Genomic DNA, 60,948 nt, shown 5'->3' on the forward strand with positions numbered 1-60,948 from the left:
GCGCCAGGTTGGGAAGGATCTGTTCGTTCTCTTGGTTGAATTGCTTGCGTGTATTCATTGCATCTCCTTAAGCTTTTCTTTTTTCACAGATTTAACTGCACCTCTGCAAGCTTTTTTTACTCTCTTTCTCTCTGCCACAGCTGATTGTTCAGGTACTCAGATCAACTCAATTCAAACCTGTTTGAAATTATTGTCAGAGTACAACATGTGTACAATGAGATTGGCTGAGCCTCCCTTCTCAACTGATGGATTTCTCTTTCTCCCAAGATTTTGGTGGCCTTCTTTCTAGATTTAAAGAAGGGAAGAAGAGGCGCTTAGAGTAAGATGCAGAAGAGACGTTTTGTGTTGAATTTGCAGGCCTTGAAGCCGAGGAGGTGGGTGGGGGAAGGGTCAGACGGTCCAATGGGATCCCTTGGAGATTTCATCTTTGGGATCGGAAGACTGGCGATCTCTGCCTAGGTGGATAGTTACTCCTAAATAACTACCTGTGGGAATCTGTCATCATTTTGCTAGCAGGAAAATAAGCATTTACCAAAATAATTTTTTTTAAATAGACCTCTTACAGAATCAAAGAGCTTTTTGACATGAATCAAAGGGTATCATTCCAGCTCCTTTTTAGAATTTCCATTAAATTTTGAAGTACAGTGAAGCAGCATTATTTGTCACTTGTCCTTCATTCAAACATCACAGAATGTATCTAAGAGATCTTGCCTCTCATAATTCTTACATTTGGAGTACAGTCTTCAAAGCAGTTGTGGAAGAATTTTTTTTTTTCTGTTGAAAGACGCGTATAATAATTTACTATCTAAATGCATCTGAGACCAGCAGGGGTTAAACAACAGCCAGGCGTGATTCAGGGCATATAGACAGTGGTGGGATTCAAATAATTTAACAACCGGTTCTCTGCCCTAATGATTTCTTCCAACAACCAGTTCACCAAACTGCTCAGAATATTAACAACCGGTTCTCCCGAAGTGGTGCGAACTGGCTGAATCCCACCACTGCATATAGATAATCCTCACCACAATGCAAACCAGAACTTAACACTGCTTAGTGATGCAGTCATTAAGTGAGTCATGCCCAATTTTATGACTGTTTTTCCACCTGAAGCAAACTGAGTTTTTCCCATTGAGTTTGATCGTCAGCAACCCCCTGGGAAAATCGCAAATGGCAACCACGTAACCCCAAGGCACTATTGTAAATACAAGCCGGTTACCAAATTCTGATGATGTGGCCCCAGAGATGCTGTGATAGTCATAAGTGCGTGGTCGTAAGTCACTTTTTTTAGCACCATTGTAACTTCAAACAGTCTTTAAACGAATGGTCATAACTTGGAGATTACCTGTATCTTTTTCTCTTTTCCCTGCTCTGACCAATGCAAGTTATCTCCTAAGAAGGGATATCAAACATACGGTACTCTTTTCAGAATCTAAAGTAAAATGCATTAAAAATCTGAATGAACAGAACCGTTTTCAACAGATAGCAACTTTGAACTTGATAATGAACTTGAAAGTAGCCAGGGGTAATTTTTTTACTTCATTTAATCTAAGAAAGACAGACTCAAAAGTTGAGTCATTATTACGTTTGGCAGCTAGAAATTAAATAGAACTTCCAAGGACCTTTGCTAATCTTGAAAAAGCTAAACAGAGATTACTTGGTTAGGAAAGCTCCAGAAAATCCCAGGGCAGTAGGTTAGACTAATAAATCAATAGTATTGAACATCATTATCATCTTGGAAGAAGGCTGGGGGAAATCAAGTGATATTGTTGCCAAGAAAACTATGCGGTCTTATTTATGTAATCATCGGGAGCCTTTTAGGATTTGGAGAAGATTTGAACTTTTATTTTAAAATCATTTTGGTTTATTCTTCTGAACCAAGAAGATGATCATAAAATTTAGTAGAGTGAAATCTGACAGGTAAAATGCATTCTGTCCTACACATACGCTACATCTGATCTATGCAGATCAGGTCATTTGCTTCAGTTTGGTGAAATCCAATTCTTTTTTACTACCGGTTCTGTGGGCATGGCATGGGGTGTGGTGTGGCTTGGTGGGTGTGGTAGGGGAAGGAGACTGCAAAATCCCCATTCCCTCCCCACTCCTGGGGGAAGGATATTGCAAAATCTCCATTCCCACCTCACTCTGGGGCCAGCCAGAGGTGATATTTGCCAGTTCTCCAAACTACTCAAAATTTCCGCTACCAGTTCTCCAAACTGCTCAAAATTTCTGCTACCGGTTCTCCAGAACCTGCTGGATTTCACCTCTGGTTTGCTTGGATATTCTTTGAAATCCAAAGAAATCTTTACATGCTCTCCATCCAATTGTGGGATTCAGCCAGTTCGCACCATTTCGGGAGAACCAGTTGTTAACTTTCTGAGCAGTTTGGTAAACTGGTTCTTGGAAGAAATCATTAGGGCAGAGAACTGGTTGTTAAATTACTTGAAGTCCACCACTGTCTCCATTCTTACCTTCTACTAAATGTTGTACAGTAGGCTAAAGTAAGAACCTTCATTACAGTAAAGAGAGAGAAAAAAATGAGAAAAGATGGATGGGAAAAAAACCCTAAAAAATAGCAACTGACTAATATGTTCTACCATATTAGAAGAGTATATGATTATTCTCTGTTTTCTAAGTTGGCAAATTTGTGAGAGTGGTGACATTTCAATTGATTGGTGAAACGAAACAACCACTTCACAAGCACATGGCACAGTTTAGGAGATCAAATCCATCAGAACAAGATTTAGCAGCCCATCTGCATTTGAAAGACAAAGGTCACTTTTTTGAAGACAACAAATTTTGGATAGAGAGGACCATTGGTTTGAAAGAGGGTTAAAAGAGTCTGTCTATGTTAGAATTGAACAACTTCCTCAACAAAAGGAGAGGAGTAAAGCACCACCTATTTCCAATTTACAACTCGGCTTTTGCAGCAGTTCCAAGATTTCACAACCAGTTGCACCCTAATTCAGATGACCCTGAAGGCACAGATAAACCCCAGTGTGGCCTCAATAGCTTTCAGAGTGCTAACAACCAGATGACTGCAAAGCTGGGGTGAAATTCAGCAGGTTCTGACAGGTTCCGGAGAACCGGTAGCGGAAATTTTGAGTAGTTTGGAGAACCAGCAAATACTACCTCTGGCTGGCCCCAGAATGGAGAGGGAATGGAGATTTTGCAGTATCCTTCCCCTGCCATGCCCACCAAGCCACACCACACCTACCAAGCCACGCCCACAGAACCAGTAGTAAAAAAAATTGAATTCCACCATTGCAGCAAAGAAATAAAATCCTTCCATACCCCCTCCACCATCCTATCAAAACCTGTCCTTCCACCCCTCCACTATTAGAACTGATGAAGCTTCTTGGGTGAGAAGCAAAACAATTTCTTCTTCCTCCTCAAGGAAAAAAAACAGCCCAATTGCCTTTTGAAGCAGAAAAAGTACCTTTTGAGATTTGAGTTGATTCTTACCTCTTGACTTTTTGAAAGGCAGCTGCCAATTCAGCTGGAACAGCAGAACATGCAAACTTACAAAGTTTAGTTACTTCAAACATATGTGACACACACACACCCCAAAAAAGTCTGTGATCTAACCAATATGCAAAAGATGGAATTTTTTTTTTTCTAGAGGTGCAACGATGTGCAACACAGCAAATCATGTCGCTGTGCTTCAGTGAGGAGAAAGTATGTCAAATTGAGCACATGAATATTACGCATATATCGCAATTTATTGTATAACCTCTTACCAGACGGAAAATAATGATAAAATGACATAGCAACTGCGTGGCATGCAAATTGACACACTTGTTCTAACAACTGTTCTTGAGAAAAAGACAAAGGCAGCATTAATAGCATTTTTTTAAAAAGCATAAAGTACTATGAAATATCAAACCGGTCAGTCCTAGAGGAGATCAACCCTGACTGCTCTTTAGAAGGCCAGATCCTGAAGAGGAAACTCAAATACTTTGGCCACCTAATGAGAAGGAAGGACTCCCTGGAGAAGAGCCGAATGCTGGGAAAGATTGAGGGCAAAAGTAGAAAGGGACGACAGAGAACGAAGTGGCTGGATGGAGTCACTGAAGCAGTAGGCATGAGCTTAAATGGACTCCAGAGGATGGTAGAGGACAGGAAGGCCTGGGGGAACCTTATCCATGGGGTCGCGATGGGTCGGACATGACTTCACAACTGACAACAACAACTATGAAATGGCAAAATAAATACAGCAATGGAGAGAGATAAGAAGAAGGAGAGAGATGGAAAGGGAAAATGAGGGAGAGAAAGAAGAAAGGGAAGAGGAGAGGAGGAACAGTATGGGAAATAAGAGTAGGAGAGAAGGTTAGATTGGGATGAAGTAGGGTGAAAGGGGGAGAAAGGAAGGGGAAGTAGAGAAGGAGTAGGAGAAGAGACAAGAAAGGAGGGAGGGAGGAAGGAGGGAGGGAAAGGAGGGAGAGGAGAAGAAAGGATTGCTGTGAAAAGGAAAAGATGAAATGGAAGAAAGGCAACCCCGAATATATTTGAATATATTAGAATAAAAATTGAAATAGTTAAAAAAAAGAATGAAAGAGAATGAACACGAATAAAAATGGAGAAATTAGAACTTGAGGGTGAAAAAAAGATGTGACTTAATAAAATGAGCAAGGAAATATTAGGAAATGAATAAAAACTATGAAAAAAGAGCATTTTGGCAAAAAGTAACTAAGTAAAACATATTTGAATATATTGAATTGTACAAGATATGATATGGCCAATACTCTGTTCATAAATCATGTATGTGTGTAGGGGGGAGGAAATTAAAAAAATCAACAAAAACTCGTTCTAAAAAAAAAAAGAAATGGCAAGAGGAGGTTTGGGAAGCTCTTGGCAGAAATCTGATGGCTGGCAAAGTGGAGTAGACTGTGCAAGAAAGAAAAACGGGAGCACCAAAAATGGAAATAATTGACTGGATATTTATCTGATTTCGGAAGAAAGAGAATAGAAGGAAACTCACAATTTGAATGAATCCGCTTGCATTTTTTAAATGCATACCACAGATTTTGCTCCAACTGGGAGAAAACTGTCTGAAGTGTAATATCATACATTGGTTCAAAAACAGTTTATGGCATTCCGTGGTATTTGGGTTTCCTGTGCTGGGATTTCCTTCCTTCCCCACCCTCCCTGCTACCCTTTGGGCCCCAGGAACACAAACTGAGAAAACTAAGCAGTTTAGTACTTGTTCTAGTAAGGATAGAAGAATTTCAAGATGGAAATGGAAGATTCAGCTGCTTGCAAGACTGTTATTAAGGACTCTGCAGCCAAAATCATGTGGATGTAAAACTACAACATCGCAAAGGGAAAAGCTTAAAACATTCTTTCTCCTTAGATCCTGACCACACATGAAAAATAACAAGCAAGAGGATTGCGTTCGTGCAATATTGGAAACTCAGTAGCATACCACCAGAGTGTCTGATTATCCGAAAAGTATATGATTGCGCAGAAATGGATATGCTTACCATAGAATTACAAGAAAAAGAAGATTCAGAATACTATATACAGAATACTTTGAAGAGTGCAAAGATGTTGAGACTCTAGAAAGAGTGCAGAGAAGAGCAACAAAAATGATTAGGGGACTGGAGGCTAAAACATATGAAGAACTATGCGGTCTGGAAAAATTGGTACACATGGCCAATCAATAGAAATAGAAAACAAAATATATATAAGGCTATTATTTATTTATTTATTTTATTTGCATTTATATCCCGCCCTTCTCCGAAGACTCAGGGCGGCTTACACTATGTCAAGCAATAGTCTTCATCCATTTGTATATTATATACAAAGTCAACTTATTGCCCCCAACAATCTGGGTCCTCATTTTACCTACCTTATAAAGGATGGAAGGCTGAGTCAACCTTGGGCCTGGTGGGACTTGAACCTGCAGTAATTGCAAGCAGCTGCTGTTAATAACAGACTGCATTAGTCTGTTGAGCCACCAGAGGCCCTATTAAGTATCAGTACTGAATCGTGGTAGCTTTCAGACTGCAAAGATCTAAATGTCAAGATAATAAAATACTTCCCATTTCCAAGAGTTTTGTAAATTTCAAAAGCGATCACATTCTGTAACCAATGTAATAAAAATATTTTTTTTTTAAAAAAGAAAGAAAAATAACAAGCCAGAATGCTATTTCCACCAGAATCAAAGGAAACTATTTAGCCAGTCGGAAAAAGGATACTGGCTGGGCCCCACTTATATTTTCTTTGTGGGGTGGGGTGTTTAATTGTGTCCTCTTCTTTCAATAGAAAAGTGAAGTACACAGATTGTTGCTATACCTTTTCAAACACAGAACTCCTGTTTTAAATGCTATGTGTTTCTGCCCTGTGACTGAATGCATATCCATCATTGGATGGCTATCTACATCAAGCTATATTCATTTATCAAGGTGGACAGCAGCCTCAGTGTCACATGTAAGCCCTATAGTACCACCGTGACACTAAAAATATTAAGGGAAGGCAGCATTTTTGGTGGTTTCATCCGTTTTAATCTTTTTCACACATCCAGGTCTAGACAGCAAAAGATCCATAAAAGAGAAAGAGGGAAAAAACCAGTAATCTGAAGTCAACAATGAAACATATATTCCAATGTGTTTGGGGTTCTTAATTCCACCATCCATCTTCGGAAAAATATAGCTATTCTTCTTTTATCAATATGTGAATTTCATAAGTGCTGTAGGACTGTGCAGGCTTAGTAAGGATCTGGTAGACAGTGATTTATGGAAGAAGATTAAAATAACTTAATATTTATCACTTGGCCAAACAACAGCTAGCTAAAGAGGGATGTGGCTTTCATGCAAAAGAGTCTAAGACCTGCATTCATCAAAGAGAGAAGGATATAAAAACAATGCAATGGCAAAAAGCAATAGAATGATTTGATATGAGATAGGAGCATTTGTGAGTCCTTGTTACAAAAATGCAAGTGAAGGGAAAGAGCTAGAGAAAAATGGCAAGGATTGCACACTGCATCACAATCTTATTTGATTTATATCCTGCTTTTGGTTTAGGAGCAAGAGGCAGTATACGCAATGCTCCCTACTCCTATTTTCCTAGTCCTTGTTCATAAGTATGACACAATACTGTCTTTGTGTAGGAACCACCCTTGTGGTTGGCAAACCCTGGTGATGGTTTTAGCATGTTGGTTGTGTTCGGGGACTTTTTGATAAACAGCATAAGCAAAGGATTGTTTAATGCTTTGTTCAAACTAGCCCCATAAATCAAATGGAGCCTTGCAGAATTTGAAATATGGTTGCTTATAGCTCATTCAGCTTAGAGAGACCTGCATTCATTGTGCCTCCCACCTGGCTGCTGAAAGTACGGCGGGTCATGGAATAGAGTGGCCAATATCCAACAAACAATAAGCAAAATATAACACATTTTAGAGTTTATTCTGTGCATAAAAATTAGATCAGACTGTCTAATAAGAGGGAAAAACAGAGCATAAAATGTATTACTGGTAGAAACAGCAGAGGTAAATAAACTAACCACATACAATCCTCATTTGGTGACTGCCTCGTTTAGCAACTGTTCAGTTACAACAATGATGAAAAAAGAACTTTGTGACCAGTCCTTAGACTTATGATCTTCACAGGTCTGCAAAGCAAAGCTGAAGTGAGACCATAAGCATAATCTCAGTTTCACTTAGTGACCACTTTGCTTAATGACTGAATTGCCGGTCCCAATTGTGGTTGCTAAATAAGTACCACCTGTATTATGCTACATGTACTTATTCTATTTCTATCCTATCTTTTCAGAGAAAAATAGTATTTATTCTCACTAATTTTATTCCTGCAATTACTTTGAGGAAGATATGGAAAGATGGGTTTAATGTCACATGAAGTTACAATTTGTTTTAATTGATTCACTGAATTACTTGGTTGGATTTATAAAGTACCTGGTGAGATACAACATGCCAGCAGCACCTCTGTTCCCAGACAAGTAAATCTTTCAGCTTGGTAGACGCATCTCTGCACTAGCAGAGTTGGCTGTGTTGTAAAAGCCATTGTTCCAGCTGTTCCAGTTGTTGCAATGGATACTTCATTCTTCCTAGAATGAAGAAAAAAGAAACAAATATATAATGGCAGAACAGAACTTGTGGTGCTTTTTTTAACCTCCTGTTGTGACCTAGGCCCAAGTAGGTAGTAGAAAACTCAGTCAGTGTAAAAACAAACAAACTTTATTATAATAGCTGAGAATTAACTCATTCGCAGCATAGTCCAACTAAATTAAAGCAAAGTCCTCCCAAGACAATTCCTCAGTCCTATCACCAACTTTGGTCCAATTAGGCAAACTGCCAAAGGCCTTTCTTGGCAAATGTTCAGAAGACACCAATACAAAAATAAATGCAAGAAGACAAAGCTATCAACGTTTTCTGGCAAAGAGTCCAAATGCCATTGCTGGTCTTTTAAGCTTTATGGAATAGGCCAGTCATCTCTTGGCCCTATTCCTGAGTCGTCCACTTTGCTTTAGCTGCTCTTGCCTTCTGGCAGCTCTTCTCATGTGTTCATTAGGAACAGGCTCCTCCTGTTCCTCTGCCTCACTACTGTCAGCCTCTGGAGGCTCTGGAGTTTGCACATCACGCTCCGATGGCCCTGGCCCCACCTCTGTCTCTGACGCACAGCCCTCATCCAGGCCTTCCCTAGCCTCCAGGACTGGCCCATGCTCTTCCTCAGCCTCATCGCTGTCTGATTCCGTTGCCAGCTCTGCAGGCTGCTGGGGGATCACAACACCTCCATCCCCTCTTGTAGGAATGAAACCAAAAGAGCCACATTATATGGATTGTGCTGTGAGGCCCTGATACTGGTGCAACCATTTTAAGACTTTAATCTCAGCCTCAGAATTCTTATTTGTTCACGATCCAAATAGTTGACAGAGGACTCCAGCCAAAATAGATTGATTTAGAACGTACAATGCATTCCCGAAGACATGAGCTACTTGTTAACAGTTTCCTCATTCTGAGGTCTGGATTGGCCTCTTAAGTAAACGGTGAGCAACACTTCTGTCTTTTCTCTGGGACTGACTAACATAAGGCTCTTTAACAGATGAAACATTTTCTCTTTTTTTTCAAATGCCACTTCCACATGTTGTGTTTTACTCTGACCAGAAGGAGGCAGTCTAGCTTAAAAGATTTATCCTGGTCAGGGCTGCCCACTGTTTTCCAGACAGAGAGGAGCTAATGAGCCTCATGCTATGGGCTAGCACTAGAGACTGGAACTAAAGCTAAGTTTCATTAAATAAAATTAAACACCGTTAACCTGATTCTATTTCAGAAATGTCTTTTAGAATTTCTCCTTTGAGAACACTTTATGGTTTCTGGGAGCCTCACTCAAGTCTTTTTCTACCCCTTGAAGATCCACGCACATCACTAGAAATACCAAACAAAAGAATATGAATTCAAAAATGACAGTGGCCACAGGAGCAGCATTAACGTTACATCGACTACAGCATGCGCAGGCTACAAAAATCTGTTCTGCCTTAGCTCTTTCTTCTTGCAGAACTTCCAACACAGTTCTGGGCTGCATAAATAGAGGGATAGAATCAAGATCACGTGAAGTGTTAATACCACTTTATAATGCCTTGGTAAGGCCACACTTGGAATGCTGCATTCAGTTTTGGTCGCCATGATGTAAAAAAGATGTTGAGACTCTAGAAAGAGTGCAGAGAAGAGCAACAAAGATGATTAGGGGACTGGAGGCTAAAACCTATGAAGAACGGTTGCAGGAACTTGGTATATCTAGTTTAATGAAAATAAGGATAATATAAATAAATATAATATAAAAAATATAATATATAATATAAATATAATATATTTATAATAATATAAATATAAATAATATAATATTAATATAATATAATATAAATATAATATAATAAATATAATATAAATATAATATAATATAAAGAAAATAAGGAAACTGATCAAGGAAAGAAGCAACTTAGAACTAAGGAGAAATTTCCTGACAGTTAGAACAATTAACCAGTGGAACAACTCGCCTGCAGAAGTTGTTAATGCTCCAACATTGGAAATTGTTAAGAAAATGTTGGATAACCATTTGTCTGAAGTGGTGTAGGGTTTCCTGCCTGGGCAGGGGATTGGACTAGAAGATCTCCAAGGTCTCTTCCAACTCTGTTATTATTATTATAACTTGAAAGCTCAAAAACATTCCCAGAAATCCTCACAAATCCAAACTAGCTTCTGCCACTGGTTGATCTCCATGGATCTCAACAGACAGCAACAAAGCAAAAAATTGTTACACTGTTAGGATACACACACCCTTTTCGTTGGATGGTGTGCAAAAATATTTGCATTCTTTTCCCTAGCCATTTTTGTACAGTTTCACAAAAGAGAATTTGTTTCAGAGGAGAAATTAATTTCTGTAAAATTCTCCTAGGTGAGGGTATGAACCTGCACCTCTTTATTTAGCCACGAAGCAGCTGTAATTTAATGAATGTCTTGTCTTTCATGGTACAATAATCTTTCCAGCAGTTTGGAGGCTCTGTGGCGTACCATACTTCCAAAAGAAAGGATCTTCAAAAAGTTCTCCATGACTTTTTTTTTTTTAAGTTATGGACTGGAAAGTGCCAAGTAGATTGGGAGACTTCAAAATGATAAAACATTCAGAACAGAAAGCAGGAACAGCTGCACTAGAACATAAAACTGTCAGAGAAACCGCGAGTTCCTGTAGTTTTCCTTCAATAAAATAATTTTTAAAAACATCGGTACTGTCTTAGCGCAGAGATGAGTTCTGGTGGCATCAAAACACAAATAAAAGGATATTTTGTAGCTGAACACATCTTCCACTCATCCCGTTTCCATTCCATGCTGGAATCTGTAAAGCTAATGCCACCATTATACTGACCAACATAAACATGGAGTTTTCATTGGCTACAACCCTCAGAGGCTTTAAGAAGGCCCTGAAGAAATGGCTCTGCTGCCATGCCTGGGGCTCTGCAAAGGCGGATGGGGAGGCAGTGGTGAGTTGCTGCTGGTTTGGTCAGTTTCTTGTGAACTGGTAGTAAAAGCGGCGGGAGGCTCAGCCCACCTGCCCAAACATCATTATGAACAATCTGTGCATGCACAGAAACTTCTATGCATGCGCAGAAGCGCATGTGCCAGTGGTGGGTTGCTCCTCGTTCAGTCCGGTTCTATAGAACCGGTAGTAAAACCGGTGGGAGGCTCCGCCCACCCGCCACGATGTCATCATGGGTGATCTGCGCATGCACAGAAGCGTGCAAGCGAAGCGAGCATGCGCGCACACTCCCATTGCAAACCGGTAGTACAGGTAAAAAGAACCTGGTGCGCAGACGCTTGCTTCGCTCACACGCATATGCGCTCCCATTGCAAACCAGTAGTAAAGGTAAGTAGAACCCACCCCTGTGAGGAGCACAATACACAATGGCTTTATTGAGCTGATACATAGGTAGATTCTGATGCTGATCATGATTGTTTGATTTAAATTGATCATGGATGGTTTTTATCTGTTTGTATATTGTGTTAGATTTTTTCTTTTTCTTTTTTTGAAAATTTTTATTTTATTTTATACACAAACAAACACATAATACATCAGTCTTTCCCATGTAACATCTCGGTGTTTTCTCTGTATCTTTGTCTTTTTGTTGTTTCTTCTGTCTTTATTCATGCTTAATCTATTACAACATTTCTCCAAAAATACACTATTCTAATTATACCATTCTCTTACATAACTATTGATTTGTTTTTCTATATCTCTTTTCCAGCCAATGGTAAAATTGATCCCATATCTTAAAATATTATGAATCCTCTCTTTCTTAATTATCAAAGTTAATCTATTCATTTCTGCACATTCTAAAAATTACTTCTTCTCCTAAAGGTATTTTTTCTGCTTTCCAATGTTGTGCAAAAAGAACCCTTGCCGCTGTTATTACATGTATAATCAAATACATATTTTCTTTACTAATTTTTTTCTGGGAGGATACCCAATAGGAACAGCTCCGGTTTTAAATCAATACTTTGTTGTATCATTTCTTCTAATGTTTGGTTTTTTCCTGTAGTGAGCCACCCAGTTGCTTGGATAAGATGGGCAGCCATACAAACAGTGCAAATAATAATAAATACTACTGCCTCCGGAAATCATGGCCGCTCCATCACTGGATGTTTTAAGAAGAGTCTAGACCAGTGGTCCCCAACGTGGGGCCCACGCCTCACAGGGGGGGCAGTTTAAGTTTTAATGGGGGCAATTTGGAACCTTGTTTAAACCAAGTTAATGGCCTTTTAAGATTCCTCCCCGTGAGGAGTTCACTTTTTGAATAGTAAAAATTATATGTCACAGGGCGGATGGGGGCATCAGGATTTTAGAGATGCTTAGGTGGGGCATGGCCAAAAAAGGTTGAGAACCACTGGTCTAGACAGTCACTTATCTGAAATAATATAGGTCCTCCTGCTTGAGCAGAGGGCTGGATTAGAAGACATACAAGGTTCCTTCCAGCTCATTCATTCTATTCTACTATGGTAGCTATAATAGTGAGTAGCTGAAAGCTTTAGTATAAGGATTATACCCATCTCTTACCATCTTTTGTAGCAGTTGTGCGTTAATGACCATGGAGCATAAGGTAAGAAATAACTGCATAGATATAGATGATATAGATGGTTAAAAAACTAATTATTACAGGTACCGTCCCCGTTCTAATGTTTTCTTTTATTCATACTTTATATTTACATGTGTATCTGTCATAAAATACATGCTTGACAAAAATAAATAAATTAATAAAAAATAAAATAGATTAGATAATGAGTAATGAATAGAAGACTGAAATGTCCTAAACTGTGAGTTAGGATGATGAGAGCCTTTGAGATTTTTTCCTTTGCTGTTTGGTTCTTTATTTATTTTTTATTTATTTATTTTTGTCACAACATCATATAAGAAGGATTATATAGTATATAAACATATATATGAGTAAATATTAGGAGGTATAAGCATCAATATATATATAGGAAGAAGAAAAGAAAAAAAAATAGGACAGGAACGGTAGGCACGTTTGTGCGCTTATGCACGCCCCTTTAGATTCTGTTTTTGGTCATTTTGAATAAAAAGAATTGAATTCTTTATTGGCCAAGTGTGAAAGGAAACCCAAGGAATTTGTCTTTGGTGCATACGCTCTCAGTGTACATAAAAGTAATATGCTGGTCTAATTTTAACTCTACTGGTGCAACGCCATTTGGTTAACTTAATAGGTGATCCGTTTGTGGATTAATCTGAGGGCCAGATTCAGGTGTTGTGTGACTAATGTAACAACGATTCACTTAACAACCGTGGCAAGAAAGGTCGTAAAACGGGGCAACGGCAGCTTAATAAATGTTTCCACTTAACAACAGAAATCTTGGGCTCAGCTGTGGCCAAGGATTACCTGGAGCTAGGAAAAGGGCCGAGCGGGGGGGGGGGCAGCGAGCCAGGAGACCCTGGGCAACTCCGAGGCGGCCTAGCGGGCCCCGAGGGGCGGTTGGTGGGAAGACGCGGAGAGGAGGAGGCAGGAAGAAAGACCACGCAGGCCGCCTGGACCAGCGCGGGAAAGGCGGGAGGGGGCAGCTGGAAGCTCCGCCGCCACGCCGCGCCGCGCCGCGCCGCCCGAGGCCGAAGCGGAGCCGCCGGTCGACTGAGGAGCCCCCGAGACGCCGCCGCCGCTTTAGCGGTCCGCGAAAGAAGCGGGAGGCCGCCGCCGCCATTCTGCATCCCGAGCGAGGCGGGGCCGAGAGCCGGCGTTTCCCCGGCCCGGCCAGCGGCGGCCATGGCCCGCGGCGGTGAAGAGGAAGGCCGCCCGCCCGAACAGGCCCCCTCGCCTCCGGAGGCCTCCCAGAGCGGCGGTTTTGGGCGCCCGGCGCCACGGCCGCCTCCTCCCGCTCGGGTGCCGCGGCTGGGCCTCGCCCTGGCCTTTCTGGCGGCGCTGCTGGCGGCCAAATACTACCGGGACGCGGAGGCCGCCCGGCGGCAGGTAATGAGGAGCGGGGTCGGGGCTTCGGGAGGGATGGGTGTGGGGTAATGGGTTGTGGGGGCAGCTGTGGGGTCTCTGGACGTTGAAGGGGACTGAGACTGATAATAATAATCACAGTCACATAACCGTGATTAAGTATGTTAGGTATGTTTCATGTTGCATTTCATCCTATGTTATATTTCACAGTATCTTATATTGAATATACGATATTGTGTGTGTGTGCCTTGTGTGTGTGCCTCTCTCTCTCCCTCTCGCTTTCTGTGTGTGTATGTGTGTGTGTGTGTGTGTGTGTGTGTATATATATATGTATATGTATATATATATATATATATCAGTTCAAACCCCCACTAGCAGTTAAATAAATAAATATATATATATATTTATATATATATATATAGTGTGTGTGTGTGTGTATATAGGGAAAGGGGAGGGGGGAGAGAGAGAGAGAGAACTCATATTGAATATAATCATAATTAAGTATTAAGTCATGATAAAAGCACTGTAACCCCAAGGAGTGCAAGGAACCTGTAGTCTACCAGGGTTTCTGCACAAGATAATCATAAGGCCTTTTGAGGTCATATCCTATGTCCTGTTGCATTGGAGAACATCTGTTTTATTTATGTATTTACATACATAGAGAATAGAACAGAACAGAATTTTTTATTGGCCAAGTGTGATTGGACACACAAGGAATTTGTCTTGGTGCACATGCTCTCAGTGTACATAAAAGAAAAGATACCTTCATTAAGGTACAACACTTACAACACTTAATGATAGTCATGGGGTACTAATTTAACAATGATACAATACTTAATGATAATCATAGGGTACAAATAAGCAATCAGGAAACAGTATCAATATAAATCGTAAAAAAGTTACAGTCATACAGTCATAAGTGGAAGGAGATGGACGATGGGAACGATGAGAAGATTACATACATACAATATACATTCTTTCTCTGTCTCTGTCTGTCTGCCTCTCTCTCTCTCTCTCTCTCTCTCTCTCTGTTTTTATTAGAAACAATTGTACATGTGATGTGATGTTGATGTTTGGAAGTGTGTTCTTGGAGTGCTATAAATTTTTGAAGGCTCTTTCATCTTTTTATTACTAGGGTAATAAAAGCTGAGCTGCCCAGGGTTATGTACATAAGACAGGCAGTCATACGCAGCGGCATTAATAAAATAGTTTTCATTGGGCATCTGGTGCCATAAAACTGAAGGGGAGGGCATTTGAGGACAGACAAAAGAATGCACTTCTAAATACATACAACTGATTGGATTCTTTGCAGCCCTCAATTATTTTAAAAAAGGTTCCAGAAGGGAGGGGTAGAGGATAACTTTTCAGCACCCTCCACTAAACTAATTCCTAAATACAGGTATTCCTCGATTTACGACCACTTTTGGAACTTCCAGTGCTAAGCGAGGCAGTGGTTAAGTGAGTCAGGCACAATTTTATGACTATTTTTGCCATCATTAAAAGAATCCTTGAATTTAAGAGAATCATGTGGTCTTTCAGCAAATCTAGCTTCCCCTCTTTGACTTGCTTGTCTGAAACCAGCTGGGAAGGTCACAAATCAGAATCTTGTGTCCCCAGGATCCTGCAACCATTGTAAATGCATGCCGGTTGTTGCCAAGTGCCTGGATTTTGATCATATGGCCGCAAGAATGCTGCAACAGCCCTAAGCGCCAGGACCAGTTGCGTGTCACTTTTTTCAGTGCCGTTTTAACTTTGAAAAATTGCTAAAACAAACAATCGTAAGCCGAGGATTACCTTTAGATACAGATCGTTAAGACTGGTTAGAAATAATCTTTTTGTTTTGTTTTGGTTTTGTTTCCTACTTATTGTGCCTGCAGATTCCAGGTTTTGACGCTTGCCATTTTGCAGGTAGTGCAAATTACCCTGGAGGAAAGAAACATATTCGGGGAAATCAACATCCCGACTTGCAAGAACATTATTATACTTGTAGGCATTTTAATGGCATTGCTCAGTCAAATGGATAACTGGTTGTACCTCACTGCATTTCAAACAGCCTTGGGCTAGTGCCAGTAAAATAATGTCCTGGTCTTAAGTGCTTAGTGATGTCAGAGTTTTCGTAGCTCCTGAGCTTTCATCTCTTCCAGAGTCCTAGCTTGGGATCCATTCCCAACCCATTTCTACTTTTGATTCAGCCCTGCAAGGCACTTAAGTGCTTTCCAGACCATAACTGACAACAGCAGCAGCTTTCAGGCAGCATTAGCATCCTTTTAGGCTGGCAGATAGCAGATGGAAAATAAATGCTCTTCAGAGCTGTGGGAACTTTAATGGGGTGGCAAGCAGCATGGAAGCCTGCAGAGGGAAGAAACCATATTGCTCCAGGGAGATGTGGGTTGGGGTGGTGGTGTGCCTGCACTCCGTAACAGATGACAGAGAAAATTTTAAACTCGCCCCCTCCAGCCTCACTTGAGATTGTTCATAGACCACTGTTTGTTTGTTGTTGTTGTTGTTTTTTTTGGCATTTATATCCCGCCCTTCTCCGAAGACTCAGGGCGGCTTACACTATGTCAAGCAATAGTCTTCATCCATTTGTATATTATATACAAAGTCAACTTATTGCCCCCCCAACAATCTGGGTCCTCATTTTACCTACCTTATAAAGGATGGAAGGCTGAGTCAACCTTGGGCCTGGTGGGGCTTGAACCTGCAGTAATTGCAAGCAGCTGTTGTTAATAACAGACTGTCTTACCAGTCTGAGCCACAGAGGCATTGTTGCTCAGCTTTAAGACTTATGGGCTTCAACTCCCAGATTTCCACAGGAGGATTCTGGGAATTGAAGTCCACCTGTTTTAAAGCGACATGTCTTGGAGGGTTGAGGAACACGTGCCCTTTTAGATACTGCTGGATTCCAACATCCATTGCTGTTGTGGTAATTGTTAGTTGCAAAATCGTGTCTGACCCATCGCGACCCCATGGACAACATTCCTCCAGGCCTTCCTGTCCTCTACCATCCTCTGGAGTCCATTTAAGCTCAACATCCATTGCCCTCTCCTAAAAATCCAAAAAACTGTAGAGTTTCCATACTTCTAATCTTAACGACTTACTCATGTTTCCCATATTCTCTTACATCTCCAAAACAGTGCCTGAATTAAGCTTTTTCTTTTGCTAACCTGGCAGTAATGAGCTGAGTTAGAAGGAATGTGAGCTGTGGACTCAATCCATTGGGAGCATTTGACTCATAGAAATTAATGGGAACTAGTGGGATACTATAGCTATGGTTTTTTTTTTAATAACAGCTGCTACATCTCAACCATGAGATAGAATATGTGTGGGGGCCAAACATTTGCTTCATACTATGTAGCTTCCGATATATAGGTTTTGCAATCATTTCAGGAGACTAATTATGGGTCAGTGATTAAAGTACAGGTAGCCCTCGACTTACAACCACCGCTGAGTCCAAGACTTCTGTTGTTAAATGAGACATTTGTTAAGTGAATTTTGCCCCATTTTACGACCTTTCTTGCCACAGTTGTTAAGTGAATCAGTGCACACGATAAGTTGGCAACATGGTCATTAAGTGAACCTGGCTTCCCCGTTGATTTTGCTTATCAAAAGATGGCAGAAAGTGATCACATGATCTTGGGGTAACCGCAATGGTCGTAAGTTCGAACCTATTGCCAAGCATCAACGGGGAGGCTGCAAAGGTCGTAAGTGTGAAAAATGGTCGAAAGTCACTTTTTTCAGTGCCGTTGCGACTTTGAACAGTTGCTAAACCAATTGTTGTAAATCGAGGACTACCTGTACACGGTTTGCATATAGACAGTTGTAGGTTTGGTTTCAGCCATACCAAGACAGGCTGGGAAAATCCAGAGGAAAGTAATATTTTTCATTCTAGGTCTCCATTTCCTCAAAAGAAATCTATTGGAAGGTATCGTATGGAGATTATCTATAGGTAATCCTCGACTCACAATCATTCATTTAGTGACCATCCAAAGTTATAACAGCACTGGAAAAAATGTGCCTTGTGACTAGTCCTCACACTAATGAACATCACAGCATCCTCACAGATGGGTGTGTATTTGGCAGCTGGAGTGTATTTACGACAGTTGCAGCATCCCAGGGTCATGTGATCACCATATGTGGCCCAAAGGTGCTTTTTTTCAGGAGACAACTGGACTTCCTTGTTTTTTTCTTTCGAAGACGTTTCGCTTGTCATCCAAGAAGCTTCTTCAGTTCTGACAGGATAGTGGGGAATGGAAAGATATATATTCCTTGCAGACAGCTGGTCATTTGCATCCTTGTAGAGAGTCATTGAGGCACTTGGAAGTTCATCTGTGTATAAATCCTTCCATTCCCCACCATCCAGTCAGAGCCGAAGAAGCTTCTTAGATGAGAAGTGAAACGTCTTCAAAAGAAAAAAACAAGAAAATCTAATTGCCTCCTGAAAAAAGAACCTTTGGGACAGCCATGACCTGGATGACCGACAATCTCTACAAACTTTCACCGTTTGTGGCTTTCCTAGCCAGCTTCTGACAGAGTCAATGGGGGAAGCCAATAATTTGCTTAAGAGCCGCTTGATTCACTTAACTGCTGGGATTCACTTAACCAAAAGGTTGTAAAATTGAATGCAACTCATTTAACAACACCTTGCTTAGGATCAGAAATAATGGTTCGGATTGTGGTCATAAATCAAGGACTACTCATATTCTTTTCTTTCTTTCTCTCGCTCTCTCTCATCTGAGATCTTTTTTTTTTCTAAGCAGCAATTGCAGGAAAAGAACAGCCAGAGACCTCCCAGACATCTGTCCGATTATTGATTGAAAGGTTGTGAAGTTAGGCCAAGCGCTTTATGAAATTACCGTACTTTTTGGAGTATAAGATGCACTTTTTCCCCTCCCTAAAAGAGGGTGGAAATGTTGGTGAGTCTTATACACCAAATACAGCCATTTTTGGCCTCCCAAAACCCTGCCCCGCGCATCCCATTTTTGCGAAAAACAGAGCCCTTTTTGGCCTCCCAAAACCCCCCATGCATCACGTTTTTGCCCTCCCCAGCCCCCAGGAGCATTCTGCAGGCCTCCCAAACCCTCTGCGCATCATGTTTTTGCAAAAAATGGGATGTACAGAGGGTTTGGGAGGCCTGGGGACTGCTCCTGGGGGCCGGGGAGGGCAAAAACTGGATGCGCGGAGGCCAAAAACTATTTTTTTTCTTGTTTTCCTCTTCAAAATCTTGGTGCATCTTATACTCCGGTGCATCTTATAGTCCGAAAAATACGGTATACTGCAGAAAAAACTGTGAGCTGGGAGTTGCAACTTGTTATAATACAGATTCCTCCTCTCTTGTGTGGTAACCAGTTTATTCTTACTTTGTGTCAGAACAATTCATCAGAACTAAAGTGACAGTGGGATAAATACCGGGAAAGTGCCTTGTATCATATCACACAGAATAATAATAGATGTTTGTATAACTTCAGCAGTCTATTTGCAGCTAATTGCAGAGATTAAAAAAATTCAAATTGTCCATATTTATTTGTAAAACAAATAACTTTTAGAATAGAAAATCTTCTCAAAACAGATTATGAAAGAAAATGTGATATTCCCCACTCTTCTGTCAGAGCGGAAGAAGCTTTTTGGATGAGAAGGGAAACGTCTTCAAAAGAAAAAACAAGAAGGTTCAGTTGCCTCCTGAAAAAGCACCTTTGGAACAACCACGACCTGGATGACTGACAATCTCTACCAACTTTTAACTGCAATTTGGAATGAACACCCTTTGAATGGTGTGGGAGTAGGAATGGATTTCCAGAGGGAAAAAAATTGCAGACTACAGGAACCAGGAGCACTAACTCAGGTGATTCTCAGGACACAGACAAACCTCCAGGTAGCCTCAGTGACCCTATGAAAGGATGAAAATGACCAGCTGTCTGCAAGGAATTCCACTCCCCACCATCTAGTCAGAGCTGAAGAAGATTGTTGGATGAGAAGCGAAACGTCTTCAAAAGAAAAAACAAGAAAGTCCAGTCGCCTCTTGAAAAAAGCACCTTTGGGAAAATGTGATATGTTCTCCTCTCCATCCTCTCTCTCTCTCTCTCTCTCTCTCTCCCTATCTATAAAATATGTATAAAGTATAATATATATGTAGGTCTTGGTGTATTTGGGTCTTCTCCCGTGTAAGGTTGAAAGTATCTTGGCGACGTTTCGACGAGGTCTCACTCATCATCTTTTTGCCTGCCAAAACTGATGCTGCCAAAATCAGTGTTTTACTGCTAAATTTTGGCAGCCTGATCTTGCCTAGTTCACAGAGATGCAGAAATGTTTGAGGTGGGATTTTTGTGACTCATGGACTGTATTGTTGACTACTACTGGTAGTAAAACTTTATCAAAGGGACATGTCGTGTCCCACCCCCCACTCAGACGAATGAGTCAAGGAAGTCCGTAACAAACTTGGCAACAAAGCCTCTGCAGCTTGCCAAGATCCTTCAAGGTTTATCAGGGCAGGCAGGAGTCCAAGTTGTGACTTCAGCGATAGGGTCCGATATCAGCAAACTAGCTAAGACTTTGCTTGACTCAAGGTTGGAATGCCAAAAGCAGGTCCTTTATATAGGTTGTGGGGTATGGCTCCATGACTCAGCATTTATCCAGGCCTGCCCCACCCCTCCTTCTGCTGGCGTCACCTCTCAGATCTCCGAAAGCGAGGGTCCTCCCACTTTGAAGTGTCTTCAGCTGGATCTGCTGTCAGGGAAAGGGAGGGGGTCAGAGGGAGTAGGGGCGAGTAATTCCAGCACCTGGCTGGTTCCTGCTCTGACGGCTGAGCCAAAGGAACACACGCTGTATGAGTGAGGTTTATCGGGCTTGTCCTTTCACTCCTGGAATTCTCTCCGGGCATGGGGCCAGGGCCGGGGGCTGGAGGCATGACAGGCCGTTCATCTTCATTATCAGACTCGGAGTCTGATAAAAGGCCCGGTTGGAGATGGGAGGGGCCCAGCTGAGGAGAGGAGGGAGGACGAGTCACAACAGGACAATACAGGTAGTCCTCAACTTATGACCACAATTGAGCCCAAAATGTATGTTGTTAAGTGAAAACGTTAAGTGGATTTGTCCCATTTCAAGACTTTTCTTGTCACATTTGTTAAGTGAATCACCGCAGCTGTTAGATTAGTAACATGGTTGTTAAGTGAATCTGGCTTCCCCATTGACTTTGCTTGTCGGAAGGTCGCAAAATGACTCCTGAACACTGCAACCGTCATAAATATGAGTCAGCTGTCAAGCATCTGGATGTAAATGGCCATAGGTCACTATTTTCAGTGCCGTTGTAACTTCGAATGGTCACGAAATGAACTGTGGTAAGTCGAGGACTACCTGTATTGGGATGAGTTAACTGAGTTTTGTTACTTTTTGCAGTGCATTTTTAAATGGTTTACTGCTCTTCTATTCTTATATCTGTGGCTTCAATTATATTCCATTGCTGGACAGTGATCATCACTTTCCAAGCAGGTTTTATTAAAATTAGGCAGCTCCAGAGCCATTGCTGCTACTGCGCTTGCAAGAAGAGCATTGCTGTAATTTAGAAATGTTGTTGTTGTTAGTTGCGAAGTCATGTCCGACCCATCGCAACCCCACGGATAATGTTCCCCCAGGCCTTCCTGTCCTCTACCATCCTCTGGAGTCCATTTAACGCCTACTGCTTCAGTGACTCCGTCCAGCCACCTTGTTCTCTGCCATCCCTTTCTTCTTTTGCCCTCAATCTTTCCCGCATTCGGCTCTTCTCCAGGGAGTCCTTCCCTCTCATTAGGTGGCCAAAGTATTTGAGTTTCATCTTCAGGATCTGGCTTTCTAAAGAGCAGTCAGGGTTGATCTCCTCTAGGACTGACCGGTTTGATTGCCTTGCAGTCTAAGGGACTCGCAGAAGTCTTTTTCAGCACCAGAGTTCAAAGGCCTCAATTCTTTGGCGCTCAGGCTTCCTTATGGTCCAATTTTCACCGCCATACATTGCAACTGGTAAAACCATAGCCTCGACTACGCACTTTCATTGGCAGGGTGATGTCTCTGCTTTTTAGTAAACTGTCTAGATTTGCCATAGCTTTCCTCCCCAGGAGCAAGCATCTTTTAATTTCTTGACTGCAGTCCCCTTCTGCAGTGATCTTGGATCCCAGGAAAATAAAATCTGTCCCTACCTACATTTCTTCCCCATCTATTTGCCAGAAATAGAGAGGGCTGGATGCCATGATCTTATTTAGAAATACCTTCTGCCATATTTGAGAACCCTGTAGATACAATTTTTCTGACCATGTACTTGGTTGATTAGATAATCTCTGTTACCGGAGCATAATAAATATCTCCAGTTCACTAACCATAATCTCAGGTCTTGGCGCTACAAAACTGTTCATGCAGTTTTGCATGTAAAGCAAACTTTTTGACAAAACAGTGGCTAGGGAAGTTAGCGTCTTGTTTGCTTTTCAGTTCAGTTCTAAACGCAGTTATGACGCAAAGTTCTCTTCAGTTAAATGCATTTGTGAGGCAACTTCGATAACAACCCGATCTTTTTTATGCCTCCTATTCTGGCAAATCTTTTGATTTCATCGTGTAAAGTTGGCTTGCCTCCTATAACATATCAGACTATTTCTGATTTTTTCTTTGCCCAAGACTAAAACAGGTGCCATGCAATCACGAACCTCCACTTTGAAGAATTATGTTCTGAAAAGTTACTATCAGAAGGCATTGCCTCAGAAGAGTGAAAATGAAAGAGGAAATTGGTTCTTTCTTCTCTTCACCTTTTCCCAACATAATTCACTCCTGTGATGTTAGTCTTGCTGGGTGAAGGTTTTGCTTTCTGTGCCAGAAAGGAGGGGAAAAAAATCCCACTCTGAGGGAGATGACTGGATTCTAAATTTGATAAACAAAAAATAAAAGCTGGTGCATGCATTTTTCACAAGCATAGCTAATACCTTTCTCATGAATGGTGCGGTGGCCTAGAGGAGGAGTTCTCGCCTCACAATCAGGAGGCTTTGAGTTCGATCCTAGGTAGAGGCAGATATTCCTCTCTTTCTGGGCACAATGAGAATACATCTGCTGAATATAACTCCGCATTGGTGACAGGAAGGGCATCCGGCTAGTAAACACTCAGCTCCATTCAGTTGCCCAGACTCCATCCCGCAAAGGATTATTGGGTCATTAAAAGGAGATGATGATGATGACGATGATGATAGCTAATACCTTCCTCAAACGGGTGTATCAGACCAACAAAGCTAATATTCAGAGATGAAGTCTAACACAACTGGAGGGTTCTTGGTACTGTAGAGGAAGGCTGGCTTACAAATAAGGGTATTTAAAAATTAATTAAAAGAACAGATGTCAAATTTAGCTGTGCTGCATCAATGCCATTTTCCTGACGATATTATAAAAGTGGTTTGGAATTTCTTTTTTGGTCTAGTTTACAGCTGCAGTTATGAAGAAGCATGTAGGTAATCCTCGATTTATGACTGGTCCCTTAGTGACGATTTGAAGTTCTGACAGACTTACCTGAGCACAGTTTTTAGGACCCAGTTCTGAAAAGTTACTATCAGAAGGCATTGCCTCAGAAGAGTGAAAATGAAAGAGGAAATTGGTTCTTTCTTCTCTTCACCTTTTCCCAACATAATTCACTCCTGTGATGTTAGTCTTGCTGGGTGAAGTTTTGCTTTCTGTGCCAGAAAGGAGGGGAAAAAAATCCCACTCTGAGGGAGATGACTGGATTCTAAATTTGATAAACAAAAAATAAAAGCTGGTGCATGCATTTTTCACAAGCATAGCTAATACCTTTCTCATGAATGGTGCGGTGGCCTAGAGGAGGAGTTCTCGCCTCACAATCAGGAGGCTTTGAGTTCGATCCTAGGTAGAGGCAGATATTCCTCTCTTTCTGGGCACAATGAGAATACATCTGCTGAATATAACTCCGCATTGGTGACAGGAAGGGCATCCGGCTAGTAAACACTCAGCTCCATTCAGTTGCCCAGACTCCATCCCGCAAAGGATTATTGGGTCATTAAAAGGAGATGATGATGATGACGATGATGATAGCTAATACCTTCCTCAAACGGGTGTATCAGACCAACAAAGCTAATATTCAGAGATGAAGTCTAACACAACTGGAGGGTTCTTGGTACTGTAGAGGAAGGCTGGCTTACAAATAAGGGTATTTAAAAATTAATTAAAAGAACAGATGTCAAATTTAGCTGTGCTGCATCAATGCCATTTTCCTGACGATATTATAAAAGTGGTTTGGAATTTCTTTTTTGGTCTAGTTTACAGCTGCAGTTATGAAGAAGCATGTAGGTAATCCTCGATTTATGACTGGTCCCTTAGTGACGATTTGAAGTTCTGACAGACTTACCTGAGCACAGTTTTTAGGACCCAGTTCTGAAAGTTTGACAGTCACCCACCTTGCAGTCATGTGATTGGACTTTGGTGCTCAGCATCCAGGCTGCTTACTGTGTCCCATTATGTGACCATGATAAATGATGGTTTTTGCCAGAAACCAGCATTTACTTTTGGGTTTCGGCAAAATCCACACCAAACCATGGATTCACTTAATGACCACAGCATTCACTTACCAAATAAAATCGTGAGCTTTTATCGGCCACCACGCAATGCCTGACACCATATCGCAAGATCTAAAATGGACAGCTAACATCAAAAACGTCATCAAAAAAGCACAACAAAGGATGTTCTTTCTGTGCCAACTCAGAAAGCTCAAACTGCCCAAGGAGCTGCTGATCCAGTTCTACAGAGGAATTATTGAGTCTGTCATCTGCACCTCCATAACTGTCTGGTTTGGCTCTGCAACCCAACAAGACAGATACAGACTTCAGAGGATAATTAGAACTGCAGAAAAAACAATGGCTACCAACCTGCCTTCCATTGAGGACCTATATACTGCACGAGTCAAAAAAAAGGGTTGTGAAAATATTTACAGACCCCTCACATCCAGGACATAAACTGTTTCAATTCCTACCCTCAAAACGACGCTACAGAGCACTGCACACCAGAACAACTAGACACATGGGCAGTTTTTTCCCAAATGCCATCACTCTGCTAAACAAATAATTCCCTCAACACTGTCAAACTATTTATTAAATCTGCACTACTATTAATCTTCTCATTGTTCCCACCACCCATCTCCTCCAATTTATGACTGTAACTTTGTTGCTTGTATCCTTACAATTTATATTGATATTGATTGTTTTCTGATTGCTTATTTGTACCCTATGACTATCATTAAGTGTTGTACCTTAGCATTCTTGATGAAGATATCTTTTCTTTTATGTACACTGAGAGCATCTGCACCAAGACAAATTCCTTGGGTGTCCAATCAAACTTGGCCAATAAAAAATTCTATTCTATTCTATTCTATTCTATTCTATTCTATTCTATTCTATTCTATTCTATTCTATTCTATTCTATTCTATTCTATTCTATTCTAATCAAGCTACAATTGCTACAATAGTCATGACTTATCACCATGATGGGCAGGCTCCATTATGATCATAGATTGAGGACTACCTATAATTACTTTCTTTCAGCAAGTCTGACTGCTTCCGTCAAAATTAAATCCTTTGCCTCCTGGAGTTTCTTCAACATTACCATACCAAATTGGAAAAATCATTTTCCAGCTGTTCTGCATTATACCTGTTTTGTTGAAATGATCTGTCTGCTCATTTCATTTGTCTGAAAGAGGAGCTTCTTAAGCGGCTTACCTGCCCAGGTGCATATCATTGTAACTAGCTTGGGTGACAAGACAGTTGATTAATTTGAATTTCTTTATTACATTAATGTATGACTTAAAAAATCTCCTTTCCTTCCACTTAGGAAACAGCCCTGAAGTCTCTGGGAAATGAAGGTCTTTTCCTCTTCTCTTCCCTGGATACTAACCATGATTTGTTCATCAGTCCTGAGGAATTCAAGCCAATTGCAGAGAAATTGACTGGTAAGTGTTCTAAGAATTTGAGAGCACAAATAACTGCTAAATATCATTGATGTGCAAAAACATGTCTACCATTTTTTCCCCTCATGTCTTAAATGTGTGTCTTGTACTCCTTTAGTTATGAAGTGGCTAAGCAGTGTGTGTCTATGTAGAAATGACTTGCTTTTAATTGTAAAATAATCTTATGTTCTATATAACTTCCCTGATTTCCCGTACAGCACTTCCTTTTATTCACAAGGAGTGACATCAGAATGGAGTTTCTCCAACTGATTTTGTTTTGTTTGGCAGCAGTAGTGTTATTGTCACTAGTAAGGAACGATCCTGCCCTTTAAAAAAAACCAGATTTGTGGGAACCTGGGGTGGGTGCTTTCCTCAAAATGGCTTCCAGGAGGGGACTGTTGCAATAATGTAAACAAACCCCACATTGGTCCAGTATGTTTTTTGCTATCTCTTTTTTTCTTCTGTTCCTTTCATTTCTTGGCAAATAGCCACACCAAAATGGTAAGATTTTGTTTTATTCTGCCATGATTAGAATAGAATAGAATAGAATAGAATAGAATTAGAATTAGAATTAGAATTAGAATTAGAATTAGAATTAGAATTAGAATTAGAATTAGAACAGAACAGAACAGAACAGAACAGATGGTGTATGCACAAAAATTAGTCCCAAAATTAAACAGAACAGAACAGAACAGAATAGAATTTTTTATTGGCTAAGTGTGATTGGACACACAAGGAATTTGTCTTAGTGCATATGCTCTCAGTGTACATAAAAGAAAAGAAAAGATGCATTCATCAAGAATTCTAAGGTACAACACTTAATTATATCATAGGGTACAAATAAGCAATCAGGAAACAATATCAATATAAATCATAAGGATGATTACAAGCTTTGGAGTGAAGTTCTCAGGTATGTGGATGCTGTTTATAGGTATTTGGGTGGTGGAAGCAGCCTAATGCAAGAGATTGGTGGCTTGAAACCAGCTTTAATAGCTATATGATAACAGTTCTCTTTTCTTCTGCAATAGGCCTACTATAAAGTAGCTACTACAATTGGATTAGATATCAGGAACTGTGTGGTGGCCCATAAAAAGTTCATGTTTTTTTCAGGGACTGTAAATTCTGATTTGAATTTCAGTTGTATGAATTGCCTGCCCTTCAGTGGGGAAGATATCCCTTGTAAATCCATCATGCATAGATGTCAGCCCTACAATATATGTATGTACATCGTGTTTGTGTGTCAGAGAGAGAGAAGCGCCCACAGCTTCTTCCTCAGCTCAGTTTGATTTTTGAAGGGCAAGGGCGATGAGTTCTCTGGGGTTTTTGGTTTTTTTTTGGTTTTTTTGGAAAGGCTTATGTGTCAGATTCTGTTCTCATCAAGTACAATTTTTGTGTGTGTTAAGCTTCTGTTCCCATTGTTGTACGTGCTGGTTTTGGCTAGGGCTTAAAAGGGATTCAGCACAGCTGAAGGCAAGAGGGCTCTGCTGTCAGGTGACCGAAGAGCTGTCCATGGTAAGGTGTCAATGGACTATTTTGAACTCAGACATCTCTTTGCATGCAGTATCACAAAGTCAAGATTTCTATCTACTGGTTACTTAAGATTGTCTTGACAATATGTTTGCTTGGGAAATGGATCAGGTTGCTTTTACAGGTAGTGCTCAACTTCCATCCCCAATTGAGACCAGGATTTCAGTTGCTAAACAAGCAGTTGTTAAGTGAGTCACATCTACCGTATTTTTCAGAGTATAAGACGCACCGGAGTTTAAGGCGCACCTTAGTTTTTGGGGAGGAAAATAGAAAAAAAGCTGATTGACAGGTGGATTGGCCTCCCGGAATATCCCCAATCAGCTGTTCCCAGAGGTGAATTTTAGCAACAGGTTTCTTGGTTGTGAGCTCTGTGCCTTGGTTTTTTTGGCTTTTTTTTCCTGCCTCTGAAACTCTGTTTCAGAAAAAAAAAATTGCCTCTGAAAGCCTCCAAAACAGAACTTCAGAAAAAAAGCCTCTGAAGCTTTTATGTAAAAGTAAGGTTCTACATTTAGGCAAAAAAAACCAAAATGCACAGGTACCGTATAGGTGGTACCTTGCTCAATAGTAGTACCTGTGAGAGGGATCTTGGAGTCCTAGTGGACAACCATTTAGATATGAGCCAGCAGTGTGCAGCTGCTGCTAAAAAAGCCAACACAGTTCTGGGCTGCATAAACAGAGGGATAGAATCAAGATCACGTGAAGTGTTAGTGCCACTTTATAATGCCTTGGTAAGGCCACACTTGGAATACTGCATTCAGTTTTGGTCGCCACGATGTAAAAAAGATGCTGAGACTCTAAAAAGAGTGCAGAGAAGAGCAACAAAGATGATTAGGGGATTGGAGGCTAAAACATATGAAGAACGATTGCAGGAACTGGGTATGTCTAGTTTAATGAAAAGAAGGACTAGGGGAGACAAGATAGCAGTGTTCCAATATCTCAGGGGCTGCCACAGAGAAGTGGGAGTTGAGCTGTTCTCCAAAGCACCTGAGGGTAGAACAAGAAGCAATGGGTGGAAACTGATCAAGGAAAGAAGCAACTTAGAACTAAGGAGAAATTTCCTGACAGTCAGAACAATTAATAAGTGGAACGACTTGCCTGCAGAAGTTGTGAATGCTCCAACACTGGAAATTTTTAAGAAAATGTTGGATAACCATCTGTCTGAGATGATGTAGGTTTCCTGCCTGGGCAGGGGGTTGGACTAGAAGGCCTCCAAGGTCCCTTCCAACTCTGTTGTTATTATTATTATTATTAAGCTCTATTTGGGGGCTTCTTTTCTGAAGCTCCGTTTGGGGCTTTTTTTCTAAGCTCCATTTCTAATGCTTTTTTCAGCCTCTGAAACCTCTGTTTGAGAAGCTGGGCATTCGGAGTATAAGATGCACTCAGATTTTCACCCTCTTTTTTTGGGGGGAAAGGTGTGTCTAATACTCAAAAAAAATGGCAATTTTATGATCTATTTCCCATGCTTAAGTGAATCACTGCCGTCGTTAAGTGTATCATATAGTTGTTAAGCAAATCCAGCTTCCCATTGATTTTGCTTATGGAAAACTAGCAGGGGAGGTCACAAATTATCCCATGACCCTGGGAAGCTTAAAACCATCATAAATGAATGCCATTTGTCAAATTTTGCTTAAATTTTGATCACGTGACCATGGGGAAGCTGTAAGTGTGAGGACCAGTTGTAAGTCTTCAAACTGTCGCTAAACGAATGGCTGTAAGTCAAGGACTACCTGTACAGGAAGGAAGGATTAATTTGGCCCATGCTTGTCCTTTGCATAGCTATAAGGAAACCAAACAAAGTGGGAAACTAGAAAGGTTCTGTCAACCTTTCAGCTATTTTCTCCTTAGAAATCTTGTGCTGTTGAACTACTCCAAGGATAAAATCCTCGGTGACAGTATAGCATAGTGTTCACCAGCTTCTGTCATTTGAGAGTCAAAACCTTACCAGTTCTCCCTGGTCATGGAATAGCCTCCTCCACATTTTGGCTGGATTCAGACACACTGCGCAATGGTGACTTGTTTTAGTAATAACTTGCTGAACAAAGTATAGTGGCTTGTTTCACGTATGTAGTACGCCATACATCACGTGTGCCCTACCTGAGACTGTCTCCTTCCCCCAAACCTTTGGGTGTGACCTCCAGAAGTTTCTGTAGAGATTGCCAAGAGTGCGGATTTATCGGTGTTTCATTCATTGATTTCATTTTAATTTTACATTCAGACAATTTCAGATCACTCACATCCTGGACATAAACTGTTTCAACTCCTACTGTTGTGTCTGCGCCCCCCGAGCCAGGCCTCCTGCCAGAAAGTGACTTGGAGCCGGGCCTGCTGCCAGAAAGTGACTTGGAAAGTGAGGGGGAAGGGCCATCAGGACTTACCTCGGGAGCACCGGCTCCCCTGGCTCAGCTCCAGGAGCCAGAAGCAGGTCAGGTGGAAGAGATAACGAGGCCTCTCTCCCCTGACTCTTCCCCCCCCCCCCGCCCCAGGCCACGCCTGCAGACCCAGGCTTGGTTGGATCCTAGGTTTCGTAGGCAGGAGAGAAGGGAACAACAGAAGCAGGGGTGGGGCAGGTCTAGGAAGTGCTGAGTCATGGAGCCACACCCCACAGGATATAAAGGCAGTGAGCACTGCTGTGTCTCTTCGTAGCTGGCAAATCAACTGATTAACTGAGAGCTCACCAGCGTCGAGGGAGATATCAGAGAACTTGGCAGACGTTCGCTATTCTGCTGCCAGAGCTGATAGTGCCGGCTAATTAAGCCATCACTCGGACGGAGGCGAAGGAGGACAGAACACCTACCCTCAAAACGATGCAATAGACACTGTACACCAGGACAACTAGACACAAGAACAGTTTTTTCCCGAACACCATCACTCTGCTAAACAAATAATTCCCTCAACACTGTTAAACTATTTACTAAATCTGCACTACTATCAATCTTCTCATCATTCCCATCACCAATCTCCTCCCACTTATGACTGTAGCTTTTTTGCTTGTATCCTTACAATTTATACTGATATTGTTTCTTGATTGCTTATATGACTATCATTGTTGTAAGTGTTGTACCTTGATGAAGGTATCTTTTCTTTTATGTACACCGAGAGCATATGCACCAAGACAAATACCTTGTGTGTCCAATCACACTTGGACAATAAAAAATTCTATTCTATTGTATTCTGTTCTGTTCTGTTCTGTTTAATTTTGGGGCTAATTTTTGTGCATGCACCATCTTTGCATACTTTGGGGAGGAAGGGTCCCCGTGAACCACTCCAGGACCACCTACAGGTCTCTGTCCAAAAAAGCTTGGGCAGCCCTGCAGTAAACCTGATTCCTTCCACCGCAACTGTGGCATTAAGCCAGACCCAGACAAATTACTTTACGGTTTCTGCATTGGATCCGTATTGTATTTCTTTCCAAAACAAAGTATCTGGCAGCAAGCTATATCCCCTTTCATCCCAAAATTATTACCATCTTCCAGCGTGATGTGTAGAAAAGTGGAAGGAGCTCACCTAGCAGGAATCAGAGAAGAGGCAGGAGGAAATCCACTGGCCTTTGGCCTAAGCCTATTTATGGGAACAATAATAATTTTGCAATCCCTCTTAAGCCCCCGTGTCAATTATTGATGGTCTGTTGCTGCCACCTGGTGCATGGAGGCAGAATTGTTGAGCTCCGGTTCTCTTCCGATACCCAGTTTGAGGGTTTGTTGTACAGTAGTTTTAAAGCAGGGGTGTTTTTTCATTGAGGGCCGCATCAGGGTGTTGGACCTCTGGGGGGGCGTGGCCAAGATGGGCATGGCCAGCTCGATGTCACTCATCGAGGCTCCGTTACAGGCCTGCGTGTGGTTCTCCCAAGCTCCGTTTTCACTGGCCGAGGGCTGCAGGAGGCTGTCGTGGCTGGAAACGGAGCTCAGGAGGCCTGGGTGTGACCCTCCTCAGCTCCGTTTTCACTAGCAGAAGCACCACAGGCTGGTCCTTCGCTGTTTCTAGGAGGGGCCCGCAGGCCAGATCTAAGCACTCTGTGGGCTGGATCTGGCCCATGAGCCTTGAGTTTGACACCCCTGTTGTAAAGTGACAGCTTCCCAACTGCACAAGTGTAATCCCTGTGTACAATTTATAATGCACTGTCTGCTTCTGCTTGTTCTGTCAGGACAGGGTAAATATAGTTGTATCAGATTGCAAATTGAGAAAGGGCAGCCGTAATAATTTGGAGCAAGTTTTTTTGCTTGTGGTCTCCATTCTTTGCAACCCACGTCTGCCAAATTGAGAGTAAGATTTTGTTGGCTTTTTGAGTAGGCTTATCTGCTGACTTTTCTTTGTTTTTATTTCAATATGTGATTTTAGTAACCGTAGCTTTAATTTTAGCTTTATGTTTTTATTGAAATCTGTTGTGAGAATTTTGGTAGTGAAATGTAGAACAAGTTAAATGAGTCATTATGTTCACGAGGACAGTTGGTGTAATTTTTAAATGCTTGGCAACTTAAAAGAACTTGGAACAAGTTTTCCCAGCATTGGCATTAGCTACTTGGTGAAGCCTTCAAAGAGCAGGTAGAAGGAATCGAATCAAATGTAATGTGTTGCCTCAGCAGTCCCCTCAAGAAAGCAGAACTCTGGAAACAAGCAGCATTTCAAAAGGAACTTTTATTGGGAGACGGTGATAGCAAAGAGAATAGGCAGGAACTTCAGTTAAAGCGTTAGGTTAAAAGTTACTCGGGCAAAAACCCTCACCTCCAGAATGGCAGTGTCCCGATAGGAATCTATTGGGAACCTGATATCAATGATCAAATAATCCTTTGCACGCATCCCCTTAGATCAGTGGTCACCAACTGGTGGTCCGTGGACCACTGGTGGTCCGTGAGAAAATTTTGATGGTCCCCAGAAAAATTATTTGCATTTTTTTATCTTGCATTAAGTCAGGGGTCCTCAAACTAATGTCCCTGGGACAGATATGTGCAATTAACGTTTGTGTTGCTGCAGAGAGTCTCCTCCTTCGGGGTCTTTTTGTGTCGGTCAGAGGGGGGCAGAAATTCTGACTTGGGGTCTGCTTCAGTCTCCTAGAGTGGGGCTTTGGACGAAGGCTGGAGGGAAGTGCCGCTGGTGGCGAAGAGCCAGAGGGCCTCGTTCCACTGGGACTGCATCATGGCATGGAACTGGCTGACCATCTCAGCCCACTGAGCTTCCAGACACCGGTACCTGGCCTTGCACTACCGCAGGTCTTCCCTCTGCTTGGAAAGCCTATGTTCGTAGTCCTCAGTGAGGTGCTTCTGCTGAGCCTCCTTCTTGGTCAGATCCAATTTGAACTGAGCCAGCTGTTTTGTCAACTCTTTCTCATGGTGGCTGCTTAGCTCTAGCAGCTACTGGCAAGGTGTCCCTCGATGTGAGTGACATTGAGTTGGCCACAGCCACCCAGTCACATGACTGCCTTGCCACGCCCATCCATCCGGTCATTAGGCAGATCATATTAGTGGTCCTCAGGATTTAAAATTATGAATTTAGTGGTCCCTGAAGTCTGAAAGGTTGGTGACCCCTGCCTTAGATGCTATCTAAATGATTTTTATATAAATTTCAGCCATTCTAATTTGGACTGTAGCGTAGCAGGGAGTTATCGTACGTGAAACATTTATTTCACTAAAGAAGGTAATAACTCGGTAGGAGAGAAGGAATGAGATTAAGGGGCCCAAATCCTTTAGGACCGCAGTATTTTTATTTTATTTTAATTTTCATTTTAGGAATGAAATTGTTGAAAACTTATATGATGTGATAATGGCAAAATTTCAGGCATGTTAAAACTATTGTGTTATTTTGTTGTTCAGTGGCATTCAGTTCCTTAAAAAAAAGGAATTGTTTTTCTAAATGTTACTTAACCATTTAGATCAGACTGTAGAAAACACCATTAGTCTGTAAAGGATATACCTTATAGCAGTGATGGTGAACCTTTTCAGCACCGAGTGCCCAAACCGGAACACGCATGCATGCGTGTGCATGTGCACACGCCAGAGTGTCAGGAAACCCAAAGACCAGCTGGCTGGTGCTTGCATGCCTGTTTTTTGGCTGTTTTTGTTGCCGTTTTCCGGGCCGTTTTTCAGGCCATTTTTCAGGCCAAAAACAGCCCGAAAAACACTCTGAAAATGGCCCCCCAAAGGCCCAGAAATGGCCTGGAAAATGGCCTGGTTTTTTACTGTTTTTAGGCCATTTTCTGGCGCTCAAGCACCCGTGAAGACCAACTGGCTGGCGTGTCGGAAACCTGAAGAGCAGCTTGCAATGGCGCACGTGCCCACAGAGAGGGCTCTGCCTCCCACATGTGCCATAGGTTCACCATCACGGCCTCATAGGGGAACATAACATCAGTGTTATCTTCATCCCTGCTGAGACATTTTTTTCCTCTCTGCATCGCCTGTTTTATGCCAACTTTTTTCTGATTGCTAGAAATTGTGTCCTCAGTTCCATATTTTTTGCATATTGAAATGAGTTTTTGCTCCATTCAGGCATGGTTCCCGTGTCTGGCACTGAGGAGGAAGAGGTGACGGATCCCAATGGGGAGACACTCTCCATCCTCGCAAAATTCCAGCCTCTGTTGATGGAAACCATGACAAAGAGCAAAGATGGCTTCCTTGGCGTGAGTAACACACGTTTTGAAAATATTGCAGCTACAGATATATGTGGGGTGGGGGGGTGAAGACAGTTTCAGTCAGCAGTTCTGTGAATCCAGTCCTTCAATCTGTTGGTCTTTATTCTGGGCATCGCGCAACATATAGGGGCCCAAGGCAGTTATCAGAAAGAAGCATAAACATATAAAAGATGAACATTTTAAAACATACAGGTCATATACAATATGTGTAAATCTGAAGCTAAGGATGTATAAGCAACATAGAGATAGCCCTCGATTTATGGACGTTCATTTAATGACTGTTCAGTGTTACGAGAGTGCTGAAAAAAGTGACTTTTGACCAGTTCTTGCATTTACGAAAACCACAGCATCCCCTCAATCACAGGATCAAAATTTGGGCACTGGAGCAACTGGCATGTATTGTTCTGACCTAGGCTTCCTTAGCCAAGTATAAAGCGCAATCTTAGTCCCGCAAAACTTCTTTTATTTATACGACTGTAAAATTACTTTCATTTACAGTCCGCAAGGCTTGATAAACAGTCTTTCAAAGGAAGGTTATCAACACCCACCTATCTCACATGGAATACTGTCAGAGAGCTAATTTCCAGACGCAGGGCAAGGCCAAACTTGGCACAGAGTCACTAACAGAATTTCCAAATCTTGCATCCCATTTGCTTCTTTTTTATGTCTGATGGGAGGGGCCAATCATCTCCAAGCCTTACTCCCAAGTCGATCCTGTTTTCTTAATTGTTCCTGTCCCCTGTCAGCTCTGCGCCTGCGCACACTGGGAACAGCTCCCACTGTGCTTCTGCCTCGCTGCTGTCAGACTCCGGAGGCTGCACATAACTATCAGATGGCCTTGGCCCCCTCTCTGCCTCCGATGCAGAGCCCTTGTCTGTTTCCCCAGCCCCCAGGACTGGCCTAACCTCCTCACTGTCCGAATCTGCTGCCGGCTCTGTTGGCTGCCGGCGGGCCACAACATACGTTTACAATTACTGCAGTGTCCCAGAGTCATGTGATTGCCATTTGCAACTTTCCCAGCTGGCTTCTGGCAAGCAAAGCTGTTTCACTTAACAACTGCAGTGAATTGTTTAACAATTGTGGGGGAAAAGGGTCCTAAAATCAGGCAAAACTTACTCAACAACTACCTTGATTAGTAATGGAAATTGTGGTCCCAATTGTGTTTGTAAATTGAGGAGTACTTGCAATCTCTAAAAACTACTATATTTTTTGGAGTTTAAGATGTACCTTTTTCCCCAAAAAAAGAGGGTGAAAATCTGGGTGCGTCTTATACTCTGAATGTAGCCTCACCCCAGCTTCTCAAACGGAGGTTTCAGAGGCTGAAAGAAGCTTCAGAAAAGAAGCCGCCAAATAGAGCTTCAGAGGCTTTTTTGGAGTTCTGTTTTGGAGGCTTTCAGAGGCAGAAAAAAGTTTTTTCTGAAATGGAGTTTCAGAGGCAGAAAAAAAAAGCATTAAAAAGCAAGGCACAGAGCTCACAACCAAGGAACCTGTTGCTAAAATTCACCTCTGGGAACAGCTGACTTGGGGGTATTCTGGGAGGCCAGTCCACCTGCCAATCAGCTTTTTTCTTATTTTCCTCCCCAAAAACTAAGGTGCGTCTTATACTTTGAAAAATATGGTAGGTTTGCTTATTAATAGGCCTTTTTTCTTTAGGTTTCTCATGTGGCTTTCGCTGGGCTCCGAAACTGGACAGCTCCTGCTTCTCCCCTCAGTATGAAGTTTGCTCGGCAATTCAAGGCGTTTCTTCCCCCAAAGAATAAGTTGGAGCTTGGTGACCCATGGTGGATCATTCCCAGTGAACTAAACATCTTTACCGGATATCTTCCAAATAATCGTTTCTACCCTCCAGCTCCCAAGGGCAAGGAGGTAAGTGTTGTGTTCTCTTCCTTATGAGGAAGAGAAAATAATCTTTGCAATTGTCAGAGTGGAGCTATCTTGAATAGGATGCGATGGTGAGGTTGTTGGTTCTTATTAAAAGGCTACTTTTATACCTTTAATTTTGTTTGTTGGGAAACGGAGCTAAATGCCTATAATTTCTGAACTCTGGTATATAAAGCATTCTCTCAGTCTTAGAAACTTTAAGTTCTTTGGATTTCATTAAATCCAGTCCCTGCAAACTGACTTGAGAGGAAGGCTTTGGAAAGAGGGGGAAGGGGGAGAGAGAGCAATGATATTTTAGTGCAGTACTTTCTGAATCACAGAAAGAAATATTGCAGATCGATAAGAGCACAAAGTAGAAATGCGGTGCAAATGGGCAGATCAATTTCTAGCCCTTGGCAGCTGCCCATTGGAATATTGGATAACGTGTATTAAAGACCAAAACCACTGTGATTACTATAACAAATATTCAGGAGCTATATGACGGGAGCTATAAATTATTGAAAGGAGCAAAGAAACAGGAGAGAAAGCGGAGAACTAAGATACCTATTGTTGAGCTGTATTTCAGAAGGACATTTATCTCTGGTGAGGAGAGGCAGCTGGGGTATGTTAACCTGTCATAGAGAGACAATGTGAGGGGAGATTTAATAGCTCTTTTCAAGAACCTGACAGGCAACTTACACCAAGGATTTCAAGATCGTTATTTCAGAATGCAGTCAGTAGAGGTGCTTTCCAGTCCTGAGATTCTGTAATTCTTGGCTTATCCTTTCAGGGGCTATTATTCATTTTCAGGTCATAACCTCCTTATATCTTTTCCTTTAGGTCATCATTCACAAGCTCTTGAGTATGTTCCACCCGCGGCCATTTGTGAAAACTCGTTTTGCTCCTCAGGGAGCAGTGGCCTGCATTCAAGCTGTAGCAGAGTTCTACTACAAAATAGCCTTCAGGTAAAGTAAAAGTAAAGGTATCCCCTGTCCAGTCATGTCTGATAAGTGTTGCGACCCAGGCCCAAGTAGGTAGTAGGAAACTCAGTCAGTGTAAAAACAAACTTTATTAGAACAGCTGAGGATTACTTCATTCTCAGTATAATTCACCTAACTAAAGCAAATTCCTCCCAACAAAATTCCTCAGTTCTATCACCAACCTTGGTCCAATTAGGCAAACTGCCAAAGGCCTTTCTTGGCAAAAGTTCAGAAGAGAACGATACGAAACAAATGCAACAAGACAAAGCCATCAATGTTGTATTCCGGCAAAGAGCCCAAACACCATTGCTGATCTTTTAAGCCTTATGGGAGGGGCCAATCATCTCTTGGCCCTGCTCCCGAGTTGTCCTCTTTGCTTTAGCTGCTCTTGCCTTCTGGCAGCTCTTCTCATGAGTGCATTAGGAACAGGCTCCTCTTGTTCCTCTGCCTCACTACTGTCAGTCTCTGGAGGCTCTGGAGTCTGCACATCACTCCCCAATGGCCCTGGCCCCACCTCTGCCTCCAACGTAGAGCCCTCATCCAGGTCTTCCCCAGTCTCCAGGACTGGCCCACGTTCTTCCTCAGCCTCATCACTGTCTGACTCCGTTGCCAGCTCCGCAGGTTGCTGGCAGACCACAACACTAAAGGGCAGTTCTCATCTCCATTTCTTAGCTGAGGGAGCCAGCGTTGTCTGAAGACATACATACATCAAGGGGCACAGTACTCTGTTACCTTCCCGCCAAAGTGGTACCTATTTATCTGCTCGCATTTGCATGCTTTCGAAGTGCTAGATGGGCAGGAGCTGGGGCAAGAAACAGCATTGCTGCACTTGGGTCTGGAACCTGGGCTGTCAGCTTTCCAGCTGATAAGCTCAGCTTCTTTAACTGCTAAGCCGTCCCACACCCACCCCCTTCAGATATGGTCCCCCAAGAGAAGAAAGGTCATATTCAATGTAGGGCATGGGAGGAATAGTTGTGCAAGTATGTATAGGTAGAGCTGAGCAGGAAGTGTGTTAGGTGCAACCGCAGGTGAGACCATTTCATCCTGTTGCTTAGATCTATCTAAAGCAGGGGTGTCAAATTTGCGGTGTCATGGCAGCGTCACATGACGTATCGGGACTTTCCCCCCCCTTCACTAAATTGGGCAGGGCCAGCACGTGACACATCCAGGCCGTAGGTTCGACACCCCTGATCCAGGGGTGAAATGCTCCCGGTTCGGACGGGCGGTGGGTGGTTCAAAGAACCGGTAGCAAAAATCCCTGCCCCCCGCCCATGCCCAGCTGAGCCGTGTGATCATTAGAGGGGGTTTTTATTATTATTTTTAAAAGCATTTTTTCTTCGGCCGAAAAAAATGCTTTTAAAAGTTAAAAATAAAGCCTCTGATGATCACGCAGCTCAGCTGGGATTGTCAGAGTCTTTTAAAAGTGTTTTTTTCTACAACCTTTTTGGCCGAAGAGGTTGTAAAAAAATGCTTTTAAAAGGCTCTGGAGATCCCAGGTGAGTTGCCTGATCCTCAGAGGCTTTTTTTTTCTTTTAAAGGCAAAAAAAAAGCTTTTAAAAGGAAAAAAAAGTTGGCCACGCCCACCCAGTCACATTAAACTCCCACCACCAAGCCACGCCAACAGAACCAGTAGTAACAAATTTTACATTTCACCACTGCCCTGATCTAAAGGAAAGACACTAAGGGATGTACTTTATGTACGTGACTCCATGGCCTCGATTCACAAACTGGCCAATTTGTTATGGCCAATTTGAATTATTGGCCATCTGTCTTCCCTGAATGCTTTTCCTGTCAAACTTAGAATTGATAACCTTGCTGGGATTTTTAAAAAGCCTTAAAAATATTGCAATTGTTTTTCGCTGTAGGTAGATACAAGTTTTTTTTAAAGTTTGTGATCTGTTTGATGTTTACGTTTTATTTAAATTGCTATGAGGCTTCAGTATCGAAGGCTCTGAAAATGTAATTATAAATAAAGAAGGTCCAGTTGGTTTAACTTTTAATTCAAAGTTAAATTTAGTTTCCTTTGTCCTGAACAGATTGAATTGTTGGGATGGGATATTCCTCCCTCAGTGCCATTTAAAGACCACCCCGTTGCTGGGTGGTCAGATTGAGAATAATTGTCCTTGCTCACTGGTTCCTCAACAGGAGAACACTTGTTCTAAACTCGACGTAGGAACAGTTCTGCACTAATGTTGCTTACTAGAATCATGTGTTACTTATTGGTGCAGATGAGCAATTCCCATGTGATTGGGAGGGAGGGTTTCATGTGCCTGTGAAATTGATCACCTGGTGATTACTTTCTCAGTTAAGCATCTAGCCCAGGGGTCCCCAACCTTGGCAACTTTAAGCCTGGTGGACTTCAACTCCCAGACTTCAATTCTGGGAGTTGAAGTCCTCTAGGCTTAAAGTTGCCAAGGTTGGAGACCCCTGAACTAGCCAACCTTCTCTGCATGTAAATACACTCTGAGTAATACCCTGGCACCTCCAAAAAGGCTGTTAAAAATTCCAGCCAGATGCCTAGGAGAGTTCTAGTCCTTGTACAGCAACCGTTTAGTTTCCCACTTCCTAGAAAGTGGGAACCATCCAGGGGTGAAATCCAGCAGGTTCTGACAGGTTCTGGAGAACTGGTAGCGGAAATTTTGAGTAGTTTGGAGAACCGGCAAACGCCACCTCTAGCTGGTCCCAGAGTGGGGTGGGAATGGAGATTTTGCAGTAACCTTCCCCCAGGAGTGGGGAGGGAATGGGGATTTTGCAGTATCCTTCCCTGCCACGCCCACCAAGCTACGCCCACAAAACCAAGCCACACCCCTCAAACTACGCCCACAGAACAGGTCGTAAAAAAATTGAATTCCACACTGGAACCATCGTTCAGTCATTTAGATCTACTGTAGCTAAGCAAGAAGAGCTTGAAATCTATAACTATGTCATTTTTGCAATTGTGGGTATGTGACTGGCTTTGTCACACATTTGTCAGGAAGTTCTATGATCTTCTATAACTCCTGGTTCTGAATGGATTTGCACTTATAAATCTTTTTCCACGGTAGATCAAGCTAAGTGACCAATGAGAAATAGACAGTGCAGTTTATTAACTCAGAATATGCCTAAACAGACAGCTAATGTTTCATCAGTGAGAACATAGAACTCTGCTTAATAGTTAATACACTGTTAAAAATAGAAAGAAACCTCAGAGTTACAATTATGTGCTTTATATAGAAAGGTTTTCATTCGATTCTGAGTCCCCACAGATGCTAGCAACTCCATTTAAAACAATTAAATTAAATTAAATTAAAATAATAAAACACAATCATTTTTAAATACACATAGTGCAGAGTAGGAGCTTTTTTTAAAAAAAAAAAACACCTTCCTATAAGCAAAGTCTTTTATGTTTTGAAGGCGAGAAGCACCATCAATATTGTATGTATGAGAGGCAGAATATTCCACCCTGTCAATTATTCAGTATTAATGGCAATGCTGGGAATTTACCATAGAGGCAAACTGGAAACTTCTGCAGCCGTCTTAGCCAATATAGATGCATGTCTCAGTAAATGAACCACATGAAGAAGTTCCAATGTTTAGCCACTTCAGTCTTGCTCATTTACAATAACCCAAAATCCTTGTGGCTTGCTAAGATGTGTGAATGCAGTCATCTTTATTCAGTGCGGATGAGGGAGGATAATTTTGGTGAAAACAAAGCGCTTGGCTTCATTAAGGACACAATGGCTGATTGCCCTTTTTGATTTCAGAATCCATGCAGAATTCCAGCTGAATGAGCCTCCAGATTTCCCATTCTGGTTTTCTCCTGCCCAATTCACGGGCTACATTGTCCTCTCAAAGGATTCTTCCCATGTTCGAGAGTTCAAGCTATTTGTCCCTAATAACAGGTAAGCTTCTCCAGTTTCCAGTGATCAAGAAACAGCATGAAGTTAGCTTCAGATTCAAAGCACGCATGCTCAATACATCATTAACAATTTCACATTCTTCTACCTGAAGACTGAAGTTTGCAGTAAGCATTTGGGTATGATTCATTTTCAGATGGAAACACAGCTTTAATTTTAATTCTTAGCAAGCTTAAAGCCAAAATGATTATCATTTCTCAACTGAATCATGAGGCTCCGTTCTCTGATCTTCTTTGGATAGAGTTCATTGCCTCGACCAACCTAGAGTTTACGTCATCCTGGTTTCTTTAAAAAGACACAGTGACTGAATGTGTATCATGTGCTAACTCAAAATCAGATAAACCAGATTGTAGCTTGTGGCATGATTTCAGCTACTCAGTCAGGCAACTGAGTGGTCTTATCGGGTTTTTAGAGCAGAGTTTCTCAACCTTGACAATTTTAAGATGTGTGGACTTCAGTTCCCAGAATTCCCATGCTGGCCAGGGAATTCTGGGAAATAAGTCCACCCATCTCAAAGTTGCTGAGGTAGAGAAAGCCTGCTATATAGAGCAGGGGTCCCCAACCTTGGCAACTTTAAGACCTGTGGACTTCAACTCCCAGAATTCCTCAGCCAGCTTTGCTGGCTGGGGAATTCTGAAAGTTGAAATCCACCAGGCTTAAAGTTGCCAAGGTTGGAGACCCCTGCTACAGACCAGTGCTTTGGCACTGACCTTTTGCCAGAAGAAGATGAAACTTGGAGAGGGATAAGATTTTGGAATGTCCACGTGGCCTTTCAAGCAAATTGCAATGATTTATTTAACAAGGCCTTGTCTTGCTGTCAATTCCTTACGTACTTCTGAATGCTATGTTTGGTAATTGCCTGCTTACTTTTTCATAGGTGCCCTGCTTCATGTGAATGAAAGTTTCTGGCCTTGTTGAATACAGCTTTCCCATTTCTAATGACGGTGATTTTTCCCCCCCATCAGGTCTCTCAATGTAGATATGGAATGGTTATACGGTGCCTTAGAGAGCAGCAACATGGAGGTGGATATCGGATACTTACCACAGGTCTGTAGCAAGTATGGACTAATCCTCTCTGTACACGCTTAGACATTCTTGTTCTTTTTCAGTTCACAAGAACATTCAGTCTTTTCCAAAGCTGGTCTCAACCATCTTTCCATAAAATGCTGGCTAAGAAATTGGAGAATCCTTTTCCAGCTCTTCCATAATGATTGCGTTTATGTTGAGTGTAGCTATTGAAACAACCTCTGTTCCGGATGTGTGAAATAGATGACATCATAAAGCAATCAAATACCACTCCTGTATCCCCAAAAGGTCTCATGTCCCTTGTTGCTTCGCAGATGGAGCTGGAGTCTCTGGGACCATCTACCCCTTCGGTGATTCATGATGAAAATGGGAACGTGATTGACAGCCGAGAAGGAGAACCAATTCAGTTTATTTTTGAAGAGATTTCCTGGCAGAGAGAAATAAGCTGGGAAGAAGCATCTGAGAAACTGGAAGTGGTCATGTATCCATTTAAGAAAGTATGTAAAGAGCTTGACATCCTCTCAAACGTAATTAAATAATTATGTCCGTGCTCTAAGGCAGGGGTCTCCAACCTTGGCAACTTTAAGCCTGGTGGACTTCAACTCCCAGAATCCCCCAGCCAGTTGGCTGGGGGATTCTGGGAGTTGAAGTCCACCAGGCTTAAAGTTGCCAAGGTTGGAGACCCCTGCTCTAAGGAATTAAAGTAATACAGCTATGCAGGCCATATACCAGTAGTGAAAGTGACTTAACCTACTAACAAAACAAACAGCTCTTTTAGCCAAAACTCAGATATATTAAATAAATACACAGTCCCTTTTTTTTGGGGGGGGGGATACATGCTTGGAAGTATTGGTTGAGGTCCCAAGTGGAATCTGGATCTCTTAGAATAAATGGTGTTTTTAATGGCTGTCTCTTCTCGCCTTCCCCTTATCCAAATCCCTGATGCCATGGTGAAAGAGGCAAGCGATAGAAATGTTTCTAGGACAGTGATGGCTAACCTTTTTGCCACTGCGTTCCAAAAGCGGGGGGAATGCATGCGCATGTGCCCACAACGATAATTCAATATGCCCCGCCCCACCCCCACGCATGTGCACGCAAACCCCCCCCCCAGTGCTCCCCCCGCTTTTGGCACATGGTGGGCCCGGTAGGCCCATTTTTTGTCCTTCCCAACTCTAGACGCTTTCTAGGAGCCTGGGGAGGGTGAAAACGGGCTTCCTCACCCCCCCATCCCCCCAGAGGCCAGAAATGGCTCGTTTCCCGACTTCCAGTGGGACTAGAAGGCCGGAAAATCAGCTGGCCAGCGCTGGAGCTGAGCTAGGGCAGTGCTCGAGTACTTACAGATACAGCTCTGCGTGCCCCCTGTGCCATAAGTTCGCCGTCACGGTTCTAGGAGCTTCTTATCAGCAGGGAACACAAAGGCTGCGTGTAACTCAGCTTGAAACAAAGAGTGAATTTATAGCTCGAAACAGGAAATGTTAGACACCTCTTGTAACAGAGCTCCCCCTCCATTGAACTAGGAAAAAAAGAAATTCCAGGAGAAAATGAGAGGACTTGATCAGTCGAGTCATTTTAAGACATTTGTGCATGGTATTGCTCTTAAGCCACACAAGTACTTTTGGCTCGAGGGTCGTATCAGGCTTTGCACCATATTGATGGAGCAGTTCCAAAGTCAGTAGGCCAGGACTTGATTTTGGGGTATGGGAGCGAAAGGGCACTGTGAGCCTCTGAGAGGCTTAGGTGCCTTTAACCCACACGCCAACCCTCCAAACCAGGGGTGAAATGCTCCCAGTTCAGACCGGAGCAATGGCGGCAGGTGGTTCAGAGAACCGGTAGCAAAAATCCCTGCCCCCCCGCGCCCCCATGCCCAGCCGAGCGACACGATTGTCAGAGCCGAAGAGGTTGTAAAAAAAAATGCTTTTAAAGGGTTAAAACAAGGCTCTGAGGATCGAAGCTGAGGTGCCTGATGTCAGAGGTTTTTTTTTTTCTTTACTTTTAAAAGCATTTTTTAAAAGGTAAAAAAGCTGAAGCGTGCTAGGCAAAAAATGGGGGGGGGGGATTCATTAGAGAGAGAGAGAGAGGGAGGGAGGAAAAAGGAGAGGAACAAAGGACTACAAACCTGGCATTAGACACAGCTTCAGAGGATAATCCTGGAGGTCATCTAGTCCAACCCTACTTCAGCAGGACATTGTTAGTGAGTTTCTGTCTTTTGATCCCCCAGTCACATGTTTACATAGCCACGCCTACCCAGTCACATGACCCCCACCACCAAGCCACGCCCACAGAACCGGTAGGAAAGAAATTTAGATTTCACCACTGCCCCAAACACAAACACAAAAGGGCTGCCCGTTTTGGCCTCACTTACTCAAGGGTTGCAAAGAAAATAATAGCCTACAGGGCACGTTGTTTGTTTGTTTGTTTTTTGCATGCTTGTCTTAAGAAGAACGGATTTCCTTTTAGAAGGCTTATAGAGCAGGATTGGCCAACCTGTGCGTAACGCCAGATCTCTGTTTAACTTGAAATATGTGGCTTCCTGTTGAATGAATTGGGAGAGAATTGCATATGAGCAGTTATGTAAATAGTAGTTTAACTTTCCTTGCCTGCATTAGAAGCAGGCTGGGGATGAGTTATTTCCTGAACAGGGAACCACTTGAAAATGTCACGGTTGTAAATTAAGATGGGAAGTTGAAAAAGATCCCAGAAAAGGGCACTGAGAAAAACCACTTATGCTCTGCTGCTGTGAATATTCCTAGGAGATTCCCAAAGGTGCTTTTTTCAAGAGGCAAAACTTTTTTTTGAAGACATTTCACTTCTCATCCAAGAAGCTTCTTCAGCTCTGACTGGATGGTGGGGAATGGAAGGATTTCTACTCCTTGCAGACAGCTGGTCATTTGCATTCTTTTAGCGAGTCGCTGAGGCTACTTGGTGGTTTATCTGTGTCGTCAAAGTCACCTGAGTTCCTAGGAGATGAGTGTGATTGGTATCTTTACCTTTAAATAACAGAGCAAGTGAAACCTGCACAATTTGGGGGGGAGGGGGTCGTTGTCTTGTTTTTGTTTTGGGAGGGAGGGGTCCTCCCTGAAGATGCTGTTTTCATTGTTCAAAGGAAATTCCCTTTGAAATGCAAATAAGTATCAACAAGCTTTGAAGAAGTGGTTTTTCTCACAGTCCTGGTGGAGGAGGAAGACTTCACAAAAAAGTCTTCAGGAATTTGGGAGTGCCTACCACATGATGTAAGGGGACGCAGTAGCTCAAGGGGCTAGGACGCTGAGCTTGTTGATGGAAAGGTCGGCAGTTCAGCGGTTCGAATCCCTAGTGCCGTGTAACGGGGTGAGCTCCTGTGACTTATCCCAGCTTCTGCCAACGTAGCAGTTCGAAAGCACGTAAAAAATGCAAGTAGAAAAACAGGGACCACCTTTCGTGGGAAGGTAACAGCATTTCATGCACCTTTGGCGTTGAGTCATGCCGGCTACATGACCACGGAGACGTCTTCGGACAGTGCTGGCTCTTCGGCTTTGAAACAGAGATGAGCACTGCCCCCTAGAGTCGGGAACGACTAGCATGTGTGTGCGAGGGGAACCTTTACCATTACCTTTACCTTACCACATGGTGTGGAAAAGAATACCTTTTTTTTCTCCACAGTTGTGCATTACAGGTATTCCTCGACTTAAAAATCTCTTGTTTAATGACCATTCCTTATAGTGGCATTGAAAAAAGGGAGTTGTGACCGATCCTCGCACTTCTGACCATTGCAGCATTCCCATGGTTATGTGATCAAAATTCAGGCGCTGTCAACCAGCATGTATGTAGGATGGTTGTAGTGTCCTGGAGTCATGTGATCGCGATTTGCAACCTTCCCATCTGGCTTCTGACAAACATAGTCAATGGGGGAAGCCAGATTCGCTTAACATCTGCATGTTTCACTCAACAAATTGCAGTGATTCGCTTAACAACATAGCAAAAAAAAAATGGTTGTCAATAACTCACTTAACGATCGCTTTGCTTAGCAATGGAAATTGTAGTCCCAATTATGGTTGAGGACTACCTGCACAGTATATAAGGCACTGTGGCCAATCAGGAACGTTTTATATGTCTCTATTTTATATGTCTCTATTTTGAATATACTATAAAGCTTTGCTGGCTGAGGTATTCTGGGAGTTGAAGTCCACAAGTCTTAAAGTTGCCACGGTTGGAGACCCCTGCTATAAAGAATAGAATACTTTTAACATTTTAGCATTCGTAACAATAAATACCTGAGCCAGACATCCCAAATGAATTTTGGGATCCCAAACAAATCCCAAATTCAGCTCATTTTGTTTTTCAGGTTTCCTACTTTCCTTTTACCCAGGCTTTTGAAAAGGCCAAATCTGAGGGTAAACTTGTTCATTCCATACTCTTGTGGGGAGCCTTAGATGATCAGTCATGCTGAGGTAAGGACTGAATGGGGTGTGTTTTTTTTAAAGGAGTTTGTCAGGAAGTCTAAGTTGTTGTTTTTTTTTTCTCCATCCTAAGATAAAAATGTTAGAGGATGCTTACTAAGAACATTAGCAAATGTTCTGACCTAGACGTTCACAAACCACGAAGCAGGCTCATTATCCCGCCAAAAGTCCCTTTTTATTAAGTTACTGTGAATTTCTCATTCACACTCAGCAAAGTCTTTCAAGGGCATACATTCAAACAATTATAAAACAAATGACATTTTGGTACGGTAGGATATTTTGACTCAGTTTGCCTATTGTCTCTCATTTCTTTCAATGCCTTTCTTTCTGCTTGTCTTGGAAGTCATTGGCATAATGCTGCACAACAAACTCTGCGCAAATACTTTACTAAGCGAATTCAGAGTAACTTGCATTAAGACAAATTGAGCTCCATCTCCCTACCAGACCTATCAAGAACCTTGCCTAGGAGCCCTCTGACGGCGCCTACTCACTCATATATTCAATACCCAAATCAATGTTTGCAGCAGGACCAACATAACCAGGGGTGAAATCCAGCAGATTCTGACAGGTTCTGGAGAACCGGTAGCAAAAATTTTGAGTAGTTTGGAGAACCGGCAAATATCACCTCTGGCTGGTCCCAGAGGGTTGTGGGAATGGAGATTTTGCACTATCCTTCCCCCAGGAGTGGGGAGGAAATGAGGATTTTGCAGTATCCTTCTTCTGCCACGCCCACCAAGCCATGCCACACCCACAGAACCGGTAGTAAAAAATATTGGATTTCACCACTAAACATAACAGATATCCCAGGAGATGAAAGTGTTAAACCAGATATGAATATGACCTCTTTACCTAAAGATTCAGAAATCTGCTCCTAAATCCAAAAATTTCACTAAGCTTCTTTTGTTCCTCCTCTGGGCAGGTTCAGGGCGAACTCTCCGGGAGACAGTCCTGGAAAGTTCGCCCATCCTTGCATTCCTGAATGAGAGTTTCATCAGCACCTGGTCGTTGGTGAAGGAGCTGGAAGATTTACAGGTAAGCTGCTCTTGAAATTCAACAGGAGGACAAGGTGGAATGGGTCGCTTGAAGTGATCCTGTAAGATGACCGTTGCTCAGTGCTGGGTTCTAACCGGTATTACTACCAATTCGCTTCGCACACGTGCTTTGCGCGTGATCGGCGCATTGAATTGCTGAACAGCTGAGGCATGGCAATCTGCTCTGCCGCGCCTTTCAGCTGGGCTAAAAACGAAGGAATAAAGGTAGGTATACCACAGGAGCGGGCGGGAGGGCCCATCTGATGGTTGGAGCGAACCGGTTCGCCCTCACATCAACATTTCCGCTACTCACCACTGTCGTTGCTCTTTTAGAAGTAGTTTATTGATGAATTCGCCTTGCAATCTTATCAATCCTTGCTCTATTATATCATGTTCTGTTTACTCCTCTACTCTTATGGTGGCCAATTCTTCTCGTGAATAGATCTGGGAAGCTTATAAGCAAGACACAAAAGCAGAGGTGCCATCCTTCTTCCGTTTCTCAACACGCCGCCTCTGATTCTTTCATAACCCTTATGACTAGTAAGCTGACCCTCCATTGCAGCAAACCCGAAATAGGGTCCCTAAGCACCAGGATTTTGTCCTCTTCCTCTAGTAAACTTGTAACTGCCATAATCTATTAAGCTCCCAATGCCTATTAACATGAATATATGTTAAATTAAAGCAGGGGTACGGCCCGCAGGCTAGATACAGCCTGCCAAAGCCATTAATCCGGCCCATGTGAGACCATGCGGCTGCCCTGCCTACATCGCCCCACCTACCCACCAGCCCCCACCCGCCTTCTGGAGGCTCAGCCTAAAAATGAGATGTGTGGAGGCCAAAAATGGGCCCATTTTTGGGCAGCAGAATGGCACTGGAGTGGTATTGTTACCCTGCTCTGGGCGGCATTCCCAAGTTCCATTTTCACTGGCAGAGGGTTGCAGGAGGACATTGCAGCTGAAAATGGAGTTTGGGAGCCCGCTTTTGCTGACAGACTGCTCGGGCCGCCATAGGCGCCCCCAACACGAGTGATATTGAGCTGGCCATGTCAACCCTGGCCACACCAACCCCAGCCCCCAACGGTCAAACACAACCCTGATGCAGCTCTCAATGAAATTGAGTTTGACACCCCCTCACTAGAAGATAGAGTTGAACAACATCTGGAAGACAATCCAATACACCAAAATAAAGCAAGAACCAATCAATTAGGAAATATTATATCATCTGTAATAATTTTTCATGGTTTTTAGATCTTGATGCAAGCATAGCCTTTGATCTCATTTTAAACCTAAGATTTGTTTCTATTTGAATCAAACGAAGAGCATCTTATTAACACAAGAAACTTTAAATGCGATTGTCGCAGGATAAACAGGACAAGATCACCAGCAAACTTGCAGCCCTTCACCTTGAAAAGTATAACTTCCCCGTGGAGATCATGATCTGCCTGCCCAATGGCACTGTGGTAAGATTCTCACTCTCTTAGATCTTTTCAATCCCCTCTTGTCTACCTTGTATTTTTCTAAACTGTGGAATCTTTTGGAATTGCTTTGACTTACTTACAATAAGTACTGAACATCTCATGGAGAATTCTGTATCACAGAACTAAAATCAAATTATTTGGAGCATAGCAGTGTCCTTGCAACACCTAAGAAAAAGAAAAGTATTTTCTAATGATTATGGACATTCTCAGTCATCCAGGTCATGGTTGTCCCAAAGGTGCTTTTTCAAGTGGCAACTGGACTGTCTGGTTTTTTTCTTCTCATCATTAGAGCTGAAGAAGCTTCTTGGATGAGAAGCGAAACGTCTTCAAAGAAAAACCAGTACAGTTGCCTTTTGCAAAAGCACCTTTGGGACTATTTTCCAGTGATTGTTCTTTCTGTTCCAAAGACACAGAAATCAGGATTTGCCAAGCATCAGCAGGATTGTAAAAGTTACTTCCTTCAAAGTAAGTTATATCTTGGGCAGAGACATGGCACACACACTCTCAGAACCACTGAAGCATTGGGATGGATTAAAGTGAAGAAATTAGCTGAAATATTTCCTCAATTTGAAGCAGGGAGAATTTATAACAAATATTCACAGAAACACTAAAAATTAAATATGAATTTTTACTATTATGACCAGAAGTGAAATGCTTCCGGTTCAGACCAGATCAGCTGATCTGGTAGCAATGGCGGCGGGTGGTTCGGAGAACCGGTAGCAAAAATCCCTGCCCCCCCATGCCCAGCTGAGCCACGCGATCCTTAGAGCTTTTTTTTTTTTTTTACTTTTAAAAGCATTTTTTAAAAGGTAAAAAAGCTGAAGCCTGCTAGGCAAAAAATGGGGGGTGTAGGCAAAAAATGGGGGGGGGGTTTCGTTTGAGTGAAAGAAGGAAGGAAGGACGGAAGGAAGGAAGGACGGACGGACGGACGGACTACAAACCTGGCACTAGACGCTGCTTCAGAGGATAATCCAGGGCTGGAAGGGACCTGGAGGTTCATCTAGTCCAATCCTGCTCCAGCAGGACATTGTTAGTGAGTTTCTGTCTTTTGATCCCCCAGTCACATGGTTACACCCACCCAGTCACATGACCCCCCCAGCAAGCCACGTCCACCAAGCCACGCCCACAGAACCGGTAGAAAAGAAATTTAGATTTCACCACTGGTTATCAATAGCAACAAAAAGTGGTGCATGGGATATTGTAGTGTATACATGAATATGCAAATAGTATCTACCCTGTTCCCACCCAAAATAAGACCTATCTCGAAAATGAGCCCTAGCATGTTTTTATGTGTTTGCCCAATAAGCCCTACTTAGGAGCCTGCGCAGCCGACCATTCTGTCCGGTTGCTTACGGTGCCATGGCCACGAGGCGAGGCAGGATGGTGGAGCTGCCCCACGCACCCCACACTGGCTTGCCTCAGGGCCCCTACAGCCAGGCCATTCACACCCCAACACCTGCCTTGGGGCTGCAGCTTGGGGAAGGCAGATGTTGGGGCGTGGATGGCCTGGCTATGGCGCCCTGAGGTAAGCCGGTGCACGCCACGTGGGGCAGCTCCGTCTCCCATCGCACTGGTGCACTACGCAATCTCCTGCTGCGCCACAAGCAAGCAGAAGTGAGCCTCCTGTACATGGGGGAAAAAATAAGACACACACCCCCCAAAAAAATAAGCTTCAGTGCTTATTTTGGGGTCCAAAAGAAAAATAAGACCATGTCTTATTTTGGGGAAAACATGGGTATAAATATTTCTATGCACCAGAGACATCTACGGGAGAATTGCCCTTTTTTGATCAAAGATATCCGGGCAAGGCAGCCCCGGACCTTTCTCCGCCTTCAGTAGCTGCTGGAGAAAACAAAAAAACATCCTATGGATTTTTTGAACCCTGCTATCTTGTTTTGTTTTAACAGGTTCACCACATCAACGCCAACTATTTCCTGGATATCACTTCTATGAAGCCCGAAGAAGTTGAGAGCAGCATCTTTAGTTTCTCCTCTGGTTTTGAAGACCCCTCGACAGCAACTTATCTCCAGTTTTTGAAGGAAGGACTTCAGAAAGCCAAATCTTACCTGTAGCCCAGGAGTGGGTTCTACTTACCTTTACTAACCGGTTCGCAATGGGATCGCACACTCGCTTTGCTCGCGCGCACAAAAGCTTCTGCGCATGCGCAGATCACCTATGGCAACATCTGGGTCGATGGGCAGAGCCTCCCGCCGGTTTTACTATCGGTTCTTGCAAACCGGTCTGAACCAGGGGGACAACCCACCACTGCTGTAGCCCCCCAAGACCCAGAAGCAAACAAGTGTCCTCCTCTTGATCCAACAATTCTTGCTTCTTGTGCTTTTGGAGCGCAGGATTAACCGTGTTGAAGAACAAATGTTGTATATAAATGAAAACTCTCCAAACCAGTAAGTGTTCCTTGGAAATACGAAGTCTGAAATGACCTGAATAATGTGAAGGAAGCTGCCCGGATATCTTTCCTAGTGGTAAATAGTGGGATTATTCCAGGGGAGAAATCCAAATTTTTTTACTACTGGTTCTGTGGGCGTGGCTTGGTGGGTGTGGCAGGGGAATCTCCATTCCCACCCCAGTCCAGGGGAAGGATACTGCAAAATCTCCTTTCCCTTCCCCCATTCCTGGGGGAAGGATACTGCAAAATCTCTATTCCCACCCCACTTTGGGACTAGCCAGAGGGGGTATTTGCCGGTTTTCCAAACTACTCAAAATTTCCACTGCCGATTCTCTACAACCTGTCAGAACCTGCTGGATTTAACCCCTGGATTATTCTGAATCGAGACAGGCTACGGGAGACAGAGTTTGGGAGACAATATAGTGCAAAGGGTAGAGGCAGATTCTGAGACCTCAATGAGGTACCACCAGGTCAAATTTTTAACTCCTTTGGTGCAGTTCTCCATTAAAACTTGGTGAGTTGATTCCTGAATGAGATGCTATCATTTCTGCATCAAACTAGTCCCTTTTAGGATCCTGGATTTATAGTTATATGGTCATACACTTTAAGAGTCTTAAGCGGGGTGAAATGTAAAATTTGTTACTACCGGTTCTGTGGCGTGGCTTGGTGGGTGTGGCAGGAATCTCCATTCCACCCCAGTCCAGGGAAGGATACTGCAAAATCTTCCTTTCCTTCCCCCATTCCTGGGGAAGGATACTGCAAAATCTCTATTCCCACCCCACTTTGGGACTAGCCAGAGGGGTATTTGCCGGAAGGATACTGCAAAATCTCCTTTCCCTTCCCCCATTCCTGGGGGAAGGATACTGCAAAATCTCTATTCCCACCCCACTTTGGGACTAGCCAGAGGGGGTATTTGCCGGTTTTCCAAACTACTCAAAATTTCCACTGCCGATTCTCTACAACCTGTCAGAACCTGCTGGATTTAACCCCTGGATTATTCTGAATCGAGACAGGCTACGGGAGACAGAGTTTGGGAGACAATATAGTGCAAAGGGTAGAGGCAGATTCTGAGACCTCAATGAGGTACCACCAGGTCAAATTTTTAACTCCTTTGGTGCAGTTCTCCATTAAAACTTGGTGAGTTGATTCCTGAATGAGATGCTATCATTTCTGCATCAAACTAGTCCCTTTTAGGATCCTGGATTTATAGTTATATGGTCATACACTTTAAGAGTCTTAAGCGGGGTGAAATGTAAAATTTGTTACTACCGGTTCTGTGGCCGTGGCTTGGTGGTGGTGTGGCCAACTTTTTTTTTTTTACTTTTAAAAGCATTTTTTTAACAGCCTCTTCGGTCAAAGAGGTTGTAGAAAAAATACTTTTAAAGGGTTCAGATGATCCTAGCTGAGCACCACGATCATCAGAGGCTTTTTTTTTTACTTTTAAAAGTATTTTTTTAGCTGAAGAAAAAAAATGCTTTTAAAAGTAAAAAAAAAAAACACCTGATGATCGCGCAGCTCAGCTGGGCATGCGGGGGGGAGCAGGGATTTTTGCTGCCGGTTCTCCAAACCACCCGCCACCATCACTACCAGATCAGGTGATCCAGTCCCAACCGGGAGCATTTCACCCCTGGTCTTAAGTTGCTCTTTGGTGTCAAAGGACCTCAAGAGGCCATATAGGTATCTTTAAATTCATAAATACCAGGCAGGATCTGTATCTGTGTGTCTCTTGATGCTTGCAAGATCCCTTTGTTTGATGCTGTTATGTGTGTCGTTCCCTTAATCCAGAGTTTCCCAATTTGTTACCCTCCAAGGTGCTGCACCAGGACAATACCCTCCTGACTGGGAATTGGGTGAGGAGTTGTCTCACCCACAAGCCAACAAAGTGGTCATCCTCAGGCCATCCAAGCCTCCACATCCCTCTTGACTATTCTTCTCAAGCCAGATTTAGTTCCAAAGTCTCCATTAATAAATCCGTTAACCTTTACCATCCCATCAAGAATAGGGTATCTTGCACTGCTTTAAGCACATGCAATATATGAAATGCGTTCCCAGGGATAGTGTGCTGTCCGACATCAAGCCTTTGGAAGGGTTTACTAATGTTTTTTGGTCACAGAGAGCCCTAGCCACAGGAATTTAACAGCGCTACAGTTGTTGATATCCTCTCAGTTGTGAGATGGTTTTCAAAATGGGTTCATACAGCCTGTTGTTGTTGTTTTCTCCTTTCTCTACCGTAGGTACTGCACGTTAATTTCTCATGTTTCTAATTTCTTGACTGGGGGAAAAGACATATAAATTCACCTGAGAACAGGATCATTCAGAGATAAGCAATATATCCTATAACCCAGAAGAAATTATACTTTCGTTCTCTCCTGATAATCCCATGATTGATGATGATGAGGATGAAGATGTTATCCATTCAGTCACGTCTGTGGTTCAGGTCTCTCCATGCCTTCAGAACTTGCACTACTTTTTTGAGTTGTTCTATGCTTCTGTCTCAGATGTGGTGGCTCAGTGGCTAAGACACCGAGCTTGTCGATCAAAAGGTCGACAGTTCAGCGGTTCGAATCCCTAGTACCGTGTAATAAGGTGAGCTCCCATTACTGGTCCCAGCTTCTGCCAACCTAGCAGTTCGAAAGCACATTAAAAATGCCAGTAGAAAAATAAGGACCACCTTTGATGGGAAGGTAACAGCGCACGGAACGCCTTTGGTGTTCAGTCATGCCAGCCACATGACCACGGAGACATCTTTGGACAGCGCTGGCTTTGAAATGGAGATGAGCACCGCCCCCTAGAGTCAGGAACGACTAGCACATATGTGCAAGGGGAACCTTTACCTTTACCTTTATGCTCTGGCTGGTGTCAGCTTTGATGGTGTCCAGCTACTGTATTCTTTGGTGGCCTGGTTTCCTTTTACTGCTAACTCTTCCAAACCTAATCTCTTTCTCCAGTGAATTCCCCTTTGCCTTGTTCACAGAATTTTACATTAGATCCCAAATGATGTCTCTCTTAATATTGCTACCATGTGTTTGTTTTTTTCAGGATTTGTTTTGGCAGTAGGTTGGGGGTTTTGTTACCAGAAAAGAAAATCTGTAGAAGATACATTGTAGAAGATATTTTAGGAATGGAGAAAGATTTTTACCCTTGTTGGGTTTGTTTTTAAATAATGAAAAAGAGAGCCAGTATTTTTATAAACAAATGTGTTCAATTTCTGACTTAGGCACTCTGGGTGGTCGAGCCACCTGTTGTGACCCAGGCCCAAGTAGGTAATAGGAAACTCAAGTCAGTCAAAAAACAAACTTTATTTGAACAGTTGAGAATTACTTCATTCCCAGCGTAGTTCAACTAAATTAAAGCAAATTCCTCCCAACACAAATTCCTCAGTCCTATCACCAACCTTGGTCCAATTAGGCAAACTGCCAAAGGCCTTTCTTGGGAAAAATTCAGAAGTCACCGATACAAAAATAAATGCAAGACGTAGACAAAGAAGAAGAGGAAGCTACCAACGTTGTTTTCCGGCAAAGCCCAAACACCGTTGCTGGTCTGTTTTAAGCCTTATGGGAGGGGCCAATCATCTCCTGGCCTTACTCCCAAGTTGTCCTTTTTGCTTGAACTGCTCTTGCCTTCTGGCAGCTCTTCTCATGCATGCATTAGGAATAGGCTCCTCCTGTTCCTCTGCCTCACTACTATCAGTCTCTGGAGGCTCTGGAGTCTGCACATCACTCCCCGATGGCCCTGGTCCCACCTCAGCCTCATCGTTGTCTGACCCCATTGCCAGCTCCACAGGCTGCTGGCAGACCACACCACCACCTATTGAAATCAACACACTACGAAAAGCCAAAATTCTTCTTTTCCCTTTGATTTTAAAGTTACAAAATAAGCTACCTATATTAAGCCTAGCACATCACATATGCTCTGAAGTCACTTAAAAAGCCTTTACTATAGAAGCAGCTTGTTAGCAAGAAGGTAGTGCCTAAGGATAGCCTCAGTTTACAAGCAGCGGCAGCAGCAACCTTTGCATGCTTTTATTTTTGTTTTAGTAACCTCTTTATATGATTTAAATGTTGCATAGTCTAGGCCTTTGTATTCATATGGTTGTCTGCTCTTATTCGTCTCTTGATAGTTCTTAACCTATGCTCTCCTGAATTTTTAATCCGTTTGGAACATTTCCATATATCCCCAATTCCCTTCTTGAGAGATTCTGTGATCATCATAACTTACTTAGTTCTACGTTGCCACCCTTTGCCTCTTGAGTTCCTTATGTCTTTGTAGTTCTGCATTAGCATCACATATTCAAGGAAAGTCAATGAGCAGTTGGCATTGGTGGTATTAGTGGAAAGATGTCCTGTGTGTGCACACTTATCTGCAGTGGAAAGCCATAAATGTTCCGCAGAATACTCTCTTGTGAGCTGAACTCCCAACAGGTGCATGGCACCATGGATGGAACTATGGAATTCAACTATGATGGTTGAATTCCTGTGTCACATTAACTCACAAGCAAGCCAATGACCTTGAGTGGGTTTACACATTGCCGAAATGGGGTTTGCCTCATATGCAAACTCAGCTGATGGTTTGCAGATCGTGATTTATACACGCAGCCTATCTTGGCTTGCTCAGCAAACCATAGATCAACAATATGTGAACACAGCCTAGGTGGCCAAGCGTTCTTTGTGTTAAAGTGGAGCGTAGATTTTTAATCATTGTCACTCAAGCTATTGGTAGTAACAGCTGTTACCAACAATAGCTATTGTATTAAACTTTTTAAAAGGTATGCTCTTATGTTCCGTGACAGAGAAATCCCATAGGTGCATCAGTATTATACTTAATTTGTATGTGTTAGGATAATGTGAAGGTTTATTAAGCCAATTTTTCTTTGCAAAGATAAAGGCAGTAGCCAAAGCAGCAACTAATTTTATTCTACTGCAAATTAGAGGGAGCCTAATTTTAGATCACAGGGCTGCTGTCATGCTTTAACGTAAAAGAAACAAAAGGGAGCATGTTCACATCACTTCTGTAAATTCAAAGAGGGTAGCTTTTTTTTCCTGGGCAAGATTCACACCTGGCCTTTGAATGGAACATTGGGAGCTGCATTCCTAAAAGGAGAGTGAAACTAGGATTAAAAACCACATTTCATTTACATTTCAATGTAATTACCATTGAATATAGGCGCTTGGGGAAAGCCATTTTAATTACATTTAATTTAAAAGAGCTTAGGAAATCATGTATTAAGAATTTCCCCCTTTTGTCACATAAAAATTGCCATTTAGTAATAATGTTTGAAAATCTGGGGGGGCGGGGAGGCTACAGGCAAGATTTTAAGCCACAGGCGTCATCAGTTTATCCATCTCTTCTGCAAAGAAGCATTCCTGAAATCTAAGAGGTTTTAGAAGACTTCAGAAAGAATGCCAAATATTTGTGCTGATTGCCAAGCACTCAAATCGTCTTTCCAAGATCTTGTGGGTTTTTTTTCCAGAGTTAAGGCAATGGAATTGAGCAGACATTTAGGATGGCTTTGCTCCAGGAAGTTCTGCTTTCTTTGTGCAGTAATCACCACACCCCAATATTTGAAAAACAATTTTAAAAAAATACTTTAATTTCCCAGATTCTTTCTCCTGCTTGAATGTATGAAATTGGCTTATATTAAGAGAAGACCATGGGTTGTCTTGGTCAAGTCCCATTAACAAAAGTCAGAGGTTTCTGTTCAATTCCTGGCATCTCCAGATAACACTGGAAAAGCTGCTGCCTGAAATTCTGGGAGCCATTGACTGCTGTCAGTTGTTAACGTTTTATCCACAGTTAACAGAATCTTGGTTTGTACAACACATGCACACTAAGCCACAAACAAGTCAAGCACGCTTCAGCCTAATGGGTAGTGGGAATTTTACTAGTACCAGATTAAAGTGAGCCAATGATTTGATGCTCTAAAGGGCAATTTTTTATATTTCTGCCTACACAAAACAACATTAATAGATCAAAATCTGAATTATTCTCTTGTTTTTCTGCCCATGATTCATTATATGTAGATATTTCTAACTAAATCTGGAATTTCGGGAACTTCAGAGAAAATGGACATTTACTTCTGTTGGATGTTGATGAGGGTTGTGTAAACTTTAGAGCAAGAGTATCCAACTTTGGCAATTCTAAGACCGTGGACTTCAACTCCCAGAATTCCCCAGCCAGCCATGCTGGGTGAGGAATTCTGGGAGTTGAAGTCCTCAAGTCTTAAGGTTGCACACCCTTGTTTCAGAGGAACCTGCTAGAAGATGTCTTTCACTCTACTTCAAAACAGAATGCAGAGAGTTGATCTGCAAATGGTCTGTATGCCATTTTGTCATATCATGTACAGCTGTGTACTTACAAAGGCTGTGTAGTCTTGGAAGTTCTGCACATTTCCTGTCTTACCCTCTGACTTTAGCCTACGAATTTGATCCTCGTTTGCTCTCGCTCGTGCAGGCAAAAGGCAAATGAGTTATTGAAAACAACTAATGATGTTCTTGGAAAAGAACCTTCTTTGTGGAAAGTTATTTAAGGCTGCCAACTTGTATCTGAACCAAGAATAAGTTCCACTGAGCTCAGTGGGATTTATTTTGGAATCACTGTGGAAAGAAAACACTAGTGTGGGCACTTTGGGGTAACTAATTTCACTTATTCTATTTTTGATCCCTGGATTTCTTAACCAAAAAAGAAAAAAAAAGCTAAGCCTTTTCTATTTATCTTATCACTATAAATAGATTTTTATAGGTATTTTGATAACTATAGAGAGAAGAAAATGAATAGGTTGGTTTCTCTCCTTGATCTCCGTTCTTTGTGAAGGCCTGATCTTAAATCGAGGATGGGTCAGGTTTGATGTCTGACGGTTGATTGCGGGAGGAAAAAAAATCTTTATCATTCTTCTCTTCATTTTTTAACTATTCCTTTAAAGGTTTTTATTTTATTTTTGCTAAGTGTTTCTTTTTTTTAAGATGGTTTATTGTAAAATACAAACTTATTTGTCTGTTAACAGCCTTTCCCCACTTAAAGTCTTTAGTGGTTTTTGGTGATCCTGACAGTTATACAGGTAGTCCTCAACTTACAACTACAATTAAGTCCAGAATTTCTGTTGCTAAGCAAGGCAGTTATTGAGTTGTGCCCAATTTTATGACCTGTTTACTACAGCTGTTAAGTGAATCACTGTAGTTGTTAAATGGCACATGCAGTCATTAAGCGAATCAAGTGTCTCCCATTGACTTTGCTTGTAGAAAGCTGGCTGGAAAGAATGCAAATGGTGATTCCAAGATTCCAAGAAGCTACAACTGTCATAAATTCACACCAGTTCCTAGCGCCCAAGTTTTGATCACGTAACTGTGGGAAGTTGCCATGGTTGTACAGCACATGTAAAGACATGTGAATGTCACTATCAGTGCCATTGTAACTTTGAATGGTCACTAAACAAATAGTTGTAAGTTGAGGACTACTTATCTTAGTTAACTACCCATACCTTCAAGAATGATTAGTTTGAAGCTGTATAACACTGAGAATGTTTTGCATCTGATTAGTGTTGCTATTCATAAAATTATATTAGAATGTCCTGGACAGATTTTTAATAATGGTTATCAGAGGTCTGTAAAACAAGTTGAGGTCAGTCTTTCAGAGATTGTGCCAATATTCTTCAACATTGCTTCAAATGCTTCAATGCTTCAAAGTATTGCACCTTTTACACACCTCTATTTGTTATCGAATACTGAAGAAATATTAAGGGGGGGGGGAAATCAGGAAAGTTAATTAAGTGAAGATCAATGTATTTTTAAAAAGCTCTGTATTTTTTTTTTAAATTTAACTTGCTCATAATTCATATAGGAACCATGGCCTCTGGATTTCTTCGAATCCCAAGAATGTTCCGTTCACTTTGAAACTGAACTGTATATGATTTTAATTTCAGACCTCAGTTATTAAATTTGCAAGTTGACAGATTCATTTGTAACAGTATCACCCAGTTGAACCAGTGTTACAGTAAACCATCGTGGATTTATTCTTGTATAAAATGTTGGCAACATGGCTGTTTGTAGCAGCAAAGATCACTCTTTTGCAATAATAAAAATTGGGAAAACCAAACAAATGTGTTTTTGTATTTGGGGCCATGGCAAGACATTGTATATTTGGAAAGTAAAAAGGAAACGGCTAAATGAAACTGCAACTAACCTTTAAGTGGAATACTGAAATGGGCAGCATTTTTTTAAAATTTATTTACATTTATATCCCGCCCTTCTCCGAAGACTCAGGGCGGCTTACAGTGTATAAGGCAATAGTCTCATTCTATTTGTATATTTACAAAGTCAACTTATTGCCCCCCCAACAATCTGGGTCCTCATTTTACCTACCTTATAAAGGATGGAAGGCTGAGTCAACCTCGGGCCGGGCTTGAACCTGCAGTAATTGCAGGCTGCTGTGTTCTAATAACAGGCTTCTAACAGCCTGAGCTATCCCGGCATTTCTTCTACCTGCTGGTGTAGAAGACAACTAATTTTAAAAAAAATGTTTTTCTGATATAAACGGAGGCTGCTAACATTTCTTTGTAGCAATTAATTGCAGAGTTGGCCTTTTAAACCAATAGATCAAAACAAGGTTTGCAAACTTTTTCAGGCCACAGAACCTATCATTAAGAAAGAAATTTCCTGAACCCTTTTCCAAAGTTCTAGTAAAACTAGTTATTCCCCCCACCCACCGCCAGTCTTTCACAGAATCCTATCAAGTTCCAGGAAATATGATTTGGAAAAACCTGCATTAAAACATGGACTGGTTAGCTGGAATCTTAAGCGACTTTGTAGCCTCAATCTGGCCTGGGTCTGTGCCAGTGGTGGGGTTCAATTTTTTTTACTACTGGTTCTGTGGGTGTGGCTTGGTGGGCGTGGCAGGGGAAGGATATTGTGAAATCTCCATTCCCACCCCACTCCAGGGGAAGGTTACTGCAAAATCCCCATTTCCTCCCGATCAGCTGAGATTCGGGAGGCAGAAAATAGATGGGGGCGGGGCCAGTTAGAATTTTTACTACTGGTTCTCCTGTTGGGAGAAATATCCATCTGGGAGAAATATCCATCTGGGTTCAGTTCCAAGTGGGGACAAAGACACTGGAAACATGGAGGCTGCTTGGAAAGATGGTTTAATGGTGGTCAGGATCACATGGCTTGAGTTCCTGAACAGAAAAGGCTGAGATCCTGTGTGCTCCCTGGCTTTATGCTTTTTCTGAGCTTTGACCTTTCTGGGGCACAGGAAGAGTATCCTGATTGGTTGTCAGACTCCCAGGGGGTGGGAGTCTTAGCTAGCCTTGCTGGCTGTCTCTCAAGCTTGCTTGAGCCTTGCCATGTGGTGAGTTTCAGTTGTATTGTGTTGCAAATCATGGGGGGATTGAGTGAGCTTGGTTGAAGCCTTAATTGTCCATTGACAAAGGTGGGGAGAATGAGTGAGCTTAGCTGAGGCTTTTAATGGCCCATTGACAAAGGTGGGGGGGAGTCAGGAAGTTGCAGGGAGCTCCTTTGTCTTTAAAATATGTTTCTCCATTTCTCATCCAGGAAGGTATAATATTCTGCTTTTTAAAATATTTCCTAGAATATTTCATTCTTCTAGGAGGGGGGTGGGTGCTAAATTCCTACACTCCGAACTACTCAAAATTTCCGCTACTGATTCTCCAGAACTGGTCAGAACCTGCTGAAACCCACCTCTGGCTCTGTGCCATGTGCGAACTAAGCTTATGAACATTCCCAAACCAGAACATTGGTTCTGTAGCCTAACCCTGTTCATATTCAGTCAGAA

The 60,948-nt window shown here is 42.4% G+C and overlaps 1 protein-coding gene across 3 annotated transcripts; it reads left to right on the forward strand.

Annotated features, from left to right (window-relative positions):
• Positions 1–13,480: 13,480 nt before the first annotated feature.
• Positions 13,481–59,271, forward strand: SELENON (selenoprotein N). 3 transcript variants are annotated; one of them, XR_009156584.1, is made up of 13 exons: positions 13,481–13,980; positions 25,792–25,909; positions 33,910–34,040; positions 35,706–35,918; positions 36,753–36,877; positions 40,636–40,773; positions 41,754–41,835; positions 42,129–42,311; positions 46,136–46,241; positions 47,170–47,282; positions 48,642–48,740; positions 50,666–51,163; positions 52,977–59,271. XR_009156584.1 is itself a non-coding variant. In XM_058195616.1 (12 exons), the coding sequence occupies exons 1-12, from the start codon at positions 13,777–13,779 to the stop codon at positions 50,828–50,830; spliced, it is 1,677 nt and encodes a 558-aa protein (XP_058051599.1). In that variant the 5' UTR covers positions 13,481–13,776; the 3' UTR covers positions 50,831–51,817. The 3 variants fall into 3 exon arrangements, 1 of the variants encoding a protein (XP_058051599.1); XR_009156585.1 differs by having other exon boundaries at positions 53,400–59,270; XM_058195616.1 differs by lacking the exon at positions 52,977–59,271 and having other exon boundaries at positions 50,666–51,817.
• Positions 59,272–60,948: the final 1,677 nt, after the last annotated feature.

Source organism: Ahaetulla prasina, chromosome 10 (assembly GCF_028640845.1).
Source record: "Ahaetulla prasina isolate Xishuangbanna chromosome 10, ASM2864084v1, whole genome shotgun sequence".
Classification (NCBI taxonomy): domain Eukaryota; kingdom Metazoa; phylum Chordata; class Lepidosauria; order Squamata; family Colubridae; genus Ahaetulla; species Ahaetulla prasina.